The following is a 72,089-nucleotide window of genomic DNA, read 5'->3' as shown; positions in this document are numbered from 1 at the left end:
ATAGAGAATTCAAAATTCATCTTAAAAGTCAAAATATAAACACTGTGTATACTAGCAGTAATGAATAACACCAAAAAAAAAGTTATTGTAGGTAGCCAAACATACTCTGTGGGAGACTTTCCACTCTGCAAAAATAACTATGCCAAGATTGTATATCCATTCCTTTCTAAGTAAAGAGAGTAGTGAGTAACATGAAACTTTGAAAAATGCAAAACCATAGCAACAGATTGTTATGCAATTACCATTAGACATTTTATACCATGTGATCCGGATATTGCCAAATATTCCAGTGTAGGTATATGTACTCACACACATGCTCATGAGCAGAATGAAAAACTCACACCCTCGGATCAACCCCTTGAAACGACCTGTGTAAGAGCCTTGCCTATGACACTGAGTTAAGCCACATGGTATATCACTTAGCCTCCTAATTCATATGTTTCCCGAGTGATCTTTGGGCCACTGTCACTCATACTGCTTACTATGGTTTTCTTTTCTTTAAAATAGAATAGGGTCCATGCACTCAAAATTACCCACCCTTTAATTCTGTTTATTTCAGGTAAAATAGCTTGAAGAAATAACTTTTAGATTTCCTAACCCTCACTTTTCTTTTTTTTTTTCAATGTATGAAATTTATTGTCAAATTGGTTTCCATACAACACCCAGTGCTCATCCCAAAAGGTGCCCTCCTCAATACCCATCACCCACCCTCCCCCCCCCCCCCACCCCCCATCAACCCTCAGTTTGTTCTCAGTGTTTAAGAGTCTCTTATGCTTTGGCTCTCTCCCACTCTAACCTCTTTTTTTTTTTCCTTCCCCTCCCCCATGGGTTTCTGTTAAGTTTCTCAGGATCCACATAAGAGTGAAACCATATGGTATCTGTCTTTCTCTGTATGGCTTACTTCACTTAGCATCACACTCTCCAGTTCCATCCACGTTGCTACAAAAGGCCATATTTCATTCTTTCTCATTGCCACGTAGTATTCCATTGTGTATATAAACCACAATTTCTTTATGCATTCATCAGTTGATGGACATTTAGGCTCTTTCCATAATTTGGCTATTGTTGAGAGTGCTGCTATAAACATTGGGCTACAAGTGCCCCTATGCATCAGTACTCCTGTATTCCTCGGGTAAATTCCTAGAAGTGCTATTGCTGGGTCATAGGCTAACCCTCACTTTTCAAGTTCATGGCAGCGTTAGATGAAAATGAGAATGACTATATATTGAAAAAGAAGTTCAGGCCATCTTCTTCTTCTTCTTTAATGCTTATTTATTTTGAGATAGAGTGAGAGAGAGAGCATGCACACAAGTGGGAAAGGGGACAGAGAGAGAGGAAGAGAAAGAGAATCCCAAGCAGGCTCTGTGCTGTTAGTGCAGAGCCCTGTTAGCACAGAGCCCAATGTGGGGCTCAATTTCACAAACCATGAGATCATGACCTACATGGAAATTCAGTCAGTTGCTTAACCAACTGAGCCACCCAGGGGCCCCTAGGACATGAGGTATCTAAAATGCACATTCAGTCTATCCATCTTTACCACTCCAAATCATAACCAATAAAGCAAAAGACCCCAAACCCAGGACATGTTGAATAAAATTGCTGAAAAAGAAATAAAAAGTTGGGTGCCTGGTGGCTCAGTTGTTTGAGAGTCTGACTCTTGATTTCTGCTCAGGTCATGATCTCACGGTCATGGGGTCAAGCCCTGGGTGGAGCTCTGTGCTAAGCATGGAGCCTGCTTAAGATTCTCTCTCTTTCTCCTTCTGCCCTTTTCCCCCCGCTTGCCTTCTCTCTAAAAATAAAAAAATAAAATAAAATAAAATAAATAAGAAGTTTAAATTATTGTTAAAAAAAAAGTAACACTAAGTAGGGGGTGTGGTAGATAGAAGTATGATGGAGACTTAACAAAATTGTCACTCCTGCAGGAAAAAGTTAAATTGATAAATGAGAAGTTAACATAATTTTTAAAGACAAACTGATAAAATGACCGTCTTCTATCACATTTCTTTAAGTTTTCAGAGCTGAAAATGACAATTCCAATCCCTCCAGATAATTTGACTAAGACAAATCCCAAAGAAGTGAAATAATTTGTCTAAGGTAAGTAACAGTGCAGTGTAGCTAAGTCCTAAACTCATCTCGTTGGACTCCTACCCTAATACCCTTTCCATTGACCTCTACTAACAATAAAGTAAAGGAAGGACTTGGGGTACCTGGCTGACTCAGTTGGTTAAGCATCTGATTCTTGATTTCATCTCAGGTCATGATCTCATGGTTCATGAGTTCAAGTCCAGCATCGGGCTCTGCAGTAGCCTGCTTGGGATTCTCTCTCTCTCTCTCTCTCTCTCTCTCTCTCTCTTTCTCTGCCCCTCCCCCACTTATGCTCTCTTTCTCAAAAATAAATAAATAAACTTAAGAAAAAAGAAAAGGAAGGACTTTATTATGACTTTTGGAAAGAATCTTATGAAATCTCTGGTACAGTAAATCCACAATATATTTCCATATTAGTCTGCCTTGGTGCTTGGTTCCTATCACTAACAACCACCATGTGTTTTCCAAGGGCTCCAGAAAGTCCCTTCAGAAGATGATACACTTTTGAAGATGATATCATCACCAGACAATAGCAAAGACATAAGTAGATTTTCCTTGCCAGAATTTTGCAACAGCCATGACTAAGTGACTAATCTAAACATGCATAAAATTCTCCAGCAGAAAATGATAATGCATAGTTTGCTAGTGCATGTTCCTTGAGGAGGGAAGTATGGGGAATTAAAAAGAGAATTAGGTTAGATGTTTAAGAGAGATGGTTTGAAATAAATGTTGTATTCACATTTTTGAGGAATTATTTTCATATTTCTATATAACATGATTGATAATAGAGGAGAAACATTATGGTGCTTAGTAAATAGAGAGCCTGAAAAAACACACGTATTGTTCAAACTGGATTGGTATTTGTAATATCATCTAATTTGTTTTACCTCAGGGCATGGGGTAGGGCTAGAATCCTCACTAAAATTTGGTTCTATTACTAAGCAGGAAAATGCTCAAGTAACTTAAGATGAATGATGTTTATTTCTCGTTAAAAAATTAATGTGAATGTTGCACTTAAAACATTTATATTTTATATTTTTTAGAATAGAATTTTATTACATTTACACTACAGACTTCCTACATTGTTCCCTGGCCCCACTTTCATCAAAAAGAGAAACTACCCACTTTATTCCTCTAGAGGGTCATTTCATAGGCTGGGAGATATGGGATTCCAGAGATACTGGCTTTCACTCTGGCAGCTGTTTACTTGAATTCACCTGGAAAATATGAGCCATAACTTGTGGAGGTTTAAGAGTCAAGCTCAAGAATGTATCAGGTTTCCACAATAAACTCACAGCTGGAAATGAGAGATAAAACCAAGATGAGGTGCTTAGCAGAGTTTGGGGTGAAGAAAAAGCAGAAAAGCAAGATGAACAGATCAAGTATAGTTGCTTCTGCTGAGAGATTTATCTGATGGCCATTTTAGTGACGAATGACTTACGATGTATCAGGAGCTAAGATTGACATAATGGTCCACTGTGCTCTCCTCAAATCTCTCACTACTAGGCCCTGTTTTACCAGGAGCAATCTGAACTTGACCAAGTGACTCAGATATTGGGAATTAACGCTTTAGGTAAATCTCAAACTTCAATGACAGTGAGGAGACTGCAGAGAAGCCTGAAAGTTCGAAAAATCTAAGAGCCCAGAAAAAGGGTCATCATACCCAAACTCCTCCCCTAAAGTCAAGGAATCAAAGGTAAACAATGAGGATTCACATACTAAGAGCCCCAAGCCTGCTGAGAGCCCCCAGCCACCTGCTAAGCAGTCTGATCAGCCCATTGCTGCCTGTGAGTATTAGGATGTTACTTGAAGTATTTCAATCAGCAACTTCTCAAAGTTTACTGTGTTTTCTAGTGTATTCTAGACATAGGGAAGATGTTCTCAGAACTTACGTCTAAATACTATCTTTGCTTCATGAGTAGTTTGGGCTAGTTATTTTTACATTCTGAACCTTGTGTCTTAATCTGCAAGTTGGGGGCAATAATACTTATGCTACCTGGTTGTTTTGAAGATTCATATGATAACATACATACCACTAATGTAAGGCTTGGCGTGGAGTAAGTGCCCAATAAATGATAGCTGCTACTGCAGTTATACTTGAGAGTAGAGCTGAGATGTCAACATTCCAGCTCATTCTGTACCGTGAATGCTGGCTTCCTCTCTGGGATTTCTGGTAGAGCGGGCAAGGACATGGGTATAAAGCAGGGATTATACTCCCTAGAAATAACAGGAATATTGGAAATCTGGGTTCGTGGGTATTCATCATCCCCGTGATTTTGAACAGGCAGAGAAAGTGGTTTCCAAGTTATCCAGGGAATTAAAAAAAACAGCCTATGTCTGGAAAAGAGCACACCCGACATTTCAAAGTGTACTGGTATAATCAACTTGTTTATCTCATGTTTACCACATTCTCTACCAAGAAACTCCAGTACTTGACATGTAGTAAATATTCAGGAAATATTTTCCAGAGAAGTAGAAATTCTCAAAGAAAATAAGGCTTGCTAATTTTCAGTAGTAAACTTCTGATGGCATCTCGGTCTCTGTGACCAACCTGACTCTTAAAATTACCCTTATTCCATTTTGTTCTCACTGTTTTTTTTTTAAGTTTATTTATTTACTTTGAGAGAGAGAGAGAGAGAGCACACAAGTGGGGGGCAGGCAGGAGAGAGAATCTCAAGCAGGCTCCACACTGTTAGCGTGGAGCCCAGCACAGGTCTTGGGCTCACAATGATCTGAGCTGAAGTCGGACGCTTATCTAACTGAGCCACCCAGGCACCCCTGTTGTCACTATTTTGAATAATGAAGTAGAGCTTGGTATTCAAGAGCTCCTGGGGCTGTGTAGGTCTGGCCTGACAATATAGCACCACTGCTTAGTTATCTCTAAACAGCAATATCATTATCAAGAGCACGCATATTCTCCTAACCTAATCTCCATCTGTGTGTCTTTATTATTATGGAAAACCAGCACAGCCACTGAGTAGAGACCTGTATTTTAATAGCCTGCTATACCTTCCACTTGGGAAACTCTCTCATTGGTTGGGAAAGCATCTCTCATTGGTTGAGAAAGCATCCTTCCAAAGGTGTCTCAGCAATCATTTGGAATTCTGTGCATCCTACCATGTCCTTTGACCATAATCACATTTATATTATTTGTGGTATTTAACTGATAATGCCACATCTGATAGGATATAGAACTTTTCTATATTGTCAAGGTCAGAACTTGTTTTAACACAGTCACTTACTATAAATACCCTAATTTCTTTCCTAAGCCCTGATCAAAACTGTAAAGTCTTATGAGGCCTGACTTTCTTTGCCTCTAGTTTCTGTTTTAAGAAATTATGACATTTCGTTTTTACGATGTTGATGTATACCAAGAAAACTAATTTATTTGCTATACTTGCTCCATGGTGCTTGAATACCACTATAGTTTAAATGTTTCACCACCACCACATGAAAAAAACTGGCAAGACTATGGGATTTTCATGCAATTTATAGCCATGGTTACAGCTGTGGGATGTCCCACCTATCTCTGAATAACAGCTTGATTTGTCTCTAGTTTATCATAGGAGTTGCATAATGTGCTAGTAAAATCTTTTCCCAAACACAGGCGTATGTCTCTACAATGATCAAAAGTTTCTGGGCCAACATTAATTTTCTAAAGTCACATTTATTTCAGAGGTAAATAAATCGAAAATTCTAACAAGAACCAAATAAAATATATTTATCTCTAGCCAGACACAGACAAATACTGCATGATCTCATTTGTATGTGGAATATAAACAAGTGAGACTCATCAAAAGAATGTAGAATGGGAGTTATCAGGAGATGGGAGGTGGGGGGCAGGACGGAGATGTTGATCAGAGTAAGAACTTTCAGTTACCAGAGAAATAAGTTCAGGAGACCTAATATACAGCATGGTGATTACAGTTAATAATAGTGTCTTGTATACTTGGTATTTGCTAATAGAGCATCCCTCAAGTGTTCCTACCACACACACACAAAAATGGTAATTATGTCATGGGATAGATATGTTAATTAGCTTGATTGTTGCAACCATTACACATTGTGTGTGTGTATACACATCACATTATACACGTTAAATAAATACAAATTTTGTCAATCATACCTTAATAAAGCTGGATTAAAAGATATATTCACTTCTGCTGAAAGTATATTTTATTCTTCATAATACCCAAATAATGCAGAATAAACCAAATAAATCTATAAGTTTTATATTGGCAAAGACCTTTCATATAAATTTCTACAAAACAACAACTATGATATATTTCAACGATTACAGTTCCTTTATGTAAAAGTATTGATTTTAAGACACTAAATGAGATGATTCATCCACTGCATTTAACTGCCCATCATGATAGATACCTGTGAGACACCTCGACAGCTCGGCAATAAACTTGCTGCCGTCAACATCTACAAGCTTGACAGTGATGCACCTGTTAGACATTTTAGGATTCCAGCTGCCATTTACTTCAGGTGATACCCAGTTTCCCTTTCCCTCCAGGACAAGAACTTAACTGATGACATCTGGCAGAGATGATATCCTGGAACCACAGGGAAAGGAAGCAGGAAACAGGACACACGATCCTGAAAACTGTTTCATTCGGTGGAAGGAAAGGAGGAAGGAAGGAAGACCGCTTGCCCCAGGTAAAAAGGGCATTGTGTTTCCACTTTACATAGATAAAAGCACAGTAAGAAAAGCTGTGTATTTGTTTGTTAGTGGTTTTTGGCTTTTTGATTGTAGAAACTGAAGGGCACAAACCCATGGGCCCCTGTGATGATCTTTCTGTAAACCACGTTTTTTCTTTGCCATCAACAGTAGTTGATATGAGTAAAATGGGACAAGAATTAACTATCATTTGCTCTCGAAGAGGAGATCCACCTAGCCAGTGTCATCTAGGCCCCAGGAAAAGCTTCTGAGACCCAAACTCACACAAGACTGACTTGTGCTGAAAACTAATCATCTAAACTGATAAACCCATCATTTTAAACATAAAATTAAATAAAATTCCTGTTATGATAGCCAGTGAGAGCTTCAAATTTCTCCTCAAGCTTTGGCTTTCTGGATTGCCTCAAGTAGATGCTAATCTCTTTTGTGATACCTGCCACTTAAGAGCTTGACTTTATTTACCAAATGAGTCAGTTTAATATATCCTGTTACAAAGTATCCTCTGTCCCTTTCTTTTAAGTTAAAAATCTGGTTAATAGTGGTTTGAGCACTATTTCAACTTATAACTTGGATAGTTGTCTTCCTAAATTTTACAAGTACAAAGTCATAGGTCAGATGTTGCAGTTTACTTTTCTGAGTATCTTTATATACACTTCTTAATTAATACTCAACATATATTTAATGCACGTCTATTATGTACAAGAAGTTACATCTGGGGACACCTGGACGGCTCAGTCGGTTAAGCGTCCCACTCTTGATTTTGGCTCAGTTATGATCCTGGGGTGGTGGGATCAAGCCCCACCTCTGGCTCCTCGCTGAGTGTGGAGCCTGCTTGGGATTCTCTCTCCCCTCTGCTCTTCTCCCCTGCTGGAACTCCTTCTGTGGCTCTCTCTAAAAAAAAAAAAAAGAAAGAAAAAAAGTTAAGTCTGTAAACTGTTTTATCTCAGTACGAGTAGGAAAACGAGTAAATTCACATTATTCTAATATTAATCCCAAATATCCTAATCAACCAAATAAATATGCTTCAAAATGAATAATTTTCAAGTCAATTTTTATTACTGATGACACAAGTTTCTACAATTATTCCTCTTGATTTTTCCCAATGACTGAGTTGCTGGTATTAGAACCCTTTTCTACTCATTTTGTTTTCCTTTACATAGATCCCATGGCAGTGACTTTGATTATAAAATTTATAATCAATTTCCTAAGAAAATGTAGGATCTTAAAATTTGAAAGACTTTCATTTTTGAACATTTTTAAAAAATGATGTGTTTTTATATTTTTTAAATGCAGATTTTGTTATGATTTTTAAAGTAATACAAGCTCATGGTAAAACAAAAACAAAAGTACTTAATACACAGAAAAGGCCTCACTTGCACAACTTCTTTGTTTCTCAGCAGAGCTAACAGTCCACTGTTACCTGCTCCATAACTAGAAGTTTTTTTACACGACAGGAGAGCCATCATAAGGAAATGGAGACCCAGAGAAACAGAGCCGAGTATTTGTGCTAGGTCTGACAAAGAGCGCACAGAGGTGGAGGAATCTGATAGATTCAGGAGTAATAGTAGTAAACTGAGGGAAACAGCCAGGCCTTTTCCTTAGGGTTCTTCCCAGCATCCCGCTGTTTTCAGGGGTAACGCTGCTCTTTTCCTCTGGGTATGGGAAGGCACCTCTCACACAAGGTTTTCATGGCCTGTTTCAGGGAAGAAGTGTGATGGAGAGGAGGTCAGAGTGACCCTTCTGCTTGTGTGGTTCGTCAGAGTCCTTCTTCTGAAGGGACTCAGGATGCCAACGTGTCATGTTTTGGGGCAGCTTGTCCAAGTGTACTTCCATCACGGTCATCTATCCTTACCAGCACATAGACAACCATTTTATTAACTGTCTTCTACATAAACGATTTCCACTTAACCTGTCCCCTACCAATGAACTTTTAGGTTGGTTTCATTGTTTTGTAAATACCAACAATATTGCTGCAAATGGCCTTGTATCTTTAAGTACTTGTGCAAATTCCTGGCAGGGATTTGTCTGGGCCAAATTTTATGTGCATTTTAAAATTTGATAGGTATTGTTAAATTAGTATCTGAACAGGTTGGAACAATTTACATTTCTATCATGTCTGTATGAGAAGGTCTGTTTACCCATATCTCATCAACACTGAGTATAATCAAACTAAGTTTGCCACTGCCATGGATTAAAAACATAATAATAATTCTGCCCTGTTTTGACATTATTTTCCCTTCTGTACCCAATATTTCTGCAGCAAATGTTAGATAACTAAAATCAATGGTGAGATGCTTGTCAAGTAAATTAAAATGGCTCTGATGCTTTCCTCTCCTGTTAATCTTTAAGGAAGAGGGAAAATGCCAGAGGGAGGAAAAATACCCAATTGCATTTGACTATGCCCAGGTCAGAATATATTCAAGACACATAGAATGTGGAAACAGGTTCTAAAAAGTGAGCTTGTCTTTTGTTCCACAAATGTACTATAATATGCACTAGTCAAAATAAACTCCATCCTGCAGAGCATTGAAGTTTTCAGCAGCAATAATTATCCCTGTGTATTTCATTTTCTACTTTGGGAAAAGCTTATGATGCATGCAGAGTGTACATCTGAGTTCCACAGATGTGGTATAAATTACTCATATGCTAAGCCCTTTTATCTGGGTACTGCTGGGTCAATTGCCTGACATAGAAAAGAACAAAATGACATGAGTTTTCAAAGAATTTGAAATTGAATTGAGCTTATAGTCTGGTTTTGCCTTTGAAGATACTGTTTAATGCAATGAAGTTCTACTCAAATATGAGATATTGTTACTTTTTATTCTATATTCTAACCAAAGAAAGTAAAGTAAAAACAAAATAACTCTCATAAATGTTAGGCCTAACTGATCAAAGTAATTTATTTAGTCTCTATTTAAAAATTAAAAAATAAAAGGTTACTAACAAAATATTTGTAGCTACATTATGAGAGAATAGCAACCATAAGAGAAACTTAAAAATTCATCATCAAAATAAAATTATTGCTATGTGTGAAACATTGCACATTATTGCTATGTGTGAAACATTCTATTGAAGAATGTTTAAATTATAAGAAAACATCAGGATTCAAATTTTGTTCAAATTGTTCAATGCAGTTGATGTGTAAATTATTCTATTATTTTGGCTACATAGCTATTGCATTAAGTTATTTACCAAATAACTATAAATTTGATCATTTTTACATTCTAAACTTTTTTATATATGTACTATTCTGATTCTGAAAATATAAAATTATTGGAATAGTATGGTGAAATTCAAGTAGTTTCCATATTTTGGTAAAAGTGAGAGCAGAAACGGAGAAACGTTTGTTTTCTTTTTATTTAATTTTTTTTAACGTTTATTTATTTTTGAGACAGAGAGAGACAGAGTGGGGGAGGGGCAGAGAGAGAGGGAGACAGAATCTGAAACCGGCTCCAGGCTCTGAGCTGTCAGCACATTCAGCACAGAGCACGAGGCAGGGCTCGAACTCTGGTACCGGGAGATCATGACTTGAGCCAAAGTCCGCCACTTAACCCACTGAGCCACCCAGGTGCCCCAACAGAGAAAAGTTTTTGAGAACATATGCACAATTTAACAAAATCCCTAGTTAATTTGGTCAAATTATTGGTTGATTGAAGCAAAATTTGGTTGGTTTGTTTTGAAGATTCTTTTAATAAGTATAACTGAGCAGTTCATCCAAAATGAAATCAATTAAAATTATACAGATTTGCAGTCTCCTTTCTATAACTGGGTCATGAAGTTAATTGGTGCTTCATTTTACATAATTAAATTTTAACATTTGTTTGGTGATCAGCTTCTCCTTCCTCAGCTTGATTCTGTCGTCTCATGCTTAGACTCTCACTACTTTCCTATATGTCTCTCTGATCTTTGTCTTTCTTACAAATTATATCCTGCATACTAATGCAAGATTAATATTCCTTTTTTTAAAAGACTTTATGTTTTAGAGCAGTTTCAGGTTCACACCAAAATTTAGAAGAAGATAGAGATTTCCCATCCACTCCCTGGACCATGCATGCATGCTCTCCTCTGCTACCAACCTCACTCAGCAGAATGGTGCATTTGTTACTAAACCTGGAACTGCAATTGACACATCATCATCACCCAAAGGCCATCAGGGCTCACTCTGGTGCCATACATTCTTTGGGTTTGAACAAACATAAAACGACATGTATCCATCATTACAATATCATTCAGAGTATTTCATTGCTCCAAATCCTCTATGCTCTGCCTGTTCATTCCTCCCCTCCTCCTTTACCCCTGTCAACCACTGATCTTTTTACTGTTTCCATAGTTTCACCTTTCACAGAATGTCATAAAGTTGTAATCAGTCAGTACATAGCATGTTCAGATTGGCTACTTTTACTTAGTAATATGTATTTAAGGTTCCTATGTGTCTTTTCATGGCTTAATAGCTCATTTCTTTTTAGCACTGAATCATGTTCCATTGTCTGGATAGTCCATTGTCTGAATAATATTCCACAATTTATCCATTCACCTACTAGAGGACACTTTGTAGCTTCCAAGTTTTGGCAATTATAAATAAAACTGCTCTGAACACCAGTGTACAGGTTTTTGTGTGGTTGTGAGTTTTCAACACCTTTGGGTAATGCTAAGGAACATGACTGCTGGATTTTAAATAGGAGTATGTTTAGTTTTGTAAGAGACCACCAAACTGTCTTCCAAAATGGCTATACCATTTTGCATTCCCACCACCAATGAATGAAAGTTCCCATGACTCCACATCCTCATCAGCCACCAAGATCTCTGGGCCAGTGGCTGGCATGGAAAGAAGGAAGGAAGGAAGGAAGGAAGGAAGGAAGGAAGGAAGGAAGGAAGGGGAGGAAGGAAGGGAGGAAGGGAGGGAGGAAGGAAGGAAGGAACAAAGGAAATGTCAATAAGGGATATATGAGAGGTTGAGCTGGAAGTGTTTTAGATTGAGAAGAAGAAGAAGGCAGGGAAGGAGAAAAGAAGAAGGAGGAGTAGAGCAATAAGGAGAAACAGGAGGACAAGAAGGGCAGAAAGAAAAGGAAGAAAAAGAGAAGGAGGAGAAATGCAGGATGGGAACACACCTCTAAAATAGTCTTGGTACAAATCTTTAGGACAGTGTCTAAACATGAGAGCCCCTGGTCTTGTGCAGGTCTTTGATTTATGGTCTAGATGTGTTAATTCATAAGAATACACTTTTGTAGGATTAAGCATACATTTTTTTAAGTTTATTTATTTATTTGAGAGAGAAGGAGTGAGCCTGTGCATATGCAAGTGGGGGGTTGGGGCAGAGAGAGAGAAAAAGAGGGAATCCCAAGTTGGCTCTGTGCTGCCAGTACAGAGCCAGATGCAGGGCTTGAATTCAAGAACCACAAGATCAAGACCTGAGCCTAAGTCAGACACTTAACCGACTGAGCTATCCAGGTGCCCCAAGAAGCATACGTTTTTTAAAGGTTTTATTAAGGTACAATTGACATGGAATAACTTGGACGGTTGTAAGTATACAATTTAATGAGTTTTTATATATATAATCACTCATGAGAGAATCAACAAAATCAATTTAATGAATATACACATCATCCCCAAAATGTTAGTGTCCCTTGGTAATCCCTTACTCCTGTCCCCAAGCAACGAATGATCTGCTTTATATAGATTTATTTGCATTTTCCAGAATTTTATATAAACAAAACATACAGTGCACACTATTGAGTTTTTTCACTTGAAGTAATCATTCTGAGATTAATCCAAATTATTGCACGTATCAATAAGTTATTCCTTTTTATTGTTAAATAGTATTCTATTGTATGGAATACTACAATTTGCTTATGCATTCACCTGTTAATGGATCTTTAGTATATTTCCAGTTTGGGACTATTAAAAAATAAAGCTGCTACGAACATTCTTATGCAAGTATTTTTATAGACATAAGCTTTTATTTCTCTTGGGTTAAATAACTAGGAGTGGAATGACTGGATCACATAATAGATGCATGGGTAATATTTTTAACGAATATTTTGACGAACTATTTTGCAAAGTGGCCATACTATTTTACATTCCCACCAGCAGTGTATTTAGGCTCCATTTCATCCACATACTCACTAACACTGATCAATCTTTAAAATTTTAAAGATGCTAATAGATGCTAATGACAGCTCGTGGTTTTAATACGCTTTTCCCCAATGGCTAATATAGTGAGCATATTTTCATATAGTTATTTACCTTCTTTGGTAAAGTATCTTTTCACATCTTTTGACTGTTTTTATTGTTTGTTTTCTTATGATTGAATTGTTAGCACTCTCTATATATTCTAGATACAAGTCATTTATCAAATATGTAATTCTTAGTAGGGCATATTTAAACAAATACTTGTCTTCCTCAAGTGGAAAAAGAAGAATATTTAAGGTATTTTATATTTATTTAAAATAATACAAAACACAGGAAAAGAACAACAGTAAGATCAGAACTGTTCATTAGAAATAACATATAAATATAAATGTATACACATATGCATACATATGTGTATGTGTATAAACAAACCAGAAGTCATCAAACCAGTAAGTTATGTCTACTGTAGGAATAACATATGAGGCAAGAATGAGCAGGTATAGCAGTAAAAGCTGCCACATACCCTCACCTTGATCAGGCCTTTCTCTCCTCTTCTTCCTATAACTGATCATGGATGGTTGCCTACAGTTCACATCATTAGCTATTAATGGCTTGGTTAAAATTTCCTGTTGCTCAATCCACACGTCCTTCTAAAGATCCATTTTAAGCTCCTATTAAAGACCATACAGGAAAAAGATTGACTATTTATGGAACAACCTTGAACATATTTTCTGGCAGGCATCTGCAGAGGCAAGAATTGCATCCTCTGTGGTTCCACACTTTCAGTGCTTAATCTCACTAACTAGTCTAGACGATAACTCCTCAACATGCAATTGATCAGTGTGCTTTGTTGAAGGCAAATCTAATCATTTAATGGGAAAACAGGAATATCTGAGATAGTAGTTTGTTTCCTCTTAAACAACAAAACAATATTTAAGAGATATAAGTAATATAGTTACCAAAGGGCAACATATTAATTCGCATCATTTTATAATCATTTCTTTCTTCAGATAAAAATAATGAAGTCAAACGTTTTTATTAGAAACGGAATTCAAATTGGCACCATGCTGCACCACATAATGAAGTCTGTAAAATGACATGTCTGCATAAGAGCATTTAAAATTTCATAAATTTATCTGAGTAAAATGTGGATAAAGAGATCCAATCAGTCCAGAGTTCCCATTACTACGATTAAGAGGTTTGAGATTTGAATTCTATGATTTTATGACTCTGCTTTATGCTCCATTTTCACGTTTATGCAAAATACTGGACATATGTCAAATAAACAAATGAAAGGGACATACGCAATTTTACAGTGCTGTTCACTCCAGTGTAAGAGTTACTAGTGCTGTTTGGTGTCTATAGTTCTGAATGGCATGTCACTAACCAAGCTTATTTTGTAGTTCCCTTTTTTTAAGTTTTGACTTTGTAAACCGAAGAAAGATTAACCTGACTTCTGAAGTATCTCTGTATCCTCTTTATTAAAATCTTGACCTTTTACAGGGTCACTCAAATATTATCTGACCAAGTAGATAAGTAAACAAACCAAATGCACACTTCTAAAAACACATCCATTAAAACCTGAAATCGCATTGTTTGGGTGTTCTCAGCAATAGTCATACATCATGACTGCAATAGCATGTTCGGTCAACTTCCCTGTAAGTTTACCCTTCAGAGAAGGACAGTATTTAATTTCAGAGAAACATTTAACCTGTCTTTTGTTTTCATTGTTGTTTGAATTAAAAAATTGTGTGTCCACTTTGACATCAGAAGCATCAAGTATAAAAGCTGGAAGCAAACCTAACAGTTGGTTAATCTAGCTATTAAATTATGAAAGCTAAAATATGGAGCTCAAATAAGAAATTAAGACTGATAGAAGCTAAAGAATATTGTTCAATATTAAAAAATCATATTTCCTAACCTGGAAAGACTATAGTGAATATGAATCCATTTTTTAAAGGCAGTGTATCAGACTTTAAGCCCAAGCTCTGACCCTCTGCTTTATAAATGAGAGCTTTGTATAATAAATAAGTTTGCTTAATTAATAATTAAGCCTTTCCGTAATGTGAACCAAAAACAACTGATATCATAGCAGAAGTTAATTTTACAGAAATCAATGTGTTCTAGAAAGAGGTCAGTGTGCTGCTCCTTTTCAATAAAGTACCCTTTTTACATAGCAATTATTTCTTTGAAGTTCAAAACGGTTATGCGTAACTATTTGTGGTATGTATAGTTACACATTTATAGTTTCACCCTAAGATAAAAGTTTTACAACTGTGTCTTGTTAAGGGAAGAAGAGCAAGTATGCTGTTTATAGTAACACTCTGTAAATAGTCCGTAAATATTTGTTGAAAGAATGACTCATTAAGAAACAAATTCAAGTGACAAGACGAAAATCTAAATTAGCCTTTAAGTTATTTGTGTCAGGATCAGACAAGAACATAAACTAAAGAGAAGTTTGAATGTACTTTGAAGGTCTAGTCTTGAGTAATATAGAGTGACTTGAAAGAGTGAATAAATATGATCAAAAATGACCTGATAAAACAGAATAGCATAGGAACAATTCCATGGGTTCTAGGACACTCAGTTCCTGGTGAAGTTGGTTGAAGGAGTTTGCCCCTTGAGTGATCAAGCCTTGGCATACAATGACATGCATACCTCAAACTTCTACAAAAAAACAATTTTTGTTCCCACTTTTATTGTCCCATGACTATACATATATAAACTAAAAATAGATAACTTACTACCTTACAGTTATCCAAAGTCCCCCCTTAATTTAAGCTTTGGCTATAAGTGAGAGCTATTTATTTCCATTTGTTGGGTAAGAAAAACATTCATTTTTGACAAGGCTACTCTCTTGGTCCCCAAACTATTCATTCCTTCATTTCTTGAGAAAACTCATTTTCCTGTGCTCAGTGAACATGAACTTGGAGCTTCTTGGGCTCTGCCTGCAGAATTACACTGTACTCTACTCTTCAGAGTCAGAGTTCCAAAGTTACCTATACTCAACTTCCTCATGTTATTAAATCTTCATCTCATGGGGCCCTCATAATTTCTATAAAACCATATAAGTATTGTTTCCCCCAATTTTTCTTTCCAGCCTTGTGAGTCTCCTTACTTGACCTGAGTTTCATGTACATTCGTCATTGTTATTACTAGACCAATGGAAATGGAAATGTTTATTACTCTATCTAAAACATGTTTGTACATTATTTTGAACCTAGCTAGGGAGAGTTTACTCTAAAAGCTCACAAGATTCAAGGGAGGGCTTTTTTTTTTTTTAAACTGGATGTGCTGCTCTGAATTTCGAACTCTGTAACCAAACACAGCAGCTCTCCAACTGCAGTCTAAGGACACTTGGTCTTTTGGGATATCTACAAGATCAAAAGCATTCAGAGGTAAAAGATCCATTCACTGTTCTAAATAGACCAATGGATTTTATGTTAAAAAGAAATACTTATTGAATTTTTTTAGATTCTACATTGCATCTAACCTTTAAGAAAATACACTTATTAGCTTTTTAAAAAAAATTAATGTTTTGTTTTTTTTTATTTTGAGAGAGAGAGAGAGAGAGAGAGAGAGAGAGAGACTGTGAGTGGGGGAGGGGCAAAGAGAGAGAGGAGGACAGAGGATCCAAAGCCAGCTTTGTGCTGACAGGCTGACAGCAGCAAGCCCAATGTGGGGCTCCAACTCCCAAACCATGAGGTCACAACCTAAGCCAAAGTCAGACCTCAATCAACTGAGCCACCCAGGCAACCTGTTAGCTTTTTTGTAAAAACTCTTATTCACAGTTACAATTCATATACCATACAATTCAAACATTTAAGGTGTATGGTTCAATGGCTTTTAGCACTTTCACAGATATGGAAAATCACCTTCACATTTAATTTTAGAATATTTTAATGACCACAAAAAGAAATTTCATACCCTACGGCTATCATCCCCCTATTGCTCCATCAACCCAGACCTAAGCAATCACGAATGTACTTTCTGTCTCAAAGGACTTACTTGTGTAGACATTTCATATAAATGAAACCAGACAAAATTTGACCTTTTTTATCTGGCTTTTTTTTTTTTTTTACCTAGTACAATGTTTTCAAAATTCATCCATGTTCTGGCAGACTTCAGTACTTCATTCCCTTTTATGGCTAATTAATATTTCATTATATAAATATACTACATTTTGTTTATCCATTCATATAATGATGGACATTTGGATTCTTTCTACTTTTTAGATATTAGGAATAATGCTAGTATAAACATTCATATGCAAGTTGTTATATGGATATGATGTTTTCATTTCACTTAGGTATGTCACCAGGAGCAGAATTGCTAGATCATGTGGTAACTCTATGTATAATTATTTGAGGAATTGCAGGATGTTATCTAAAGTTGCTGCATCATTTTAGATTGCCACAAGCAGCATATGAGGGTTCCAATTTGTCCACATTGTCTTCAACACTTGTTGTTATGTGTCTTCTTAATTATAGCTATCTGATTGGATGTGAAGAGGTTTCTCATTGTAATTTTGGTTTTAATTTCCCTGATGACTAATGACATTAATAATGATTTTATGTGTTTATTAGCCATTTCTATATCTTCTTTGGAGACATGCATATTCAAATCATTTGCCCATTTAATATATATATGTATATACATATTTATCATATATATATACAGAGAGGAGAGAGAGAGAGATACCTCTTGCTGTTCTCCTGTTTTCTCTATTTTTGGCTGTTCAGAAGCTGATCAGTCAGCTCTCAGTTCTTCCTCAGGTGGGATTTTCCTATTACTAGGTGTATTTTGATGTGTTTCATGGAGGAGGTTAGTCCAGGGTCTTCCTACAGTGCCATCTTTCACTAGACCCACCTAATTTGCCCATTTTTAAATTGTGTTAGTTTTTCTTTTATTATTTAGTTTTAAGAGTTCTTTATAGATTCTAGATTCAAGTCCCTTATTAGATACATAATTTGCAAAAAAATTTTCCCACTCTGCACATAGTCATTTTACTGTCTTGGTAGTGTCCTTTGAAGCACAAAAGTTTTAAATCTTGATAGTCTGATATTTCCAGGTTTTCTGATGTTGCATGTGCTTTTGATGTAATATATAAGAATCCAATGGCAAAACCAAAGTCACAAAAATTTACCCTTATTTTTTCTTATAAGACTTTTTAGGTTAGGTCTTATATTTAAGACCTTATATTGTGTATATGGTATGACATAAAAGTCCAGTTTCATTCTTTTACATATGGTTATCTACTCTCGTCCCAGCACTATTTGTTGAAAAGACCATTCTTTTCTCTCACAGAATGATCTTGGCACTCTGGTTGGAAATCAGTTGACCATAGACACATGAGTTTTTGTCTGGACTCTCAAATCCGTCTCATTGATTTATACACCTATATTATGCCAGTACCTCATTATCTATATTACTGTTACTTTGTTGTAAGTTTTGAACTCAAGTAGTGTGAGTCTTCAAGATTAGGTTGGCTATTTGGGTCCCTTGCAATTCCATATGAATCTTAGAATTGACTTGTCAATTTTAACAAAGAAGCCAGCTGTGATTCTGACAGGAATTGAGTTGAATCTGTAGATTAATTTGGGGAATATTGTCATCTTAGCAATATTAAGTTTTCCCATCCACTCCTTAAGTTTTGATGTAGTGCCAAAAACCAAATATCCATAATCATCTAAAAAGACTATTAAGAGACTCTTCTCTTTTCCAAATATTTATCTTGTGGGGTTAGATTTCCTTCATTATTTTAGCCAAAATAAGATGGTGAATGTAGAAACATATATGAGAATCCAGCTGTCTTCTATTTAAGCCAGATATTAAAGAGATTTGCAAAAAATGTAAAATTATCCCACTGTTATTTGGTTTTTGTTTTTGGAAATATAATTATTTTTCATAAAAATGTTACTATTGTAAAAATAACTGGGTTTCTTCTTATTTTCTAATGGATTAATAAATATTTTTAAAATCCCCTAGCTTAAATTCCAGCATGGTAAAAATATCAATGGATCTATAACCCATTTAACCAAAATCTCTTTGGAATCTTCAATAAAGGTATTCTAAGACTAAAATGTGGAATAGCTGATCTAATTTCTATTGTTAGGTCTTGTCTACATTCTTGTATATATCCTTTAACAATGACTATCACACAACATATTCTTCAAGTCAATCATTAAAAAATGACTTGTAGTTCTTGCAATGGATCAAGCTCTTCCAAATCTCTAAGCTTTCTCATCAATCAGTACTTCTACCTGGAATGAATGCTTCCATTGCTTTCCCCCATCTTGATATGTCAAAACTCCTTCAAAACTTGACTCAAACTCCAAACTGTCCAGATCTGTCCTCTTTCCATGTGACCAATCTGCTCTGCTCCTTAGATTTTTGTTTTACTCTCTATGGATATTGTAAATTCCTGAGAGTAGGAAACTCCATCATATTCATTTTCATATGTACATAATAAGTGATTTCATTGGTACATAATAAGTGATCAATTAATGTTTGCTAATATATAGTCCTATAATACTACAGAAAACCATCATACTTATTAGAAACTAGTCCTATAGTCTATGTATTGTTGAATGTTTTTTTTATAAAAAGAATAAACAATTTGAAGTATAATTATTTAGAATAAAATTTTCCAGAAAAAAAGGACTACATGAAGACAGAGAGGATTTTCTAATTTATGAAAAATAACCTCCTGATGTTTGCTAACTTTCTGGGTTTTCAGACTCATTATCATTCACATATAGATGCTAACAGCTTAAATAAAGGTAAATTAGTTTAACTAAAATAGTTCTTCTGAAAAATAAAATTAAAAATACTATCTTAATTAATTTAATGGCATTGAATTATTTGCTTAACATATGAGGATATAGGGCACTGATAAAACTTCCCGTTAACAAAACATATATGATTATTTTGTTATACTGATTTTTCAGGAAAATTATATTTCTGTATAGTCAGTCATAAAATGTCCTTTTTACATAGAACTTTTCAATTTCTCAATATTCAGTTACAATAAAGCTGTAAAAACGTTGTTCAGCTACATGATATTTTGTGAACAATTTCAGTGAGATTAAATAAATACCAAAGGTAGTATTTTACTATGACTTGTGATTATATAGATTCAGATGTCTTAGACTTGAATTTATGATGGTAAAATTACAACAGGCAATAATGTATATTATGCTATAATTAGCCTATGGCATGGGTGTTATATCTCTCTTTGGCATAATAATGAGATTCAGTGCATTTCCTCCTTTACAGATTTCTGAGAAGTCATTAGGTAGAGTACAGTTTGAATTTTGATGATGAGAAAATAGCTTCAGAAAATGGTCTTTGGAAAGTCAAAGTCTTCCAAGGTATCATCATGCTATGTGGAGACTGGGAGCAATAAAGCATTTTGATTGGTGAAAATTGATATCATGTTTCCAGAAAATAGTAGAAAATGCATGTATGACTATGAGCTGTAGGAAAAGAAAGATAAATATTGATGAACTAAAGTTCAGAAGAACTCTTATAATAAAATATAGGGAAATGGAATGAATAGCAGATCAAACTAGCAAAAAAATAAATAAAATGAGGGAGAGGAAGGAAGAAATCTCAAACTAAAATAAATAACATGAGGTAACAGATTAGGAATAAAATCACCTACATAAATTTCACACTAAAATGTGAAAGAGATGAATTATCCCCTTCTAATAATACACAGACTGTCATTTTGGGATATCAAACAACAAACATAGTTAAAGCAAGTGATATGCAAAGATTGAAAATATTGGAATAAACCAAAAGATACCCTTCAATTTCAAACAAAAAGAAATCGTTTTGACTAACGATAATTTACTCAAAACTTATCTACGAAGTAAAAGAGTTAAATTCCATGGAGGAAATCAAAGCGGGTCAAAGGGTACACACTTCCAGTTATAAAATAGATAAGCCATGAAGATGTAATGTACACCATGGTGACTATAGTTAATAATACTATATTGCATATTTGAAAGTTGCTAAGAGAGTAGATCTGAAAAAATCTCATCACAAAAAATCTTTTTGTAACCATGTGTGGTGACAGATGTGAACTAGACATTGTGGTGATCATTTCAGAATATAGACAGACATTGAATTATTACATTGTACACCTAAAACAAATATAATGGTGTATGTCCATTATACCTCAATTAATGTTAATGATGATAATTATAATAATCATAATAATCTGAATCAGCTGGATTCAAAGCTAAGTGTAACATAACTTCTAAAAAAATATAATTGCAGTATCCTTTAAATTAACTAGATCATTTAATGAATGGACAGATTCCAAATTTAACTTCATTATAATATCCTAACAACAAAAGGAATAAAAACAGAAAAACCTACTGGCTAATTTTATTATTTACCATAAATGCAAACATTCCAAATTAAATTTCAGTAAATTTAGGGGAAATTATTCAATTCACAGTAATGACAAAAAAGTACAATAATTCATTTCATCCAGGTTGCCACTGGTACATCTTGACTTTGGAGATACTAAAATGTGAAAATAACAGGCATGACATCCTGGAATCAATGAAATATAATGTAAAAACCTAGAAATAAGGCTTGAGAAGAACACAAATATTCAATGTAAAAACCAAAATCTTACTGATGACCTGGACACATCCTTGGATCTAATGCAACAGCTTACATTTTTAAAGTTCCCCAATAGATTCCAGCAAACAGCCAGCCAAGTTGGAGAAGTACTCCCATTAAAGGTGAAACAAAAGGAAGGGATGTAATTAGCTTCATCCTTGCATATTTTTATAGTTAAATGTGTTACTTACTAAAACAAGCATTATTATATTGAACTAGAAAATAGAATATTTTTTTCATTTTAATATTAGGTGAAACAAACCAACTTGGGGCTATTAGTAACATTGGATCAGTGATTGGACCATCTAAAGTAACAGAAAATGTTGGGGTGCCTGGGTGGCTCAGTCAGTTAAGCATCTGACTTTAGTTCAGGTCATGATCTCACGGTTGGTGACTTTGAGCCCTGCCTTGGGCTCTGTGCTGACAGCTCAGAGCCGAGAGCCTGCTTTAGATTCTGTGTCTTCTCTCTCTACCCCTCCCCTGCTCATGCTCTCTCTCTTTAAATAAACATTTAAAATTAAAAAAAAAAATAAAGTAACAGGTAAGGGAAAGAACAAGAAGGCAAATGAATAAATGAAGGTTTAGAAAGGAAAATAGGCTTCTGTGTCTTCGTTCTTGTGCATAAAATGGCCTTCCTTCCTCTATCCATTTCTTAATTTGCATGTGAAGAACAGGGGTTACTCTAAATCATTTTTATCAAAATTGAAAATAAAAGACTGGAGTTGCCTACAGTTTAGAACCTAACTCTCCATTGATTGGAATAAATTGTGAATTATAGGATCCTTTTTCAAAAGAGTATGAAAGAGGATGGTATGCTAAAAATTTCAAATAAAGGATTCCAGAGGAATAAAAGAGAGGTAAGAGAGCAACTTGAGGAAGACAGAGAAAAGGAAAATGTGCTATGTTTTATCCTTTAATTATTTGTTGCTTTTAGACTGTCAGCTAGATAAGGAAGTAATTCTTGAAAGCAAGCTTGGAATTACACCTATGCACAGTAGAGAATAAAGAGTAGTCTACATGAAATTATTTTGAGGATGCTACCAGATCTCCCCTAAAATATTTTCTTAAATATTTCATGTCTGAAATGTTTTTCACAGAAAAATAAAGCACTCTTGACTTCATAATTAATTAGGGGCAAATAGTATAAAGCACACATCCTTTGGAAAGATTAAATATTACATAAAATTTATGTAAATTATAATAATGTAATATGAGATCTTTTGATAATGATAGGGAAGAGGTTTCTGTGATGAAGGGCGGAAAGAGGGATCACAGCAGAGTATCATAAGGCCGAAGGAGGAAATTTATGAAAAAAAAAAACCCTCATGATTTTGTACGGGGCAGGCCCCGCATGAAATCCTCAAGTTCTACAACATGCTGAGTAAGTCAAAAGTCTCTTTCTCTTTTAATTCTCTTGTACTTGTATGGAGTATTTGAAAATAATATAATGAATGTAAAGGTCAGTAGTGGATATTAATGTACTGAGGGTCTCACCGTGTACATCAGTATCTTCTCCCTGAGTCACAGAACTCACACATTTTGGCGTCTTGTCATGGAATACACTCAACTACCTTAGTGGGGAGCTGAAAAGCACACAGAACATAGGAAATGGAAGCCCTTGGGTTCTTTATTGACTGTCAATTTGCATCCAGATCCTCACTAGAAACAACAGCAGGTGATGTATTTTATCACTGGCTTTCAGGAGGGACACTGCTGAGAAAAGAACATAATATATGTGCTTCAACCTAGTGACATTAATATGGGAGGAACTTGCTGGCCTGAGATACAGGAAATGTGTTTTAAAGCCATGTTTCTTTGCCTTTTTTAAAAAATGTTGATTTATTTTTGAGAGAGAGAGAGAGAGAGAGAGAGAGAGAGAGAATGAGTGGGGGAGGGGCAGAGAAAAAGGGAGACAGGGGATCTGAAGCTTGAACCCACAAACCGTAAGATCATGACCTGAGCTGAAGTCAGACACTTAACTGACTGAGCCACCCAAGTGCCCTTTCTTTACCTTTTCCAAATTATTATTATTACCTTTTAGACATTTCTTCCCTAACCATTTCCCATGAAATTTTAATACCAGAGCTGCACTGTATATTTGTTGACATACTGTATGCATATCTGTGATTTATACACAGAAAGAGTAGTTGGTTTTTCCTCCCCAAGAACCAATTTTTGCCCCATTGAGGAAGATACTGCTCCCATCGAGAATGTTTATTTTAAAGTAATATCATTGAATGTTATTATTGCACCAAACAGCTTACATCCCCTTTATCCTAATTTGTAAAATTAGAATAGGCCATTAAAATTTGTTTTTATGCTGAAAAAAAAAAAGATTCAACACCATATTTATGAAACTACTGCGGAGAAATCATTTAAATTAAGCAATTAAGGAGAATGACTCAATTGGAGTTTTTCTGGCATGAAGTCAATTGCTAGGATGCTTTCACATCCTTCCCACTACTAGAACTTGAAACAAAATGTCTCATGCCTTTAAAAATAATCTACATATAATGAGTAAGATTTGTATTGAAAATACTTCATACTCTTATCATCTACCTTGTTTAGAATAAAGAATTGGAATCTCACAGAATGATTCTGTGAGTAAACCAGAGACAATTCTACACCAAGGTTGGGATTGCATGGTGTTTGCCTGTTTAACCAAATATACTTAACTGTTATCCATAGTTATGTTTATTCTACTATACATTTTTAAAAATAACCTCAAGAAAAACACTTTATTCCACTTCTTGCATATATGTGCAAACACACACACACACACACACACACACACACACACACACAGAAATTTTCTGTCCTCTCTTAGTATATCATTTTATTCTTCTCTGAAATAACAAGTCTTGCTTCCAATACCATAAAATGACCTGTGCCCTTTATGATGTAGAGAAGCAAGTTCTTATCCACACTTTTGCTTGAGAAGGGAAGAAGTGGGAAGCCTGCCTCTTCTGGCCAGTGCTGCTCACCCTGTTCATTTACAATGTGTCTTTCACCTGCCCCGAGGTGAAAATACACAGCCTTCTGCCTTCATAATGTATTCCCTCTGGCTTTTCAAAGAGACTAGAAATAAGTTGGGTATGCAGCACCCATACTGATGAAAAATTCTCAAGTTACCTGAATTCTAAAGTTACCCTTGAAAGAAGGGGAAGGGATCTGAAATGTGAATGGATGATTTCATCAATTTTTCAAACTGCCATCTACTAATAGAGTCAAAGCAGGTACTCAAAGGTACCTGCTAGGTAGTAAAGGTAGTAAAGCTAGGAACTCAGGGAAGCATGGTGGAAATTCCAGCCACCACTCATTAGCTGTGTGACCCAAAAAGTTCGCTTCATTTTCCTAGGCTTTGATGCTAATTTTATACAACTGGGATAATAATAATACCAACCTCAAAGGATGTATGTGAGGACTGCAGAGCAGAAGCGACCAGGAAAATATCCTACACATTGCAAGTATTTAAAAAGTAGTTACTATTCGTAGCAATAATACTTTCCGAGCACCTAGCACAGCACCTTGTACATAAATACACAGTAAATACATGTGCTAATGAATTAATGGGTATAATTATAATACAAATATATACAATTCCTAAACTAAATAACTTTTCTTCCTCTAATTTTCTTCTTTAAAGACAAAAAGTCATGGCTGTCACTACATCTGGCAATACAGAGATTATGTTCATAATTATTTCTTTGACTATAAATCAACTATTCTATATGGTGCTGAAAGTCTCAGTTTAATGACGACTATCAATAAAGAGAATTATCCATAGCTCAGATGCCAAGTCATGTGTCCAACTCTAAAATTAATATTTTGAGATGGGAGTGGAAAAAACAATATAGATTTTTGTTTTGACATTGTACAAACTTCAATTTTTATCATCTAGGAAATTGATAAATTAATTAAGTGTTATGCCTCCCTGAAAATAGACTACAGGACCTAAAATGATGATTCTTAATAATGGACAAATGAATTATGAGGGGACCATGTTAAAATGGGGATCCTAATCTCATGTGTCTAGAATGAAGCCTGAGAATCTACAAGCATGTATGTGATGCTGCTGCTGCTGTCTGCTAAGCATAGTTTGAAAAACAAAGACCTAAGGGACACCTGGATAGCTCAGTCGGTTTAGCATCCAAATCTTAATTTCAGCTCAGGTCATAATCTGACGGTTGGTGAGTTCAAGTTCTGTGTCACGCACCACACTGACAGTGCAGAGCTTGCTTGGGACTCTCTCTCCCCCTGTCTCTCTCTCTCTCCCCATCTCTCTCTGCCCCTTCCCCATGCTCACTCTCTCAAAAATAATAAACAAATAGACTTAAAAACAAATATCTAAGGTGTTAAAGCATCCCATGTTACTCAAGGCAAGGAATATATACAATTGTTTTAAGCCACTAAAAGGAGATAAGTTTCAGTTTTAAAAATATAATTTATTATCTACTTCCTCCACAGAGAAAATTTTAAGCTTCTTCCACATATACAATTAACTATAAAAACTTTAAAAATGATGCTATACAAAAGATTATAACAGGTAAGGAGAAACAAGTGAAAACTAACTGTGACTGGCAGACTTTTTGTTAGTTTTCAATAACAAGCCTGACAAAAACCAAAAGGCTGTACTTGAAAAAGATTAGTCAAATCAGTTTTTAACAACAACAACAATAGCAGCAACAACAAAAATCAGGGGGAAATACAAGAAAAATAGAGAGGAGCTAAATGTTGAAATCATGATTAATATATAGAAGGCAAAGAAAAAGTGGGAAATTATTTGCAATGTATACAATGGACAAAAGGTTAGTGTTCTTAATACATAAAGAGCTCTTAGATATATGCTTCTTGGTGCAATTGTGAATGGGATCAGTTTCTTCATTTGTCTTTCTGTTGCTTCATTGTTAGTGTATAAGAATGCAACTGATTTCTGCACATTGATTTTGTATCCTGCAACTTTGCTGAATTCATGTATCAGTTCTAGCAGACTTTTGGTGGAGTCTATCGGATTTTCCATGTATAATATCATGTCATCTGCAAAAAGCGAAAGCTTGACTTCATCTTTGCCAATTTTGATGCCTTTGATTTCCTTTTGTTGTCTGATTGCTGATGCTAGAACTTCCAGCACTATATTAAACAACAGCTGTGACAGTGGGCATCCCTGTCGTGTTCCTGATCTCAGGGAAAAAGCTCTCAGTTTTTCCCCGTTGAGGATGATGTTAGCTGTGGGCTTTTCATAAATGGCCTTTATGATCTTTAAGTATGTTCCTTCTATCCCGACTTTCTCAAGGGTTTTTATTAAGAAAGGGTGCTGGATTTTGTCAAAGGCCTTTTCTGCATCGATTGACAGGATCATATGGTTCTTCTCTTTTTTGTTGTTAATGTGATGTATCACGTTGATCGATTTGCGAATGTTGAACCAGCCCTGCATCCCAGGAATGAATCCCACTTGATCATGGTGAATAATTCTTTTTATATGCTGTTGAATTCGATTTGCTAGTATCTTATTAAGAATTTTTGCATCCATATTCATCAGGGATATTGGCCTGTAGTTCTCTTTTTTTACTGGGTCTCTGTCTGGTTTAGGAATCAAAGTAATACTGGCTTCATAGAATGAGTCTGGAAGTTTTCCTTCCCTTTCTATTTCTTGGAATAGCTTGAGAAGGATAGGTATTATCTCTGCTTTAAATGTCTGGTAGAACTCCCCTGGGAAGCCATCTGGTCCTGGACTCTTATTTGTTGGGAGATTTTTGATAACCGATTCAATTTCTTCGCTGGTTATGGGTCTGTTCAAGCTTTCTATTTCCTCCTGATTGAGTTTTGGAAGAGTGTGGGTGTTTAGAAATTTGTCCATTTCTTCCAGGTTGTCCAATTTGCTGGCATATAATTTTTCATAGTATTCCCTGATAATTGTTTGTATCTCTGAGGGATTGGTTGTAATAATTCCATTTTCATTCATGATTTTATCTATTTGGGTCATCTCCCTTTTCTTTTTGAGAAGCCTGGCTAGAGGTTTGTCAATTTTGTTTATTTTTTCAAAAAACCAACTCTTGGTTTCGTTGATCTGCTCTACAGTTTTTTTAGATTCTATATTGTTTATTTCTGCTCTGATCTTTATGATTTCTCTTCTTCTGCTGGGTTTAGGCTGCCTTTGCTGTTCTGCTTCTATTTCCTTTAGGTGCGCTGTTAGGTTTTGTATTTGGGATTTTTCTTGTTTCTTGAGATAGGCCTGGATTGCAATGTATTTTCCTCTCAGGACTGCCTTCGCTGCATCCCAAAGCGTTTGGATTGTTGTATTTTCATTTTCGTTTGTTTCCATATATATTTTAATTTCTTCTCTAATTGCCTGATTGACCCACTCATTCGTTAGTAGGGTGTTCTTTAACCTCCATGCTTTTGGAGGTTTTCCAGACTTTTTCCTGTGGTTGATTTCAAGCTTCATAGCATTGTGGTCTGAAAGTATGCATGGTATAATTTCAATTCTTGTAAACTTATGAAGGGCTGTTTTGTGACCCAGTATATGATCTATCTTGGAGAATGTTCCATGTGCACTCGAGAAGAAAGTATATTCTGTTGCTTTGGGATGCAGAGTTCTAAATATATCTGTCAAGTCCATCTGATCCAATGTATCATTCAGGGCCCTTGTTTCTTTATTGACTGTGTGTCTAGATGATCTATCCATTTCTGCAAGTGGGGTGTTAAAGTCCCCTGCAATGACCACATTCTTATCAATAAGGTTGCTTATGTTTATGAGTAATTGTTTTATATATCTGGGGGCTCGGGTATTTGGCGCATAGACATTTATAATAGTTAGCTCTTCCTGGTGGATAGACCCTGTGATTATTATATAATGCCCTTCTTCATCTCTTGTTACAGCCTTTAATTTAAAGTCTAGTTTGTCTGATATAAGTATGGCTACTCCAGCTTTCTTTTGGCTTCCAGGAGCATGATAAATAGTTCTCCATCCCCTCACTCTCAATCTAAAGGTGTCCTCAGATCTAAAATGAGTCTCTTGTAGACAGCAAATAGATGGGTCTTGTTTTTTTATCCATTCTGATACCCTATGTCTTTTAGTTGGCGCATTTAATCCATTTACATTCAGTGTTATTATAGAAAGATATGGGTTTAGAGTCATTGTGATGTCTGTATGTTTTATGCTTGTAGTGATGTCTCTGGTACTTTGTCTCACAGGATCCCCCTCAGGATGTCTTGTAGGGCTGGTTTCGTGGTGACAAATTCCTTCAGTTTTTGTTTGTTTGGGAAGACCTTTATCTCTCCTTCTATTCTAAATGACAGACTTGCTGGATAAAGGATTCTCGGCTGCATATTTTTTCTGTTTAGCACACTGTAGATATCGTGCCAAGCCTTTCTGGCCTGCCAAGTTTCAAAGGAGAGATCAGTCACGAGTCTTATAGGTCTCCCTTTATATGTGAGGGCACGTTTATCCCTTGCTGCTTTCAGAATTTTCTCTTTATCCTTGTATTTTGCCAGTTTCACTATGATATGTCGTGCAGAAGATCGATTCAAGTTACGTCTGAAGGGAGTTCTCTGTGCCTCTTGGATTTCAATGCCTTTTTCCTTCCCCAGTTCAGGGAAGTTCTCAGCTATAATTTCTTCAAGTACCCCTTCAGCACCTTTCCCTCTCTCTTCCTCCTCTGGGATACCAATTATGCGTATATTATTTTTTTTTAGTGTATCACTTAGTTCTCTAATTTTCCCCTCATACTCCTGGATTTTTTTATCTCTCTTTCTTTCAGCTTCCTCTTTCTCCATAACTTTATCTTCTAGTTCACCTATTCTCTCCTCTGCCTCTTCAAGCCGAGCCATTGTGGTTTCCATTTTGTTTTGCATTTCGTTTAAAGCGTTTTTCAACTCCTCGTGACTGTTCCTTAGTCCCTCGATCTTTATGGCAAGAGATTCTCTGCTGTCCTGTATACTGTTTTCAAGCCCAGCGATTAATTTTATGACTATTATTCTAAATTCACTTTCTGTTATATTATTTAAATCCTTTTTGATCAGTTCATTAGCTGTTGTTATTTCCTGGAGATTCTTCTGAGGGGAATTCTTCCGTTTGGTCATTTTGGAGAGTCCCTGGCGTGGTGAGGACCTGCAGTGCACTTCCCCTGTGCTGTGGTGTATAACTGGAGTTAGTGGGCGGGGCCGCAGTCCGACCCGATGTCTGCCCCCAGCCCACTGCTGGGGCCACAGTCAGACTGGTGTGTGCCTTCTCTTCCCCTCTCCTAGGGGCGGGATTCACTGTGGGGTGGCGTGTCCCGTCTGGGCTACTTGCACACTGCCAGGCTTGTGTTGCTGGGGATCTGGCGTATTAGCTGGGGTGGGTAGGCAAGGTGCACGGGGGCTGGAGGGGCAGGCTTAGCTCGATTCTCCTTAGGTGATCCACTTCAGGAGGAGCCCTGTGGCAGCGGGAGGGAGTCAGATCCGCTGCCGGAGGTTTGGCTCCGCAGAAGCACAGAGTTGGGTGTTTGCGCGGAGCGAGCAAGTTCCCTGGCAGGAACTGGTTCCCTTTGGGATTTTGGCTGGGGGATGGGCGGGGGAGATGGCGCTGGCGCCTTTGTTCCCCGCCAAACTGAGCTCTGCCGTCAGGGGGCTCAGCAGCTCTCCCTCCCTTTGTCCTCCAGCCTTCCCGCTTTCCGAGCAGAGCTGTTAACTTATGACCTCCCAGACGCTAAGTCGCGCTTGCTGTCGGAACACAGTGTGTCCGGCCCCTCCGCTTTTGCCAGCCAGACTCGGGGGCTCTGCTTGGCCGGCGAGCCGCCCCTCCGCCCCGGCTCCCTCCCGCCAGTCCGTGGAGCGCGCACCGCCTCGCCGCCCTTCCTACCCTCTTCCGTGGGCCTCTCGTCTGCGCTTGACTCCTGAGACTCCCTTCTGCTAATCCTCTGGCGGTTTTCTGGGTTCTTTAGGCAGGTGTAGGTGGAATCTCAGTGATCGGCCGGACGCACTGGTCCTCCTACGCCGCCATCTTCCGGAACCTCTCTCAAGAGCTCTTAGATATAAAGAGGACCAACTTCCTCATCAGGGAAATACAAATCAAAACCACAGTGAGATACCACCTCACGCCAGTCAGAGTGGCTAAAATGAATACATCAGGAGACTATCGATACTGGAGAGGATGTGGAGAAACGGGAATACTCTTGCACTGTTGGTGGGAGTGCAAACTGGTGCAGCTGCTCTGGAAAACAGTGTGGAGGTTCCTCAAAAAAATTAAAAATAGATCTACCCTATGACTCAGCAATAGCACTGCTAGGAATTTACCCGAGGGATACGGGAGTGCTGATGCATAGGGGCACTTGTACCCCAATGTTTATAGCAGCACTCTCAACAATAGCCGAATTATGGAAAGAGCCTAAATGTCCATCAACTGATGAATGGAGAAAGAAATTGTGGTTTATATACACAATGGAATACTACGTGGCAATGAGAAAGAATGAAATATGGCCTTTTGTAGCACCGTGGATGGAACTGGAGAGTGTTATGCTAAGTGAAATAAGTCATACAGAGAAAGACAGATACCATATGGTTTCACTCTTATGTGGATCCTGAGAAACTTAACAGAAACCCATGGGGGAGGGGAAGGGAAAAAAAAAAAGGTTACAGAGGGAGGGAGCCAAACCATAAGAGACTCTTAAAAACTGAGAACAAACTGAGGGTTGATGGGGGGAGGGAGGGAGGGGAGGGTGGGTGATGGGTACTGAGGAGCGCATCTTTTGGGATGAGCACTGGGTGTTGTATGGAAACCAATTTGACAATAAATTTCATATTAAAAAAAATAAAGAGGAGCAACTTAAAAATGTGCAAATGATTTGAATAGGTCACTCAGAGAAGAATAAGTTTATATATATTTAAAAAATATAACCATACTAATAATCAAAGAACTGCAGATTTTTACAAATATAATGCTATTTTCAAACTGTTACATTGTGAGATTAAAAAGTTTCATTCCAGTGTTATTACAGATACAGTGAAATGGATATTCTCACATAATACATTTTGGTAACGTGTTTGTTGTTGTTTTTTTTATATTTTTAAATTTTAATTCCAGTATAGTGAACACACAGTGTGGTATTAGTTTCAGATATACAATATAGCAATTCAACAGTTTCATACAATACCTGGTGTTCATCACAGACAAGTGCACTTTTTAATTCCCATCACCTATTTTATCCATCCCCCCATCCCCCCCCTCTGGCAACCATCAGTGTATTCTCTATAGCTAAGAGTCTATTTCTTGGTTTGCCTCTCTCTCTCTCTTTTAAAATTTTTTTCCCTTTGCTTGTTTGTTTTGTTTCTTAAATTCCACATATGAGTGAAATCATATGGTATTTGTCTTTCTCTGACTGACTTATTTTGCTTAGCATTATACTCTTTAGCTGTAATGTTTTAAAACCATTCAGTGGTCTGTATCAAAGACCTTAAAATATTCGTACACAGATTCATCCACTAAAATATTCATCCCTGATGTTTATTCAGGAGCATAAAATATTTGCCATTCAAAAATGGAGGCTTTCCCTCAGTCCTGCCTAGATGTGAAAAAGAGACTAATTCCTAGTCTTGGTATTTGAAGTCTTCTTCTACATGCATGCTGTATTTGACTTTACTGAAAGTAAAAAATCATCCCCAAATACTAGTCTGCTGAAAAGGTCCCAGGATCAGACGACTTGCTTGCCCTGCTTCATATTCTCTCAGTCCAACTTTATGCCATGGCCATGCCTGCAGCAACAAGTTGCATGCAGATGTAACTTGAAAATATCTTGCTCCCTCTCCACTCAGTTTGTCTCTTTTCTGACCTGGAGCTTCCCTTTCACCACCATGTGGGACACCTCCATAGACCCACCCATTCAGTCTTTCTGTTGCCTGTGCAAGCCTGGATACATGAGGGAGTTAATCTCCCCTGGGATAGCGTTAGGCCAATGGCAAACAGAAGTACAAAATTTCCATCAAAAATGCTGATCTACCCACTGCAACTGTGGGAACTCCCAATCTGCAAGCAGATACCAATGCCAAACCTTATATATGGCAACACCCCTAATGGAGCCCAGCCATTCACTTTATGGCAGGTTGATCACACTGTACCACCTTTACCCTAGAGGGGCAGCAATTTTCTCTTTCCAGAATTGAAGTAATCTCTGGATATGAGTTGACCCTTCCTGCCTGCAGTGCTTCTACTGGGAATACAACTCAAAAAACTTAGAAAGTACCTGATTTACTTGCATACGATCCTCCATAACATAACCTCAGACCAAGTGGACTATTGTAAGAGAGAAGGTATGACCCTGAGGGTCTGACTGTGGGGTTCACTGGTCCACCAAACAATGTGCCAGCTTGGAAGTAGCTAGCCAAATATAATTTTGAGACACCTATTAAAATATCTAAAGGGGTACCTGGGTGGCTCAGTCGGTTAAGCACCCAACTTCGGCTCAGGTCATGATCTCATGGTTCATTACTTAGAGCCCCACATCAGGCTCTGTGCTCACAGCTTGGAGCCTGGAGCCTGCTTTGGATTCTGTGTCTCCCTCTCTCTCTTCCCCTCCCCTGCTCACACTCTCTCTGTCTCTCTCTCAAAAATAAATAAACATTAAAAATTTTTAAATAAAATAAACTATGTAAAGCAACAGCTTAGTGCATCCTCTAGAGGAGACATATATTCTGAACTAATACTTGATATGCAGTGCTATGGCCCTAATACCTAGACTACCTGAGTCTAAGAAACAAGGAAGGTGAGTAGTACTGGCTCCCTGCATCACCTCACTCAGTGGCCATTTTGCAGAATTTCTACTTCCTGACCTTACAAATTTAGATTCTGCTGGATTAGAAGACATAGTGGTAAATGGGATTGGGGAAGGGAACAAGGCAACAAGGGGAAGATTCTACCTGTGAACACAGTAAGAGTTCCCTTAAAGCAAAAGCTTTTCAGGTCATCTCATGCGAGTCAACAGCAGGCCAAGAAGAACATTATCATAGCGTTGGACATGATCCTGAATATCTTAAGGAGTGGTTGCTGCCACACAGTGTGGGAAGACAGGAATCTATCTAGAACCCAGGAGTTCACTGAAACATCTCTTGGTGTTTTCATGCTTACTGATGAGTCTAATAGGAAATTGCAACAAACCCAAACTGGCAATGTTAAAGCAGTGAGAGCTCCAAACCCTTACAAAGCAAAGCAAGCCATCTAGACTGAAATTCTAGTCAATGGTATGAAAAGTACAAAACCAGAGAAAAGCAAAAATAAATATCACTTGTACTTTTTCAATCAGTTGTAGCAGTGGAGATAGCACATTATTTTGTTAACCTTTGCATATGAAGTCATTGTGTGTATCTTAGAACATTTTTGAAAAATTATCATAAATAATAAGGGTGGTCAGCTAATTTGATCATGAGTTACAGTGATTGATAGTGATTAAGAGTTATTATAGAGCTATACATTTAAAAAATTAGTTAGGAAGCTCCTAGGTGGCTCTGCCAGTTGAGCATCCGACTTCGACTCAGGTCATGATCTCAAGGTTTGGGGTTCAAGCCCTGCATCAGGCTCTGTGCTGACAGCTCAGAGCCTGGAGCTTGCTTCGGATTCTGTGTCTCCCCCTCTCTACCCCTACCCTGCTCATTCTCTCTCTCTCTCTCTCTCTCTCTTTCTCAAAATTAAATAAACATTAAACAAATTTTGTTAATTAGTTAGGTAATTACAGATAAGGGATATTCACACGGGTTAATGAATAGAATAGAGGCCCCGGAAATATACTTAACATTATGTCAATTTATTGTATGAGAAAGACATTTCATGTTGTTGGGGAAATGACAGCTTTTTTCAACAAATAATGTTCAGATAACTAAAGAAGATCCCTCACTCTGCCTTTATTATTTTTAAAATATTAAAGTGACCAAAGATGTAAATGTAACATACGAAATGTTAACAGCACCAGAAAAAATCTGAAATAATTTATGTGATACTAGAAAAAAGATTGATCAATTCAACCATGCACAAATAAAACATAACTACAGAGCAAAAATATCATAATATGGTCAGGATAAAAGACAAAATTATAAAATTAAAAATGTAATATGGACAATATGAGGAAATATTTATGCACCCAATATGGAAGCATCCAAATATATAAAACAATAACAAACATAAAGGAATTAATTGATAATAACAGAATACTAGTAGGGAACTTTAACACCCCTACTTATATCAACGGACAGGTCATCTAAACAGAAAATAAGGAAACAATGGTTTTGAATGACACAGTGGACCACATGGATTTAACAGATACATTCAGAACATTCCATCCTAAAACAGCAGAAAACATATTCTTTTCAAGTGCACATGGAATATTCTTCAGAATGGATTGCATATTAGGTCAGAAAACAGGTCTCAACAGCTATAAAAAAAAAAGATTGAAATCATACCACGCATCTTTTTTGACCACAACACTATGAAACTAGAAGTTAACCACAAGAAAAACAGTTAGAAAGACCACAAATACATGGAGGTTAAACAATATGCTACTAAACAATGAATAGGTCAGCCAGGAAATCAAAGAAGAAATAAAAAAAATACATGGAAAGAAATGAAAATGAAAACACAACAGTCTAAAACCTTTAGGATGCAACAAAAATTGTCCTAAGAGGAAAGTATATAGAAATATAGGCCTCCCTTAAGAAGCAAGAAAAATCTCAGATAGACAACCAAAACTTATACTTAAAGGAGCTAGAAAAATAACAACAAACCAAGCTGAAAGCCAGCAGAAGGAAGGAAATAATAAGTATTAGAGCAGAAATAAATGATATAGAAACTAAAACAATTGAACAGATCGATGAAACCAGGAGTTGGTTCTTTGAAAAAAAATAAAATTGATAAGCCTCTAGTCAGACTTATCAAAAAGAAAAATATTCCATGATCATGGATTGGAAGAACAAATATTGTTAAAATGTCTATACTACCCAAAGCTATCTAGACATGTAATGCAACCCCTATCAAAGTATCAACAGCATTTTCACAGAGCTAGTAAAAGCAATCCTAAAATTTGTATGGAACCACAAAGACCCTGAGCAGCCAAAGCAACTTGGATAAAGAAAAGCAAAGCTGGAGGCATCACAATTCTGGACTTCAAGTTATATTAAAAAGCTGTAGTTATCAACACGGTATGCTACCAGCACAAAAATAGACACCCAGATCAATAGACCAGGAAAGAAAACTCAGAAATGAATCCACAGCTACATGTTCAATTACTCTTCAACAGAGCAGGAAAGAATATGCAATGGGAAAAAGTCTCTTCAACAAATGGTGTTGGGAAAACTGGACAGCAACATGCAAGAGAATGAAACTGGACCACTTTCTTACATGAAACTCAAAAATAAATTCAAAATGGATTGAAGACCTAAATGTGAGACTTGAAACCATAAAAATCCTAGAGGAGAACATAGGCAGGAACCTCTTTGACATTGGCCATAACAATCTCTTTCTAGATAGATACTCTGAGGCAAGGAAATCAAAAGCAAAAATAAACTATTGGGACTACCTCAAAATAAAAAGCTTCTGCACAGAGAAGGAAGCAATCAAAAAACTAAAAAGCAACCTACAGAATTTGAAAATATGCAAATTACATAACTGATAAAGGGTTAGTATAAAACTCAACACCCAAAAAATGAATAATCCAATTAAAAATGGGCAGAAAACATGAATAGAATTTTTTTCAAAGACATACACATGAAAAGATGCTCAACATCACTCATCATCAGGGAAATACAAATCAAAACTATAATGAAATATCACCCACACCTGTCAGAATGTCAGAAATCAACAAAACAAGAAATAACAAGTGTTTGGGAGAATGTGGAGAAAAAAGGAACATGGGTGCACTGTTGGTGGGAATGCAAACTGGTACGGCCACTCTGGAAAACAGTATGGAGTTTCCTCAAAAAGTTAGAAATACCCTGTGATCCAGCAATTACAATGCTAGGTATTTACCTAAAGAATACAAATATACTAATTCAAAGAGATACATGCACCCCAATATTTATAACATCACTATCTATAATAGTCAAATTATGGAAACAGCCCATGTCCTTAAAAAAAAAAAAGGAATCTTGCCATTTGCAGTGAGATAGATAGAGCTAGAGAGTATTATGCCAAGCAAAATAAGTCAGTCAGAGAAAGAGAAATAACATATGGTTTTATTCATATGTGGAATTTAAGGAACAAAACAAATGAGCAAGGGGAAAAAAAAAGAAAGAGGGAGGCAAACCAAGAAATAGACTCTTAACTATAGAGAACAAACTGATGGTTACTAGAGGGAAGGAGTGTGGGGGGATGGGTAAAACAAGTGATAGGGATTAAGGAGTGCACTTGTGATGAGCACTTTGTGTTATGGAGGTGTTGAATCATATTGTACATCTGAAATGAATATTACACTGTATGTCAATTAACTGGAATTTAAATTAATACTTAAAAAGGAATAACTAACTTTAGAAGAGCTTCTAACATTAACAGAAAAAAAAAAATTAATGAGCCAGTTAAAATAAGTAAGGACATTGGGGTGCCTGGGTGGCTCAGTTGGTTGGGCGGCCGACTTCGGCTCAGGTCATAATCTCGCGGTCCGTGAGTTCAAGCCCTGCGTCAGGCTCTGTGCTGACAGCTCAGAGCCTGGAGCCTGTTTCAGATTCTGTGTCTCTCTCTCTCTGACCCTCCCCCGTTCATGCTTTGTCTCTCTCTGTCTCAAAAATAAATAAACGTTAAAAAAAAATTAAAAAAAAAAATAAGTAAGGACATTAACCAACCATTCATCAAAGAAGAAAATATAAAATATCTTTTAAATATGAAAAGGTCTTTATCCTCATTAATAAATTATAATGCATATATACAATGGTAGCTGTATATAATTGATGAAACCAATTTCTAAGATAAATTGTTATTTTTTGGACGTTTCAAGTTTTTATTTAAATTCCAGCTAGTTGACATATAGTGTAATATTAGTTTCACATGTAGAATTTAGTGACTCGTCACTTACAACACCCAGTGCTCATCACAACCAGTACCCTCCTTAATACTCATCTATTGTTATATTAAAAAAAATAAGTTTAAGAAGTAGGTATAATATCTAGATAAAACAGATATATATGTATAGTACATATGTGTACATTTGCTTGTATATGTATAGATTATCTAGAGAGATATATAAGTTATGTATAATCACGTTGCCTCTAGTGGGGGTTGGAATAGATACTGAGAGGAGATGATTACTTTTCACTGTAAACTGTTTCATATTTTCTGGATCTTGTACCATATGCATTTATGAGATTTTTTAAATGGTTATATAGAGCCAACAATTTTCAGCATTATTATGACTTTATATATTCATTTACATCATTTTTAATACTTCTTAGAATTCCATCATAAGTACACAATAAATTATATGATCATTTCTCTATTGATGAAACTTTTTTCTGATGTTTGATATAGAAGATTTCATATGCATATAAATACTATTTTTCTTCCATATGCATGTTCTAGCTAAGCTGGTATGCTCATGATATGCTTTGGATATTTCTTTCTCTAATATTTTCCATTCCATTGACCCCACATACCTGTCCCAACCTCTTCTCTCAATGATGTTAAGTCCAATTTGTCTTCTATAGACTATGTTCCTTTTCATCCCTGACTTTTTTCTTTTATTTATTCTTATATATTTATTGCCTCTCTGTACCTATTTTGCTTCATCAATATAATAGGAGTACAAGTATCAAACTCAAAGTATTTGAGAGCACTAAGTGAAATTAATGTGAAGAAATGTTACATAAGTGATTAAGCACTAAAAATATTAATTATACTATTCGTATTTTGTTATTTTGTCATTTTGTTGTAGTTATTTCCTGTTATTATTTGTTGTATTAGTATACATATTATATTAGCTATCATTTTGTGTGCCTCTTGCCTGCATAAACATTGCCTTTTTACTAGATTGTCAGGGCTCTAAAGAAGGATTCACTGATCATCTGTGTCTCCTCTACCAGCACATAGAGCACACACCTTACACATAAGAGATCAACATCAGTGATGTTGATAAGGCAATAAATGCTGTTACATGATTGAGTCTAATATTAAGATTTAAATTATTAACTTTTCTTTAAATAATTTTAAAATTCTTTAAAATTTTAAGAGATAAGAGTATAAATGATAATGCATAACTTCTATACACGTTACATTAAGAGAAAAGCTCCACCAAAGGGGATATCCCTCTTGCCTTGGTACTCCCCAGTCCACGACCAACTCCTATAAATATACCTCTTGAAAGAGGCTGTTGAATCTACTATAAAACACACAACTCAGATCACTTCTCTAATAGACCTATAAACCTCTTAGACACGGTTCGTTATATTCTTTCTGACTTTATATGATCTATTTCATCTACAGACTTTGCTTCACCTTCTGTCCTGCATGTAACTATTCATTTACAAGGCTTTTCTTCTATCATATGATGACTCTCTGAGGGCAGTGAACATGATTTTTTATCCTCCTATTCCTAGTTCATACTACAGTACCTGGTAAATGGTGTGTCTATAAATGTTCATTAAATTGGATTAATTTATATTAATTTGAGGACATTGATCATTTATATTGTTTCGTAGTTGCAAAAATTAACAGACTTGTGAGGCAAATTTTATATATACAGTACACACACATATGTATGTTTTAGGTCATTTTTGACATAATAATATTTGTGGTAAAATTAGTGATAACAAGAATACCCAAAGATGATATATTGTCATCAAGTATAGAGTTGAAAAGAAAGAGAATTCATTGTATTTACTAAATATAGTTCACTCAACATCTGTTTGTGGTGCCATTAGTTACTACCTGCTGGCTGGTGTTCAACCATGATCAGCAAATTTGTAGATTGTATTCCTGATGCTACGTTTATTTTCTGCATAATGGTATGTTAACTTAGCTGACATTGGCTATGCTGGTCAGAACCAACCAGCACATCAGAACATTGTTGAGCATGGCAAATGTTTTTAACTCCTTTGCTTTCTTGTCTCTAAAAAAAATAAAAGAACCATTGTGTGAAGAAGATTTAGTAAGAAATAAAATAAAATAATTTTTTTCAGTAATCTCAGCCCCAATCTCTTGATTTTCAGATCACTAATGGATCTTAATGTATATAAAACTTAGATAAGACACAAAGAAACAGATAAAATGGTTGTGTCTGCAATATAATTTATTGAAGTTTACTTACTAATATATTTATATGTATAATTTATATATTTATGTATTCTGGATTATAGGTGTTGAAATTAGTGAAAAAAATTTTAGCTAAAGAAAAAGAATAATTATAAGGTATAGATTATTTGAACAGGTATGTTAATTTTGGTTAACATAAGAGGTGGATTCTCAGTTATACAGTCATAATCAATTAAACACTGACCTGTATGTATTAAGGTAGGATGTCGACAAATTATCTCTTAAAAGTATTTTTGATGTGTTGGATTTTCTCCATGTAACTCTTCTTCTAGACTCTGCGCTAAAAATTTCAATAAATTGCATTCCTGGGCTCATCAACTCTCTGGCTTGTGTTTAGATCTGGTTCAAAAAAAAGGCCCTGGAAAGAAATGAGAGGAAAAAAAGGAGATAGATTTTTTTTTATTCTGAGATTGTTTCATTATTCCTGTACTTTCTTTTTTTAATGGTATAACTTTTTTCAGGGACCTCTATTTCTGTGGCTACATCTCCTATCAAGTTTTGACAACTCCATTGGGCTTCTAGTTTCAAGATGGTAATCTGAGCATGCACACCAAAATTCTTGGCTTCTGTTCAAGACTGGCATTGTAGTTTATCAGTTTAAAACACATATTTTGTAAAAAGTTTATAAAAACATTATTTCCAGACATTTCTATATTGAGAGACAGATATATCTCCTTATGTTAGTGACTACACACAAGGCCATGGTGTCAGCAGCTGGTCATAACTGGGGGCACAGGATCAACATGTGACTAAGAATCATCAACCAATGAGAAAGGCCAGAAAAGGAAGCGACACATTCATGAATCAAAGAATTAATACCTAATGCCATAGAGATAATATAGAAATAGAAAAAAAAAAGAGTTGGAATAAGTATAGCTACTATTTATGGAAAGATAAATAAGAGAAATATATACATGACACAAAAGTAAATTATTATTAAAAATTTACATTTTGTGGTAAATGAACTCAGAGATCAGAGGAATGAAAATTTGTTTGAAATTAATGAAAAAGAGACTCAGTATAGTCAGGTTAAATAACAAATTGAACCTAGCTAAAGAACAATATAGTTCTTATGCTTACAGAGACTTTATAAAATATAACTACCAGGAACAGCAAGAGTCAACTCTGGAAAGTGTCAAAGAGAAGTTAAGGTGCATGAAGAATAAATCCAGAAGTTCAAAATTTTATTTAAATGGAATTCCAGAATAAAGTAATAGAGAAAGTAAAAGAAAGCCAATATTTGAGAAAATAATAGGAAAGAATTTCTCAGAATTGTAGAAGTGTGATTTCCCGTATTGCCAAAGCTTATGTAGTACAAAGCAAAATCAAAACAAATAAACAATCAAGGAACAAATTAAACTTCACACCTGAACACACTGTACATACAGTAGCTTCAATATGTTAAAGATAAAGAGAAACTTCTACAGCCACCAGAAAGGAAATCAACACAACAAAGTATAAAAATTGGTTTTCATCAGCTATTTTATCAGGTTCATTAGATGCATGACATCAATAAAGCAATACTTTCAAAATACTGAGCAAAGTTCTGCTTCTTCAACAGCATACTCAGATCAACCTTCCTACCAAAGGGAAAAAAATGGATAAAATTTTGAATGGAAAAAAACTGCATATTTGAAAATGTTCAGTAAAGGGTTAATCAGTAGGCCTGGGGTGTCCAAATCTTTTGCATTCCAGAGAAAGAACTGGCTCATTACTGGTTCTTGAGAGGTAACCCTAAGCCCTTAGAATATTCTGTTAGGAATTTCTTTGCATACATGAGGCCTTGGAGCATGCCAGATAGTTTATGCTAACGATGTGATGTGTGGTTGGAACATGGGCAATACTGCATCAAATTGACCTCTGGAGTTGCTAGAAACTGGGTAACTGTATTTAATAATAAAACCTGACATCCCATCTTACTATAGCACTTTTGACCTGCTTATATTACTCTATTTTTGTTTCACAACTCTTATTCCATTCTACTTTTTCTGTTGGTTATTATTTACCACCTGTCTACACTGTTACAATGCAAATTACATGAAAGCAGGGATTTTTGTTTGTTATATTCACTAATATAAACAACCAGAACAATGCCTGGCACATCAGAAGTACTCAATAAATATATTTTGAATAAGTAAATGCTTACTAAAACATTCTTCATAATATCAAAATGTGCCAACAATTAGCACCTATAAATAGAACAAATAGGTAAAATGTGGTATGCTCATGAAATAGAATATTAAAAAGCAGTTAAAATGAATGAGCAATACCTACATATGTAGACATTGAGAGATCTCAAAAACAAAACATTGAGTGAAAAAAAGGCAGGTTGACAGTAACATGTAGTGTCAGATTTCTTTTATGTAAAACCATACATCCTAGACAAATTAATGTAATATGTTTTACGAGTGTGAATATACACATAGCCTGCTACATACATAATTTCTTTCTGATAAAAAACTTTGAGATACCAAACTCAGAATGGTATAGTCAGCTCTGAAGTTAATGATCAAATGGGACTGCAGCTTTATCTGCAAATTTCTTGGTGTTATTTTTAAATATACACATGTGTTATGGACTACATAATGTGATTTCAAATTAAAACTTATCTAGGAAATAAAAAGACACCTCTGCCTTGTGTGGAAAACAAATTTGAGTACCACTATGACAGTTTGCTAAAACACTGTAGGGTTTACCCTTCACCTTATAGTGTGCATGTGTTTACTTGGATACTGACATAGTGTTTACAGCTTGTTCACCCCATCAGGTTAAAATAACATCTCTTGAAATGTTCTAATAGTTCAGGTTTCTTCAGTTTATGTTATGACACACAGCAGGAGAGTGAATATTGCCTGGGGGCAAGACCAGAAATCTGTACTGTTGCCTATCACACATGACTACTCATTGCTCCTGATCCTTCTTTCTCGTGTGAATAGGAAAGAAGGCACTTGCCAGATTAATGGCTGCATAGCATACACCAGAGGCTGTTAGTCTTCCCAGCAAACATCATACTTCTGATAACAGTCACAGCAGCTGCAGTTGAGACTACTATTTGTTTAAATTTGTGGCAAGTCCACTAATAACCACCACAATCTATCTAAATTTTACAAAGTAAATGGTGATATTATGGGGACTACCACCCCTGCCTTCTTTAAATCTCAGACACTTGCAATCCTACAAAGAGAACACATTGTTTTTTATTTACTCTCATGGTTGGAGAGAGGGGATGAGGGCAATTCATTGTAACCTATCAGGATAGTTCTTACCTCACAGGTGGAGGAAGCAATTACCAAGTATGTCTGCTACAAATATACATTAAGAGATCAGGGAAATAGCCATCAGGTGGGTGCATGTACCCAGGAAACCAAATGTGAGCCACACCTGTGCAGGATTTCATTTATTATTTCCCCCCATATCGGCATCCACTCTAACTTGGAGAAGGTAAGATTCTTGGTGATTTATGTCCCATGTCCTGTGTCCAACAACCTTAAAAACCTTGATAATCTTCATTTCACAATGCAATCATTACCCAAAAAAATGGTGATAGAGCCATTAGGGAGGTTCTAAAGGAATCACAGTTTTAGGGAGGTTCTAAAGGAATCACAGTTTTGCAGGTTCTTTCCTAATGGGACATGGCTTCTAATTCAGTCAGTGGTTTCTAGGTTGGAAAACTGGCTCAGGTTTTGAAATTAAATTTCTATCGAGGTGACAGCCCTCATCTTCCTGATTATCAATTCTTGATTAATTGATTCATTTTTATTATATAAGTTAGGCAGTACCCTAGATGTTGCCCATCTATGTTGTCTTCAGATCATGGTACTGTATTAACTATTTGCATAGATCTTCACAGGTTGGGACTGTTTGGCTCCCATTCTGATCTTAACACTCACTGTGATAAATTGGATCCACTTTATTTAGACAGTTAAACACCATCACCTTGATCTCATCATTCTCATTGATTTCTTCCTTCCCTATCTGCCCTGATAGTTCTAACATTTTCTTCAAGCTTCTAGGAGCCATCTTAGCAACATGTTAACATAATTTCTTAGAGCACTTGTTAGAATTTAAATCTTGTGTCATACAAGATTGCACCATATTGGTAAACTCTCCCAATCCAACTTTATGTTAGATTTCCCCTTGTTCTAGCACCCTCAGGCTCCAGTCTTATACACACCATTGTGCCTTTTGCCGGCACATATTGTTCCCATCTTGCATCTCCATCAGTGTATAGTTTTTCTCTCCCCTTAGCAGACCTAGCATATACCACTGAGCTGTGTTTGAATTTGGCCCTTTGGTTGGTAGCCAATGGGGAAAGTACAAGGAGGAGCTAAGGAGGGAAAGCATTGTATTGTGAGACACCTGCCTCATCTGAGGCCTCAGCATGATCTTCAAAGGGAGCAGCCACTGTCTTTTAATAACAGGGAATGAGCCATTACTTCAGGCTCAGTGGTTTCATGGAACTCAGGGTGTTCAAGGCTCTCGACAGCATCTACTCTTTTCCTCTTAGGGTTCCACCACGGTACAGAAGAACTTTCAGAGCTGGGAATTCAATGTCTTTGAAGTTTTCCTACTCCTAAAATTAATTGTGAGTCTGGTACTCTCCTCTCTCTGACCTCTGGCTACAGGAGGTTAGAATTTTCATAAGGATGTCTCTCTGACTCTCACATTTTGTCTCTAATTGGCAATTTATCACCTTTAGACCATCTTTTATCTCTCTTTAGTGATGATCAGCAATAGCCACTTATTTTAAGAATGTATTTTACCTCATTCCTTGCAAATGCCTGAGACATTTTGTCAGTCAGTTCTTCCTTGTCCACTGGTATTTCATCTCCATTAGCTGTCGGTGAAGCTTTCAGCTCTTGTGCTATCACATCATGCCAGGGGCTAGCCATACTTCAACCACTCCCGCTGATGGTGTCCTTACTGCCAGCTGGCCAGTGAGGGACCCACCTCCAAAATCCAACTTACAGTCCACTTTACAGGACCACTTCTGGTATGCACTGTATTGGATTGGATTTTCTGAAATGGACTCTGATAGGCGGACTAGCAAGCATAAAATCTGTTGATCTCAGCCGAAACTAAGAGAGCTATGAAATTAAGATGGTCATTCAGAATTATCCCAAATTGAACAAGAGATCTTTGCATTCTCACATGAGGAAGCATTGGTCATGGGCCACCCTTCAGGGAGGGTAATCCCTTTGGCAGGTGCAGTTTCCACTGAGGGGTGCAATTGAGAGCTAATAACCACAAATATTTGGAGCAGCTGGGGATGGATGTTTAGGCCCAGAAGCAGAGATCTGGGCAGAGAACTTCACTCTTCCTTGTTGCTCCACTATTACTATTCCTGTCTTCTTGTCAAAACCAATGAACACTTACTTGACTTTATCCTAGCATTAGATTCTGTAGTCTTCACTCTCTTCTTGAAACACTCTTTTTCAGGCTTCCTTACAATAGTCCCTTGACTCTAGAATCTTTTGGTTTTTCTATCTGGCTATTGGTAAGTCTCTACTATAGGTTCTCTTTCTCTCTGTATCCTTTAGAAGTTGGTTTTTCTCAGGATTTGTCCAAAGCCTTTCTCATTCCCAGTTGGTGTCACACAATTATGTAGGGTCACTTATAGTGCATGTAGTGATGGCTCCTGCATCTGGCTCATATCTTTACATTGATCTTATCCTAAATAGATATATTGTTTTCTGGGCATTTGGAATGGCCACATCCAAGCTCAGCACGTCAACAATGCAAATTACCTTCTCTTCTTAAAGATAGCCTCCTCCTCCCCGGTTTTCTATTTTAAAGAAAGATGACATCTTCCAACAATTAATTTAGCCAGAAAGTGGGAGACTCTTTTGCTCACTCTCCTCATACTCAGTATTCAAGGTCACCCATGGCTGGTAATTTTATCTAAAATCCATATATGTTTCTCTATCTGCTTTGCCCCATTTTTGACAAAACCATATCAATAGCTTCCTAACTGGGTGCCCATTGCTATCACGCTGAAATGAAAATTCTTGTAGGGTTTACAGTCTCCTTATTATCTGCCCACCCTTACTTTTGAAAACTCATTTCTCACCACTCATCAAGTTCTATTTTTGTTCACTCTGGTCTTTAAGTAGACAATGATTTCTCAGCTACAAAGTCTCTTTTAATACTCACTGTTGAGGAAATGTTATGAAACATAAGTGAACTAGTATAGTATGTTAGTTAATAGACTACATCCTGAAGTCAGGCTTCCTTATGTCAAAGGTTTCACTATGTATTGGTGGTGAGTCCTTGGACAAGTTACAAGTCTCTTTGTATTCGGTTTTCTTTCCTATAAGTCGGTACAGGTGCTCTTCATAGTTTTGTGGTGAGAATTAAATGAGATGACACACGTAAAATATTTGTAATATGTGAAATATAAAAGGCTGAATACATGTTAACTATTCAAAAATTTTCTCTAAGTTCTAGAATTACTTCTGCTAAACTTCACATACAGTATTGCAATTGCCTATTTTTTCCTTTACATTCTCCCCAGGATTCTAAATTCCTGGGGAGCCTAACATATTTTCTTCTAATCACAGAACCTAGTAATAATTAAACGAAGTCTGGACAGAATGCAATGGTGACGCTATGAGAATGTCTAATTCACGCTGAGGGGTTAGGAAGAGCAAGGAAGAAATGAAAACCTGAGCTCAGTTTTGAGGAATAAACAGGAGAAATCCAAGGGAGGAAGAGAGAAAAGGGCAATCTCTGTATGGAAGACAGGATTGGTGAGGGCATGGATGCAGTAAAGGATATCATAAAAGTCACTGATAAGACAGGGGCAAAGGCCGAGCAGAGAAGTGGTGGGAGATGAGGCCAGTGACCAGTAGTCAGCAGATAATTACAGGAGTAAACACATTGTTTGCCAGGCACCCCAGAAACCTCTCAATTCATGGCGAACCCGAGTAGTAGAGGGTTCTTTCAAAGCAAAGATTGGGTTTCTCAACATTCTGGCTGGAGGGAGACTTAGAAGTGTATTTAATCCAACTAAAAGAAAGTAAGAAATGTTTCTTATTTCTGTGTGTTTGTCTCATGAAGTCACATCTGTTGCAGCTTCTGATGAAGCATTATTACCTACATTGCCTTGGATTTTAGATCAAACTGGAGCTGAGGTCATGATGATAATAGTCAATACCATTTCTTCAAGAAGGAGTAAAATATAGGAGAGAGATAAAAGTTAACTAAGAGTGTAATACGGGACAAAGGCAAGCTTTTTTTGTTCCAGATGGGTGAGACTTGTCAGTGTTTGCATGTTGTACACAGAAGAAACCAGCAATGGATGATGAGTCACAGTTTCTGAGGAAGACAAAGCAGCAAAATCTAAAGAACAGGAGGAAGAATTACCCTGAATGAGGGAAGAGAGAGTGAAGAGACACTTCCTCTACTATGAAAAGAAGAAGACACAAGAAAAAGGTCCAAATTAAAGTTCTTTTTACATGGGGGAATAAGAAGCTTAAGTACCTGGGAGAATGAGGTGGGCAGTAGTGGAGGGATGGTATTCATGAAGAAGGTGAAAGCTTAGAAAATCTCCTGAAGGGGAAAGAGAAATGAGTTTGAGGGGGACACTTAAAATTAGATATGGGTAGCACTGAGGGTAGATATAATATATTGGTAGAGCATACCTCTTAAAGAGATTTTGTTGGAGGGTGGAAGAATGATGATCTGAAATAGGGATGGAAGGCAAGAAAATCATGGTGTCATCTATCATTGATTTTAACCATATCTCATTAACATTAACCACTTCTCTACCCAATAGCCAGGCTACAAAATTTACAAGGCCAATGACCATGTCCTTTTCTACTTTTGTATCCCCAGTACTAGAACAGTGTCTTCCACATAGTAAGTGCTCAAAGGAACTGACCTTTTGGGAGATCTACTTGCAAAGAGAACATTCTGTTAAAAAAAAAAAAAAGACTGAGGGTATACTTCCAGTGAAATAGGGGTTTCTGGGGACAAAATGGAAAAAGGTGTAATAAGAAAAGTGAGTTTTGGGGGCTTAGGAGAGGAGGAAGGAAGACAGAGGAAACCTGCAACAAAAATACAGAGTAGGAGAGAGGGGAAGCGAGGTCTGCATCGAGGACAGTTGTTAAGTAGGAGGACAGTGAGACACAAAGTGGAATGAAGTGACCTAAAGCTGGAATTCTGGGCTCACATTGTTTTCACACTAAAGCAGCTAAAGACTCTTTTGAGCTGTTTAATGCTAGATCATATGTTTTGTTTGGGGCTTAGTCAGCAATGCGCAGGCTTTTCTTAGAAATGCAAAAACAGGTGTGCCTGGGTGGATCAGTCAGTTGAGCATCTGGCTCATTATCCCAAGATCCTGGGATCAAGCCTAGCATCAGGCTGCACACTGAGCATGGAACCTATTTGAGATCTTTCTCTCTCTCTGTCTCTCTCTCTCTCCCCTTCTTCCCTACCTCCCCTGCTCCCACTCTCTCTCTCAAAAACAAAACAAAATTAAAAAAGAATAGTAGGTAAAAATTTTAACTAATCTCTCAGTGTATAAACCATTATACCAGATTACAAGTATATTTAATTCTGAGTACTTTAGTGTCATTTTGTTTTTTAATGTGTTTATTTATTTATTTTTTAGAGAGAGAGACAGAGAGACAGAGAGACAGAGAGAGAGGAAGCAGGGGAAGGGCAGAGAGAGAGGGAGACAGAGCATCCAAAGCAGGCTCTGAGCTGTCAGCGTGGAGCCGGATGCAGGGCTCAAACTTACTAACTGTGAGATGTGACCTGAGCCAGTCAGCCTGCTTAACTGACTAAGCCACCCAGGCACCCCTTTAGTGTCATTTCTGCTTTTACTCTCTTTTTCCTTTTTGTGACTTTTTCTTTTCCTTTCTTCCTATTTCCCTCTCTTTCTTTCCTTTTTGTACCTCTTCCTCTTATATTTCTTTCTTTTTTTTATTTGCTTTTAATTATTTTCTCTCCAACCATTTCCCATTAGTTAGGAAGCAGGGACATTTGTGACACAGGAGCACAATCAGAAAAACCAAGATGAAGGGAAGAGGGGTTTTGAAGTACAATGACCATGTCTTTCTCTTTTCTGCTATACAGAAAAATGTCCCCCACAAGCTGTGTTTCATTAGAAATAAATTGCATCATTTGTCCAAGGTGAACAGTGGGCAAGAATGGGGGCATTTCATGTTCAAGGGAAGCACTGAGCCTGAACGCAAGCATACTTGGTGTTTCATTCTAGCTTTGCCATTTACTATCTGTGACTTATGGCAAATTCTTTGTCCTTTCTAAATCTCAACATTCTTACTTCACAAATGGAAATGTTATTATCTAACTGTGGCAAGCAGAAACTTGGCCCTCATGATTTTTGCTCCCTATGGACGTGTTATTTTATATGGCAAAAGGAATTTTTGTAGGTGTAATCAAGGTTACTAATATGTTGAGTTTAAGATCAGGAGACTATACCGAATTACCTAGGTTGGTCCAGTGTACTTGTGTGAAGCCTGAAAAGCCAAAGAGAGAGCCACAACAGCAAGTCAGAGAGATTCAAAGTATGAGAAGAGTTTGAATGGCTGTTGCTGGCTGGAAGATGGAGGGGGCCACATGGCAAGTGACCAGGTATCTGTTGCAAAGTAGTTCCAGCCAGTACTTTGATCTGAGCCCACCGAGACACTGGGCAGAATTTAGCCACACTGTGCAATGCATCGGACCTACAGTAACTGATAAAATAAATCTGTGTTGTTTAAAGGTGCTGCATTTGTGGTAATTTGTTTAGGTAGCAATGAAAACGAATACTAATAATATTCCAAGATTTAAGGAATTGACATATGGATTGGGGCTTTAGTGGGGGTCGGTGTATCACAGCCCTTTTGTTTCTCAAATATAAGACTGAGAAATAAGACACAAAGGACAAATGGAAACATTAATACTAATGCTATTACTGCTGAAGGCTGAATTCGATGATGTGACTTCAGTGTGTGGCCACCATGTGGCCACTAATAGTTCACTCAGAAAATAAATTCACACTTTTAGTCACTGACAGAGTCAAACAACCTTAGTCCCTCTTTGTAGGGGCAGACCACTTACCACGTGGTTGAGAAGAGACCAGATAGCAGCTCTCTCCAAAAATAGGAGCATCTGAAAGGGAGAGATGCCATGCATTTAGAGCTAAGCATGATTATTTCCTTCTGACAAACTCACTAATCATATGAGTCATACTTGTCCAATGGGTAGAAGGAGATGAGGAAAACTATTCCAAATGAAATACTTCCACGTTGAAAGATAGCTCAGGAGAATGAGATCCTTAACGAAGAAGCTAGCACAAAATCATTGCTCATATATGATTACAAAACAGTGGCAATCACTTGGCTTTTCTAACATATTCCATTCTAGTGTGGTTCTTTTTCCAGAATCCAAGTGTACTCGCTCACGGTGACCTCCCTACATTGAATCTAGGCCAGAGGTCTTCATTTTGGTGCCCAGCGGAGGCTAACATCTCTTGCTTGTATACCCTCATGAAACTGCCCAGCCCCCTTCATCTTTTTTTCAGCTACTCTTTTGCACAGGCCTGTTGAATCTCATGATCTTGGGGCCAGATTCCCCATGCTTCTGTGAGTATAAACTTATAAAAATGTAAAGCAATCACTGCTAATGGTTTTCAGTGAAGAGAGACATAACAGGACCCTCTTCTCATCCCATTCCAGATACCCTACATCCACCTCACAACCCAGAACATCTCCCACCAAACCTGAGTATTCTTTGCAATTAATCCAATAGCAGCAACCTTTTTCTAATTTAAGAAGCAAATAAAAGTGGGAAATCAAATTTTACACATTTACCTCTCTTAAAACTCTGCCCAGTATACGTCATAGTCTAGTGAGCAATGGTATCTGATTTGGCACAAAATCATTGATGTTGTAATTTCACGGTTAACATTCATCAATAATTCACAGTGCAGGGGGCACCTGGTTGGCTCAGCCAATTAAGCGTCTGACTCTTGATTTCGGCTCAGGCCATGATCTCAGGGTTTGTGGGTGTGAGCCCCACTTACAGCTCTGTGCGAATGGTGTGGAGCCAGCTTTGGATTCTCTGTCTCCTTTTCTCTCTGCCCCCCCTCTCTCTCTTAAAAATAAACAAATAAACATTAAAAAAATAATAATTCATGGTACACCACAATGAGCATAATGACTTCTATGCCTTTTACCAGAACAAATGTGATAAAAAATGATATAACAGAAATGATGGTAGTGGTTGGAGTTTTAGCTTAGGTAAGGAAAGATGTAGGACTCTAGTTCTCTGATGAAGGATTCGGAGGAAGCAGCACACATTGCAGAAGAGCCTCCTAAATCACGAACTTAGTCACTAACTTTAAATCTAGGCTAGTTATGACTGTAATACTATTTTGTGCTCTTCTTTCCCAGCCAATTAAAATTCCTGCAATTACATGGCATTCCAGTTGGCTATTTTTGTTATCTGCGTAAAGGCAGGCAATCATCTTAGAGTCATAGGATTTGGAAGGGAAGTGAGAATAACACAAACTCCTTTTAGTTAAATAGAATGCATTTATTTTGTTGAGCTTCATAAGGACAAAAGTGTATATTTATGTCATGGTACTATCAAGACACCGGGGTCAATTCCCAAATACTTGTGCATACTGAGATGTTCATTGAAAAATTTTTTGTTCTTGCCACGTTTATGCAAAACACCTGTGAAATATCTGTGGCATCTTTGTCGGAGTATTTAACTTCTCTGTGTCTCAGCTTTCTCATCCAAAAATGTGGACAATAATACCAATTTTATACGGTGTGTTTGGGCATTAAATGAGTCTCTCTCTCTCCCTCTCTCTCTCTCTCTCTCTTTCTCTACACACACACACACACACACACACAGATTAGAGAAGTGCCAAACACATAAAACTATATAGACTACTATTGTTACTATCTTAAACACTATTTAAATTGAATGACATATTCTATGATGATATTTATATAGTGTTTATAAGTATTTTCTGTTTGTAAAGTGCTTTTATAGTTTATAAAGATTAATTCTGTCTTAAAGTCATATAATCAGGCATGTAGAATTATATTCATTCACAGATGAAAAAATTGGAACTGCAAATTATAAGATTTTTAAAAAGTTAGACTGGGGATTAAAACTTTTTCAACCTCCAACCAGGATCATTTTTATTATATAGCTATAATGAAAACTATATGAAATTTAGAAAAAAAAATGTTTTGGGTTTTTCATTTCTTACAGAGAAATTCTATTCAGAATAGTACATATACAATTATTTTTCAAAGAAAATAAATTGGGGCACCTGGGTAGCTCAGTTGGTTAAGCGTCCAACTCTGGCTCAGGTCGTAATCTCACGGTTTGCAGGTTTGAGCCCTGCATCAGGTTCTGTGCTGACAGCTCAGAGCCTGAAGCTTGCTTCAGATTCTGTGTCTCCCTCTCTCTCTGCCCCTCCTCTGCTCTCTCCCTCCCTCTCTCTCAAAAATAAATAAACATTAAAAAATGTAAAAAAAGAAAAAAATTTAATTTTATTATCAGTAGTATTTTTGATAGAGTAGAATAAAACACATATTTATGTGTTCTATGATATCCTAAAGCAGTGAATGTATTTTACAGTTTATTAAAGGACTCCTCAGCAAGTGGCTGCTAATGGCAAATGTTTACCATTCTCCAAGCTTAGGGGAAGGATTCCTTTGAGAAGCAGATTTTAAGTTGTCTCAGTAACGCAATGACTACACTGACCTTTGCAAAATGCTCTATAATTGATTTTAAGAAGTTAGATACTTCATTTAGCAAAATAAATAAATAAGCTTTAAATGGTAATAACAAATTCACAAGAAAGCACAGACAAATTAGAGTAAACTGTGCACTGAAGGCCAAAGAAATTACATATTGCTTATGAAATCAGTGGGTGAGGTAAATATGAATGAGATATGAAATACATAATGAAATATGGAACCATCCAAATGTGACTCTTTTCCTTCAAAGCCAAATGAAAACAGATAGATTCATCAGATAGAACTGTGGTTCTTTGACTCTGTTTAGTAAGATTCTATTTACTTTATAAAAAAGGCAAATTCTGGGGCTTCTCCCGTGTTTTCCTTTGTGGAAGTGTGGTCTCTGAGGCCACACTTTTAACACCTACCGTATCAGATTCTAAGGATACTAAGTTTACAAAAAGCTGTTCTAGCTTTGGCTTTAATCTTCTCCTAATAATTTTTATAACGTAAGAGTAGATTCTGAGTTGGAAGAAAAAGAAACAAAAGGCATCTTGGTCATTGGGGCTCTGGTTGGGGAAGCAGTGCACACTGGAAACATAGAAGACGCTTACACCAAAGGGGAAAATAGGACTGGGTAGGGTTGGCCTGGAGGGGGTATGAAGGGACACTGAGGACAAAGAGATGAAATACTGTCTGGGTCAGTATTAATCCCATTTCTTGCTTCCAAGCATTGGAACCAAACTCTATCCTAAGCAAAAAAGGAATTTTATTGAAAGAATATTGGAGGCTCAAAAAATTCATGACAGCCTGAAGAATTTGATTTGGGAACTGGGCAAAGACCAAGGGGAGCTCTACAAGGTTAGGTAATGAAAATATGACAAGGTTCATGAAGCAGTAAGAGGCTGTTTCAGACTTCTACTTTAGAGAATATAAACTCTAGTGAATGAGACCTTCAAAATTCACAGTCTTAGGAGATCCAAAGCCAAGTTGCCCAATCTCAAAACATGTGCTATCTCTTGGCTATGTCAGTATGGAGTGAGAAAAATCATCCCCCTTGGTATGTGTGGGGCTGGGCACTCCCTTCTATCAAGGCTACACGACATGGAGGCTTTGACAACAGGGAGATAAGGTGCTAATAAGAATTAGAAACTTCAATGGCAGGCAACCAGAACAAAACAAAAATGTCAAATATCTACTATGAGTTCTATCAGGGGTGATTACTGGGTCTGCCTATATTCCATTCAACTGAGCTTAAAGACCATTGATGGTAAACACACTTAACCCAGATCTTCCTAATTTGTTTCATTCACTTTAGGATACATATATTTCAGATATATTTTATTAATCAGAACTTTCTCCTTCTTTGTGCTCAATATCTTGAAAAATATAGCCATTTAATATTTCTTACTTAATACCTACTAGGATTATGTAATTTTCTAACCAGATTGAATACAGCCTTTATCACTTCTTTTATTGAATACTATCTACTTTGGAAGTAATACATCATAAGAGCAGATACTGTACAAAAATAAATTGTCAAAATTCTTAATTTTATTTCCTGGGTTATTGCAATAGAGGTAGTTTTTAGCAGGAGTGCTTCAATATATAAGTAATTGACATAAACCTTGAATATTTTTATATTTTGTTAAATGCAAGTCAGATTAGCTTAAGAATATGTCCCAGAAGCTCATATCAAATGGATCAATCAAATATTTACCAAATTCCATCTTGGATGGACATCTGGTTGCCTATCGATCTACTAGTTTTTATGCTAAATGAAATTCCAATTTATTAGTGAGATAAAAACAAAACATTACACATGTTTTGAGAATAATATTGGAAGGGGAACTCCAAATCAAAATGGTAGAATAGGAAGACGTTGAACTCATCACCTCCAATGGACACACTAAATGTATAGCTACATATAAAACAATTTTCTTTGAATCTGAAAAAGACCTGAAAACTAGCTGAATAGCTTCTTCACAAATGTTAAATGTTGTTTAGATGGGTAGGAGAGGCAGAGATGTGGTTTCACCCAAAGCTCTATCCTTGAAGTGGTGACCCAAAATTAGGAGGGGTTTCAGAAATCTGGAGCTTCTCCCTGAGGAATGAGTGGCTAATACCCACATCAGGTACGTCACCCTTAGGATCTGCAACAGAGATGAGCTGCTCAAATGTCTGGTTTTGAAATCCAAGGGGGCCCCAAAGAGCTGTAGGGGACTGAGACACTTCTCTTAAAGGGCTTATGCACAGACTCACTCATCCCAGAGACCAGCACAAAAGTAGAAGTTTGAAAAACACCTAGGCTATTTGTAAGGGAGATTCGTTTGCTTATCTTAAAGCATCTGCTGGTGGGACGGGAGCCTATTCAGATGCTCTCTAAGGATATAGGCACTGGTGGGTGCCATTTTGGGGGCTCTTCCTCTACCTTGTTAGCACTGGCAAGTGTGCCCTGGTCCTATACTCTCTGACTGTCTCACTGAAGCTGGCAGGCACATGCAGTCCACACAAGGGATATTCTTTATTGCCTGGCTCTGGTTGCCAGGGGTACCTGTGTTCCTGGGTCCCTTTCACTAACAATCAGAGAGACAGCTCTTGGCAGGAGACCACTCCCAGGAACTATACAGTGAGCAGACTGAAGCACACATTAGTCTTTCTGTGAAAAAGGCCTATTAACTAGTCCTGGAGCTTCAGCCTCAGGGGCTGACTTCATGTTTCCCACATATCTGGAGGCTAGGGAAGTGCACTCAGGAAATGTGTTCCAGGAGACACCAACTTTGCACTCGAATTCAGCCTTAACTACAGCTCACCAATACCTCCCAGAAAGGAGCTTATGCTCTCATTTAAAGCCCTGATTTTTGCAACTATTGCCCAGGGGATACCTCTAGGTCTCCTGGTATAGAGGCCAGCAAAGTTTACTATTGCAGACCCACAGAGCTGTATATATTTAGATACTTTAAAAGCTGCTGTGTAAGTTTCTGGCTTCCAATCAGCCTGAAACTAGGTGCTGACTGAGAATTCTCTCTTTGGAACACTGACAAATCTTGCACAGCCTCATTAACTGGGATCTACTGAGAATACATCAGGCTGCTCAGACAGTGACAAAGTTTCGAAAGAAAACCAAGTGCTAGGGCAAGATTGAAAAAATAAGGCTTATTTCCTATACAAAGACCACTCCTTCAAAACTGAGAGAGGTAGCTGTTTTGCTTAATATATAGAAACAAACACAGAAAGTGACAAAAATGAAGAAACAAAGGAATATTTTCCAAACACAAGAAAAAGAAAGAACCTCAAAAAAAAATTTAATGAAATGGAGATAAGTAAATTACCTGATACTGAACTTGGGAAAAGAATGGGTGAACACAGTGAGAACTTCAAGGAAGAGACAGAAAATATATGAAAGTACCAAACAGAAGTCACAGAGCAGAACACAATACCTCAACTGAAAAAAACACACCAGAGGGGTGCAACAGCAGACTAGATGAAGCAGAAAAAATGATCAGTGATCTAGAATATGGGATAGTGGAACTCACCTAGACAGGGCAGCAAAAAGAAAAAAAAAATAAGAATTTTAAAGAGTAAAGATGGTTTGCAGGACTTACAGGCGACATCAAGTGTAATAACATTTGCACTATAGGGGACCCAGAAGGAGAAAAGGAGAGCAAAAAACTTATTAGCAAAAATAATGATTGAAAACTTCCCATATAATATCAAAGTTAAAGACAGAGTATCTCAAAAGCAGCAAGAGAAAAACAGCCTTTTATATAAAAGGGAACCCTCGGAAGACTATGAGTAGATTTTCAGCAGAAACTTTGCAGCCCAGTACAGAGTGGCATGATATAATAAAAGTGCTGAAAGGAAAAAAACTTCCAACCAAGAATACTCTACCTGACAAAGTTATCATTCAGAGTTGAAGAAGAGATAAAGAATTTCCCACACAAAGAAAAACTAAAGTTCATTGCCAGTAAACCAGCCTTATAAGAAATGTTAAAGGGACTTCCTTAAGTTGAAGAGAAAGGACATTAATTAGTAACAAGAAAACATATTAGCATATAAATCACACTAGTAAATGTAAGTATATAGTAAAGGTAGTGGATTAATCCCAAAGGAAGCTGGTAGGAAGGTTAAAAGACAAAAATAAAAATAGTAAAAATAATTACTTTTGTAATAAGTTAAGAATGCACAAAATAAGAAATAGGACATCAAAATAAAACTTGAGGAGGGGAGTAAAGATGTATTTTTAGAATGTGTTCAAACTTAAGTTGCTATCAACTTGAAATAGACTGTTTTATATATATATATGTATATATATATATACACGCACATATATATGTATATATATATATATATACACACACATATGTATGTATATACACATATATATGTATATATATACACACATACATACATATGTATATATATGTGTGTACATATATATATATATATATAGGCTATTACATGTGAAGCTCATGGTAACGACAAAGCAAAAATGTGTCGTAGATATGCAAAATATAGTAACAAAGGAATCTCAACACAACAGTAAAGAAAATCATCAAACTACAAAGGAAGAGAGCAAGAGAAAAAGAAAGGAACAGAGAGGAATGACAAAACAGCCAGAAACAATTAGCAAAATGGCAGTAAGTACATACCTAGTAATAATTACTTTAAATATAAATGGACTAAATGCTCCAGTCAAAAGACATAGAGTAGCTGAATGGATAAAAGAAATAAGACCCATCTATATATACACTGCCTGTAAGAGATTCAACTCAAATGTAAGGAATTACAAAGACTGAAAATGAAGGGATGGAAGAAGCTATTCCATGAAAATGGAAATGAAAAGAAAATGGGTAGCAATACTTCTATCAGTCAAAATAGACTTTAAAACAAAGACTAACAAAAGATAATGAAGGGCATTAAATCATGATAAAGGGGTCAATCCAACAACAGAACACAACATTTATAAATATTTATGCAGCCAACATAGAAGCACCTAAATATATAAAACAACTATTAACAGACATAAAGGGGGAAATTGACAATAATACAATAATAGTAGGGAACTTTAATTCCCCTCCTTACACCAATGGAAAGATCACACAGACAGAAAATCAATATGGAAATATTGACCTTAAATGACACATTATACCAAATAGACTTTGATATTTAAAGGACATTCCATCCAAAAGTGGCAGAATATACATTCTTTTCAAGTGCACGTGGAACATTCTCCAGTGTAGATCACACATCAGGCCACAAAAATAAGTCTCAACAAATCAAAGAAGATTGGAATGCCTGGGTGGCTCAGTGAGTTAAGCATCTGACTCTTGATTTTGGCTCAGGTCATGATTTCACAGTTAGTGGGTTCAAGCCCTGCATTGGCTCCACATTGTCAGTGCAGAGCCTGCTTGGGAGTCTCTCTCCCTCTCAAAATAAATAAATAACCTTTAAAAAAATTGAAGAAGATTGAAAACACATCAAATATCTTTTCCCATCACAATGCTATGAAACTAGAAATCAATTATAAGAAGAACATTGGAAAAGTCACACATACGTGGAGATTAAACAACATGCTACTAAAAACTAATTGGTTAAAGAAAAAATAAAAGGTGAAATAAAAAAAAAACACCTTGAAACATATGAACATGGAAATACAGTGTACGAAAATATATGAGTTGCAGCAAAAATTTCTAAAAGGGAAATTCATAGTTAATACAGGCCTACCTCAAGAAACAAGAAAAGTCTTAAATAAACAATCTGTCTTTACACCTATACAAAATAGAAAAAGAACTAACTCCATATTAGTAGAATGAAGGAAATAAAGCTCAGAGCAAAAATAAATGAAATAGAAAGACTGTAGAACATATCAATGAAACTAAGCTCACTCTTTGAAAAGAAAAATGTTGACAAGCCTTTAGACTCACTAATTAAAAAAGAGATAATGTTCAAATAAATAAAATTAAGAATGAAAGGAAAGTTACAATGGACACCACAGTAATAAAAAGGATCATAAGAGACTATTATGAACAATTATATTCCCACAAATCAGACGATCTAGAAGAAATGGATAAATTCCAAGAAATGTATACTTCTCAAAGACTGAATCATGAAGCAATACAAAAACTGAATAGACTGATTACCAGTAAGGAGACTAAATCAGTAATCTAAAACTTTCCAGTACCAGATGGATTCACAGATAAATACCACCAAAGATTTGAAGATTTAATACATATTCTTTTTAAACTCTTTTTAAAAATTGAAGAGGAGGAAACACTTACAACTCATCTTATGAGACCAACATTTCCTAGATAACAAAACCAGACAAGGACATCAGAAAAAAAAAAAAAAGAAAAGAAAAAAAATACACACACACACACACACATTAAGAAGATCATATACCATGATCAAGTGGGATTTATTTTAGGGATGCAAGAATGGTTCAACATCCACAAATCAATCAACATGATATACCACATTAACAAAACAAAGGATAAAAATCATATTATCATCTCAATAGATGCAGAAAAATCATTTACAAAATTCAACAACCATTTATCAAAAAAAAAATCTAACAAAGCAGGTATAGAGGGAACATACCTCAACATAATATAGTCCATATATAACAAGACCACAGCTAATATCGTACTCAATGGTAAAAAGCTTTCCTTCAAGAGCACAAGCAAGACAAGGATGCCCTCTTTCAGCAGTTGTAAGAGTTTTGGGAGCCCTAGCCAGAGCAACTAGGCAAAACAAAGAAATAAAAGGAAAAAAAAAAAAAAAGAAAAAAAGAAAAGAAGAAAGGAAAAGACAAGAAAAGAAAAGTCATCCAAATTGGAATGGAAGAAGTAAAACTGTCATTATTTCTAGATGACATTATTTTTATCTTTAAAAGTTTTTTTTTTATGTTTATTTTTGAGAGAGAAAGAGAGACAGAGTATGAGTAAGGGAGGGGCAGAAAGAGAGGGAGACAGAAGAAGAAGCAGGCTCCAGGCCTGAGCTGTCAGCACAGAGCCTGATGGGGGCTCAAACCCATGAACTGTGAGATCATAACCTGAGCTAAAGTCAGATGCTTAAGAGACTGAGCCACCCAGGCACCCCAATGGCGTATTTTACATATAGGAAACCCTAAAAACTCCACCAAAAAACTCTTAGACCTCATAAACAAACTCAGTAAAGTTGTAGTTTACAGAATCAACATGCAAAAATCTGTTGCATTTCTATACACTGACAATAAACTATCAGAAAGAGAAATTAAGAGTCCCATTCACAATTTCATCAAAAAGAATAAAATATCCAGGAATAAATTTAACCAAAGAGGTGAAAGACCTGTACCCTGAAAACTATTAGGTATTGATGAAAAACATTAAAGAAGACATGAACAAGTGGAAACATATTCCATGCTCATAGACTGGAAGAATTAATATTTTTTAAATGTCCACATTATCCAAGAAAGCTACAGTTTCAATACAATCCCTATCAAAATTCCAATGGCATTTTTAAAAACAGAAACAGAATAAACAATCCTAAAATTTGTATGGAACCACAAAGGACCCCAAAAAGCCAAAGTAATCTTGAAGAAGAAGAGCAAAGCTGGAGACATCATGCTTCTTGATTTCAAACTATATTACAAAGCTATAGCAATCATTATTGACACATTAAACAGGCACATATATTAAAGAAACAGAACAGAGAGCCCAGAAATAAATCCATGTATCTATGGTCAATTAATTTTAACAAGGAGGCAAAAATATACAATGGTAAAAGGACAGTCTCTTTAACAAATGCTGTTGTGAAAACCGGACAGCCACATATGGAAGAATGAAACTGAACCACTGTCTTATGCCATACACAAAAATTAATTAAAACAAATTAGAAACTTGAAATTAAGACCAGAAACCATAAAATTCCTAGAATAAAGCATAGGCTGTCAGATTCTTGATATTCTCCTGCTGATATATTTTTGGATCTCACTCCTGAAGTAAAGGCAAGAAAAGCCAAAATAAACAAGTTGGATCACATTAAACTAAAAAGCTTCTATACAGCAAAGGAAACTATCAACAAAACAAAAAGGCAACCTACTAAATGAGAGAATATATTTGCAAATCATTTACCCAATAAGGGATTAATATCTAAGATAAATAAAGAACTCATGTAACTCAACAGCAACGCACACACACACACACACACACACACACACAATCTGATTAAAAAATAGGCAAGGGATCTGACTAAACATTTTTCCAAGGAAGACCTACAAATGGCCAACAGACATATGAAAAGATGTTCAACATCACTAATCATCAGGGAAATGAAAATCAAAATCTCAAAGAGTTATCACCTTACATGCATCAGAATGACTATTATTAAAGACAAGAAATAACAAGTGTCAGCAAGAGGGAGAAAAGGAAACCCTCATGCACTGTTGGTGAGAATGTAAATTGGTGCAGCTACTACCAAAAACAATATGGAGATTCCTTAAAAAGTTAAAGCTAGAACTACCATAATATCTAGCAATTTCACTTCTGGGTATTTATCAGAAGAAAACAAAAACACTAAATCAAAAAATATACACACCCCTTTATTTATTGCAGCATTATTTGCGATAGCCAAGATATGAAAACAACTTAATCAATGGATGAATAAAGAAGATGTGGCACACACACACACACACACACAGAATGGAATACTACTCCCCTCCCCCCCAAAAAAAAAGGAATCTTGACATTTGCAACATCATGGATGGAACTTGAGGGTATTGTGGTAAGGGAAGTAAGTCAGACAGAGAAAGACAAATACCATTTAGTCTCACTTATGTTTGGAATCTAAAAACAAAACAAACAAAACTCATGAGTACGGAGAACAAAGTGGTAGCTACCAGAGGCTGGGGGTTTGGGTGTGGCAAAATGGGTAAAGGATGTTGGGAGGTAGACTTCCAGTTGTGAAATGGATAGGTTATGGGGATGTAGTGTGCAGCTTGGTGACTGTAGTCAATGGCACTGCACTACATATTTGAAAGCTGCTGGAAGAATGAATCTTAAATGTACTTACACAAGAAAAAATATTTTTTTTTCAAAAAATTTTAAGGTGGTAGATAGGGACTGGAGTTCATGTGGTGATAATTTTTCATTGTATACAAGTGTCTAATCATTACTTTGGATACCTGAAACCAATATACTGTTGTACATCAATAATACCTCAATGAAAAAATAATATACTGTATGATAGTGCTTATAAATACAGATAAACCTTCATGTAGACTTAACTTTAACCTTGAGAACAAAGGGGGTCTCTCTAGTTGAAAGGGGGTAAATCAGAATTGGAAGATCTATTCTGTGTTCACCACTTAAACACAAAATTGCCCTGGTTAAGGTCTTTGTAATTAAGCATCATTTCAGTCTTATCCCTTCCTTATCTAATCAGCTAGTCTAGCCCATAGTAATTGGAACTTCCTGTTATCTTAGAATATTTTTTTTAGCCCTATATGCTTGTATATAGAACTTTCAAATGTTTTGTAGTCATTTGATCTACTGATGTTGGCTGTGGAATACTCTGCAGGCAATAACTTTAGTGCTAAGATGTCAAGAGAAACAGGGTCTACCTAGAAAATTTTTAGTGATCATTAATAGACACTAAAAATCACCTTATTCCAACATTCATGTTTTTCCAGGATCCTATCTCTGAAGTAGGAGCAAAAGTGAAATTGGTGTGCTGTCTTTGTCCTACCCCCTTCTCCATGGAGAAAACATAGCAATTTTGACAGAAAACTAAGTATCAACCCCCTGTTAAAATCCTCCAGTGGCCTCTATTTTACTTATGGTGAAAACTAAATTCCGTACTTTGGTCCACAGGACCTGGATGATTTGTCTCTGCCTCTTTTCCTACATCAACTTGTACCACTTTCTCCCTTCCTCACTGTGCCACAACTACACTGAATCCTCTCAAATTACCCAGATACACTAATGTCCTTTCAACCATAGGATTTCTGTTCTTGTTGATTCTTCTACCTGGAATGCTTTTTCCTAGGACTTTGAAATGCTGTGTCTTTTATCAAACCTTGGTTCACATTGCACAACATCAGAAAACCTGCCCTAATGACTCAATCTACAGTTGTCTCACCTTTGTCCAATTTGTCATATCATCCTGTTTATTTGATAGTATTTATCACTTTGAAATGACCTTATTTGTGTATTAATTCTCTCTCCCTTAATATACAAGCTCTAAAAGGACAGGGGTTGTGTATATCTTGATCACCAACAAATACCCAGTGTCTTGAAGATGAAGTAAACATATAGAACCTGTCTATGGATAACTGTTTTGAATGACTACTGCTGACTCTACTTGTCATAGATGAGACACTATAGAGGCAATTACAAAGGGCTTACCTGTGATAGCAATGGAAAAAACTAACCTTATATGCCTAATAAGAGTGTTTCTAAGCTATAGATGGCCTATAGCATCAACTGCATTGCCCTATCTCGATAGTGACAGTCATCAGGAAATCAATTAAATTACTGAATATCTGAAAGTCAGACCTATCTCCACCTTCTCTTTGTTTACCCCACTATCCCAAGGGCATGCAGTTGTTAAGAAGGGACATTTTTATAATGGTAATAGATTTAAGTGGTGGGAAGGAAAAATGCATCCTGGAGATAAGCAGCCTTATCCTAAGCCTGTAGCCATAAACAGAATAAAGGGCAAAGCTAAGATTCTCTGACAAAAGTAAATATTGTTGAGGCTAGAGGTAAGTTTTGGGGGTAAATTGATAGTATTGTTAACACAAGTTTAGATTAAAGAGTAGATCATAAAACCAGGAATAAGAATATGGATTTGGAGCTGAAAATACCTGGGAACAAAGTTCGTTCTTGTATAGAGAAGTAGCCCAAAGATAGTAATATTTATGAAGAAAAATGTCAGTTTTATTTTGGGCAACTTCCACATGAGGAAAGAGAGGCTAGAAGGATACCTGAGATCTACAATTAATGTTTCCATACCAAGAAGCTAATTTTCTTTACTTTAATAAATCTAAACTTGAATATTTGCTTGAGCTCCTTTGCCAGAACATAAATTTTTTCCTTAACTCCATAAACTATTAGGATTTCATTACTTAGAGAGAAAAATAAAACCAACAGCTCCTCACAGTTATATAGTGAGTAGAATAGCTGATATGTTGGCCTGAATTGATTTATTTTCTCTTTTTCCCCTTTCTTCTTTCTCTTTCACACATTCCATCTTCCATCCTCACTGTCTCTCTTAGTAGACCTTTATTTTACAGAGTTTTTAATGTGTGTTTAACAAGAAACCAGGGACTGGGACAATACAAGACAAGAAATTTATTCCCAAAATTTATTCAGGAATTTGGAGGAGGAAGTGATAAATGTGGACAGAGGATGTTGGAGAAGAATCCACAAATATGTGCCTGATTTGATTCACTCGTAGGCATCTTTCACTTTGTTAAGGGTGGGGGCTTCTCTTAGTCTCCTCCCAATCAATTCCTAGGCTATAGAAAAGAGAAACTCATGAAGTCACTTCAATTTTTGTCTCTTCTCACTCAGGTTTTTAGGAATCCAGTAATTTTGGGTGTGTCAGGACATCTTCTCCAAAATAAACTTATTGCATCTTGCATCTCCCACAACATATAAACAATCACAACACTTGGTAGATGTTTTAGAGCTCTGTACTTGCAAATATTGCTTGCAGCCATTTAATGGGTGACATGGAAAGTTGCCATCTTTGAGTGGAGACACGAACAGAAAAGAGCTTTGCAAGAAAGAACAAGGCCAGAGTATGGTGCAAGCAGCCCTGTCACTTGGGTCGCCAACCTGAAACACGCTAGTCCTAGCATTATCTGTAGTGAGAATGAACACTGTGTGGATCTTACAAGCCCAATAGGAGAGAGCATCTGATCCTAGAGCATCAAGTGACTGTGTGGTCAGTTCCCTCATGAACTGTAATCACCAAGTAATAAGTGGGGGAATTCCAAGCATAAATCAGTGGTAAGATAGAAGTAGTACATCTGGAACTGCACATGAATAGAGCCAGAAAGCACTAGTAAACTGCATGAACATGAGGCCCAGACATTTATCACTGTTGTCTTGCCCTTCCTGCTCAGACTGCTCCTACTGCCTCATGGAAAGCCCTTTATGGTTTCCACAGAGGAGAAAAAAGAAGCAGGATTAGTGGATAGGGCAAGCAAAGCATGGATGTTTCTGTACTGCAAGTAACAGGTTCTGGCCTCAAAAGAAATCAGTAAGAAAAAATCCTCCCGATGGGCAGACCTTTCTTTGGTAGACCTGGTCATCCATTTTGTAGGAAAGAGACATGGCCTGAGATAAGTGCCTCACCCCTGAGGTTGAGCAGGACCCTTAAAAGTTGCACCCTAAGTCAAGTCCTCACTTGCCTCACCTGGTCCTGGTCCTGCACAAGATCAAAAGAATCACTGGTCCTATCACATTACTACACAACTCAGAACCAGCCTCATAGACATAGATTGGCCTCTCCAAGCACAGTTGAGGTACCAGCTTGGAGAGGATACCCTGTAAAAAAGGTACCACCTGCCCAAGTGTCATGCAGAGCCTATTTAGATTGAGCTGTGTTCCACAGAAGTAGAATTCAGGGCTTGGAAATCAAAGAGATAAAGTAGGGTAGCTTTGATTGCCATCATTGGCAATGACCCACTTGGAGGGTTTAGTGTTTTCCACCCATTTAGTTTTAGATTCTATAGGTCTAGAAATTCTGGTTCCCAGTAACAGGATAATTGGGCTTTAGGCATCCATTGCCACCCAGTCTTCCAAGATCCTAATGCCAAGAGACCAGCAGGGAAGAAAACGAGCCACTATCCCAGCAGAGGTGATTGATTCCCTCTTCAGGAAGAGGCAGGACAGCTGTTACTCAATGCGGGGAGGGAGGAATATGTTTAAGCCTCAGGTGGTCCTCTGGGATGTCTGTAGGCACTCCTTGCTTGGCTCTAATGATATACAGAAAAGTAGAGCAGCCACAGCCTGGGAATGGCACAGTAACCAGGAGCCCAAACCTCTCAGGAAGGGTGGTGAGTCACCTAACCAGGCAAATTGCCTAGACCCGCAGAGGTGTCAGCAGAGGGAAAGGGGGATCTAAAATGGGTGGTGGAGGAGGGAGAAGATGAGCGCCAGTTTTGAGATCAGGTGGAACAATGAGTGTAGTTCATGTCACCAACCCTTTCCTCATAATTTCTCCCCAGGAAACCAGACTAACCAGAATCCTGGCAAAGCTTTTCCCTGATGGGGAGAAATCACTTACGGACCAAGTGGTTGTGAGCTCCTCAAAGAACAGATGTAGGGGATACCATGATGCTCCACCCAATCCCTTCTGGAGGGCCAAATACTCCATTCTTCAGCCAAGAATCACCATCTGCCGTAGGCAGTTGCCCTCGGTTGCAGGGCACAGTCATGCACAAGGAAGTTCAGGCCAATGACTGTCTGTGAGGGGATTTAAAGGTCAGTCCCCTTGTTTCTGTTGGAAGAATTCTAGTGCTCCCCCACACGATCAACCGAGCACTCAGTAGGAATTACACTGTGGGTCACCTTCTCCATCTGTTTAATTCTGCCTTCTTTACTTCCTTCCTAGTACATCTTCTGCAAGCATCTCCTGAAAACACTTTTGTCTACAATTCTCTGGTCACAGAATCTATTCCAGAGACCCAGTGTAAGACATGGGGTCCTGCTGTAAGTAGAAAAGTAGAGGGGAAGCAAAGACAGTAACAGCAGAGAACTCTTGCAAGACAGAAAGAAACATGGTGGTAGCTGGAAGAAGAAGGTTGGGTTGAGAGTTTTTCTTTTGTTTATATTGGTTGATTGGTTGTTCAAGATAGTAAAGTCTTCAGTATACTTATTTGGTGATGGAGCAGAGAAGGAGAGGTGGAACATGCAGAAAAATATGAGATAAAGGAATGGAATGAAGTTATAGAGGTAAAAGGAAGGATGGAATCAAAGGCTTCAGTGGAAAGGTAAGCCTTAACCTTATTTTAGTGTACAGTCTGATTTATAAGTCTGACCAAATGTTTTGCAAATGGTTAATCACTCTTCAACACTATTTTTTTCCCATTTAGATAAATTGCTGCTTTTACCACAAACTAAATGCTTATATATTCATGAGCCTGTTTTTAGACTCTTCTATTGCATAACCTCTTTGTCATCCAATTAAATTAATAAAATTACTCTATATTTGTATAACATTTTGATAAGTGATAGGAAAATCCTTCCTCTTTGTTGTCCTCTTATTTTTTTAATTTCAAGATTTATTTCCTATATGTCCTATGCTTTACTTTACTTTTTGGGTTGATTTCCAAGACCTTTTTTTTTTTTTTTGCTATTCAGACAGTTTCCATTATACTTTCAATTTTTTTTGGTGTTGTTGTTGAGATGGGAGGGCTATAGATGTTATTGTACTGATCTTTTATTGATCCCTTCATGGAACTTTTAAGAGTTTTTTTCAGTTTTTAATTTTCTTTGGGGTTTTTCAGAAAGTAATTTTTTTGTTTTCAGTAATTTATATCTTATTTATTTCTTTTCAACTTTATTAGCTAGAATCTACTATACTTCCCTCAGAGGTGGAGATTTGAGTGTGGGGAGATTAGGGGGAGTGCTCATGGATGAACGTCTGTGAGCAGGGGGAGAAAACAAGTTTTGGCACATTGAGAACGTGGGTGCTTATGCAATCACAGTAAAGGCCTTAGCCGCCCACAGAGAGCTCTAAAGTTCATCTGATCTTCAGAGTTCAGGGGACCTTCCACGTCCAGTCACACGATGGTGGATGTCCCTGAAGGGAGCATGGCCTTAAGCAGGTGATTCACAGCAAATGGCGCAATTCCTGAAGACAGCTGAACCTGAGGGCTATGTTGGTTTGTGGGTTCCTCAGGAGCTTGACTGATGTGATGTGAAGCTGGTCCCTGTACTCAGAGGGTAGGGAGAGAGCAAAGAAAGAGTCAGGCCATCCAGGTTCATAGGTGGTAGTTTTACCAAGCAAAGGGAACATATATAGGAGGCTTGTCTTGGGTAACAGTAAGACAAATGGATCCTTGCATCTGCCTGCCATATCTTAAAATCTATAAAGTTTAACTGGGATCACTCATGCGTACTACATAGGTGTTCTCAACACCACATCACTGTCTCGAGGTTTTGTCCTTGGAAGAGCCTCTGGCAGTGGGAAATGCAAGCAGAACCCAGGTTCCAAGGACAGAGGAGGGGGTACAGAGCTCTGATCACCCATATTCAGCTCACAGGTGAGCTGGCAGTCACTTCTTGATGACCTTCCCCAACAGGCCGGTGACTAGGCAGCACTCCAGGCAACCTTCCGACAGCGAGAAAGTGTCAGTACTGAAGGGGGATCTGGGAGGCATGTCATAGCATTCGCTACACACCGTACATGAAAGATGAAGACATCTTTGCATGTATGTGTTCTCCCATTTCTGGTCTCCCATTTCAGGGGCCCACTGCGGATTTTTTGTTTTTGTCTTTTAGAGAAAAATTGTTATTTTTGTTATGCAGCTTTTATTTCAAGAATTGCAACTTTTATGTTCTTTTCTCTAATCATATTCTATATTTTTTCAGTATTAATTCTATGTTTCAATGGATTCCACATTCATAACTGGTCTTTTACACAATGACTTCTGATTAATTAATTTATGTACGTACTGAGCATGAATCATATATTTCTTGGGCATTTGCTTATTGGAGAATGTCTTTCTGATGCCTTAAATTAATATCACATTTTTGTGGAGCAAATTTTTTTCCTTACAACTCAGCAAATATCGCTTCATTGATTTCTGGTATAAAATGCTGAGAAGATTTCTAAAGTCAGGGGAGTCATGAAATGGACAAGTGATCAACTTCCCTAAATCCAGTTTTTTGATATTTAAATGATAAATGTTTTATGTTTATAAAATAAAAGGCTCACAATACTTGAGTGGAACTACAGTCTGTAATCAAAAATCTAAGTCCTTCTTTCTCCCTTTCCTGTCTCATCTCGTTGACTAGTTCAATGTCTATCAGATATGCCCATTTCTCCACTTAATGTATTTATTTTTTTAATTTTTATCACTTGTGACTCTGGGCATACATATAGTGGCTGCATTTTGCTTTGTTCATTCAATAATCTATCATACTCTTTCCCTCCAATGTTTCTTTCCACATTTTTCCCATAAAGAGGTCTTAAATTTTAATACGTTGATGATGTTGAATTTAATCTATTACCTTTCTGATTTCTTCTACCCAAGCATTTCTAAATGTGTACATGGAATCTAACATGTGTTTAGATATTGCAGCAACGGGGGGCATTTCATTTACTGAGAGCAAATGATATTACTTTTTCATCTCGCCAAAATATAACTAATGTAAAAATAAGGATTTGAGAGAAAATTGAAGAAAGCAGAGCATTTGAAAGTTTGGCTCTGTGCTAATGTGATGATCTGATGGTCTTGGTCTCCCCAAATCAGTGACAGCTTCGATATCCCTGTTTAGCGTCGTTTTGTGAAACCAGATCTTTTACACCAGGGATATTCTGTTTCGATGCCTGATTTTAAAATGGCGTCTGCACGGGGACAGATCTGCTGGAAGTCAGTCAAGCTAACTATAATCTTAATAACTTCTTTCTATTCACTGATCTCTTATTTCTAATGCAATGCTTACTGCCTTGGTTGCTGCTTCCCCGTATGGTTACACCTTTAACATTCATTAATGCCTTTGTCCCTCAAGCTCCTTTCTTATTTTCATTTTTAACATGGCGTATTAGTGCATTCATTTGCCTAGGGAATGTGAGACCCACTCCTGTATATTTAAAACACCTCTTTCTCTCCTGTATTTTCATTTAAAGTATGCCTTACTCTGTGCAAAATTCTATTTTCCAAACACAGATTTGTGGCCCTGCTTGTGATCTCTTTGTCTTTGCTTCCAAAGTCTACTCTTTCTATTAATAGCTTACTTGCACATATAAGGATAGTTTTAGATGTCCAAGTGGGATTCTACATTTGGGTACATGCCAAAAAAGCAATGACTTCTTTCATTGATCACATAAGTTTTTGGTTTTGCTATGCCTCTCGATCACATGTATACTATTAGTCACAGTGAGCAGTCTGGTCTCCTGATCACCTTAACGTCAATTTTTTTTTTTCTCTCTTTTGAGGACGTATTTTTTTCCTTTTCTAAGAGCCTCAGATCCTATTAACCCCTTCATATATTGAATATGAGCAAGGATAAACTGACTTTTATAGTTTGGAACAAACTACTGCTAAAACTTATCTGCACATCTTTGCAACATTTTATGCTAGCAGATGAACACAATTTCTCCTCTCCTAGTTTCCCGCCATCCCTCCCCTATCCACCCCATTCCACCCATGGCTGCACCCACCCATTTTAACACTAGAAGCCTGGGAACTGCATTGTCTAGAATCTTTACCAGGAGCTTCCACTTTAGGCTCCACTAATAAGAAACACCTGCTTGAGATTTGGAGGCATAAAAGGAGCAGAGGCCATTTTATTGCTCTTCGGGCAACAATAGAGCAGATGTATGGGCGATACCACAGCAGCCTCTGGGCATTTTTCTCTCTCCCCTTGCACAGCGTGATCTAGCCCGGTCGGTTTTCAAAGAATCATCAGCATCATCGGGGAACTTGTGGAAGGAAACTTCTTGGACCACCCTCCAGTCCTACCCATTCAGAAGCTCTGGAGGTAAGTGTTCTGCTGAGTCCCTTAGTTGATTTTATATGTCTGTTGACTGGGTAAAGAGGCAGAACTGAAATAAAATAAAGGCATTTATTTGGGGTCTTAGAACTGTAATTCACGGAGCACAGATTGGGTAGCAATGCAAATTATGTCCCACTAGGGAGCAAAAGTCAGTGGTTTTAAAGAAAAAAAGGAAATGCTTGTGTACAAGGTTTACAAAGCATTTTGATTGGTGTTGGCCAAAAAAAAAAAAAAAAAAAAGAAAAGAAAAGAAAGAAAAGAAAAGAAAACTGACCTTAGCTTAATATAATTGGTTGCTAAGGGTATCGCTAGGCAAAGTCCCTTCCTGTAGAAAGTTGCAGGTGTTCACAGTCCTTGGAGGATTTGCAGTTTGGCCCAGTTCAAAAGTTCATGGTCCCCCCAAGTGATGGCATGCATAAGGCCCAGCTCCTTAATAGGCTCCCAGCTCATTTTTTAAACCCCTTACTATGAGGGAGTCCATTTTATTTCCGCTTTCCCATACCAAAGTTGAGAACTGTTGAAGTCGATTTTAACACAATAAGTCATGACCTAGTTTTCAAACTGGGTTGGTTATCGGAATTATCAGAAGTGATTCTGAAAAGTACAGATTCCTGAGTACCACTACATACCTTCCCATACATAAGACTTTCCAGAAAAGGGGCCTATGAATCTGTATGTTTACAGGTAACCCCAGGTGATTCTGATTGTCAGGTGTGAGCAGTTGATCAAGTATTGCTCTGTGGTCTTCACAGTTTCTTAAACAGCATTCCCTTTTTTTAATGTTTTTTTTTTCCCTTTGAGAGAAAGGTGGGGGAGGGGCAGACAGAAGGAGACACAGAATCCCAAGCAGGCTTCAGGCACTGAGCTGTTACCACAGAGCCCAACATGGGGCTCGAACTCACGAACTGTGAGATCATGACCTGAGCTGAAGTCAGACGCTTAACTGACTGAGCCACCCAGGCACCCCCAGCATTCCCTTTTACCTTACAGTTGCAAAGAAAGGGAACAGCCATTATGTTTTGATGAAAAAGCTGTCCCTTATTTGGAAAGATGTGCTCAATGAACATAAAGCCCTTTTGTGAAACTTTCCATTCTACAGTTCTGCATTTCTCATTATTAAGGAAAGCTGTACCACATCACAATCAGTAGTGATTTTCTCACCATCACTGTTGAAATTGCAGATACCTGGACTCCGTTCAGACACAGTGCACTGCTTGTCTGTAGCTGGGGCATGTTTAACAAATACACCGACTCACTAAAATTTGAGAGCCACCAACCAATTTTTCTGTAGTTGATATATACCGCACCGGAATGTGTCCCCAGCTGTGCCATCTATACTACAAGGGCAAATATGACAAAAAGACATCTACAAAGAGTCCTGGTATTAGCTCTGGGTTTCAGTTTCTTCATGGGTAAATGAGGGTATAGAAATAGATTATCTCTAATTTCTTCTCCTTTTCTAAGGTGATATGATTAAATTGTATATTATCAACCTATACACATGTCCACTTCCAAGAACTATAAATAATGTTATATGGTTTTCCTTGGGGTTCCTGCTTGAACATGTCATTTATTGCATTGCATAGAAGCAAATATTTAAATTTTATTGCCCTTTTTGGCACAAAACAAAGGGGAAAGAGAGGAGTGCTCTAAATATTTGTTCATACTTTGATCCAGTTCTTACAAATTTGTTTTTCTTTTTTCTCAAAATATTTAATCACATTCTTGGACAATCTTACAAAATGATTGGATTAAATTATACTTCCAAATGAAAATATTATCTACTTAAACATCAGAAAACCAGTAATTCCCAAACATTGCATTATATTTCTATGCATAATTTTAGTAGTAAATATTTTTATAAA

Source organism: Panthera tigris, chromosome A2 (assembly GCF_018350195.1).
Source record: "Panthera tigris isolate Pti1 chromosome A2, P.tigris_Pti1_mat1.1, whole genome shotgun sequence".
NCBI classification, from domain to species: Eukaryota; Metazoa; Chordata; class Mammalia; order Carnivora; family Felidae; genus Panthera; species Panthera tigris.
This window is presented reverse-complemented; position numbering follows the sequence as displayed.